The 72,089-nt window shown below is 37.2% G+C and overlaps 3 protein-coding genes and 1 non-coding gene across 4 annotated transcripts; 2 read left to right on the top strand and 2 right to left on the bottom strand.

The window, feature by feature from the left end:
• Nucleotides 1-15,682: 15,682 nt before the first annotated feature.
• On the top strand, nucleotides 15,683-22,793 carry LOC117380203 (retinol-binding protein 2-like). Its single transcript, XM_033976964.2, has 4 exons — nucleotides 15,683-15,835; nucleotides 19,718-19,896; nucleotides 21,601-21,702; nucleotides 22,674-22,793. The coding sequence occupies exons 1-4, from the start codon at nucleotides 15,763-15,765 to the stop codon at nucleotides 22,722-22,724; spliced, it is 405 nt and encodes a 134-aa protein (XP_033832855.1). The 5' UTR covers nucleotides 15,683-15,762; the 3' UTR covers nucleotides 22,725-22,793.
• Nucleotides 22,794-24,943: 2,150 nt separating this feature from the next.
• Nucleotides 24,944-51,790, top strand: LOC117379868 (coatomer subunit beta'-like). Its single transcript, XM_033976572.2, has 26 exons — nucleotides 24,944-25,067; nucleotides 26,383-26,520; nucleotides 29,354-29,440; nucleotides 29,516-29,642; nucleotides 30,294-30,442; nucleotides 31,917-32,063; nucleotides 33,000-33,099; nucleotides 34,681-34,823; nucleotides 36,696-36,895; nucleotides 37,447-37,557; nucleotides 37,636-37,724; nucleotides 37,807-37,913; nucleotides 38,742-38,885; nucleotides 39,248-39,378; nucleotides 40,155-40,362; nucleotides 43,534-43,644; nucleotides 44,247-44,461; nucleotides 45,151-45,243; nucleotides 45,996-46,176; nucleotides 46,499-46,561; nucleotides 47,400-47,477; nucleotides 47,833-47,928; nucleotides 48,031-48,132; nucleotides 48,486-48,590; nucleotides 49,465-50,289; nucleotides 51,252-51,790. Exons 1-26 carry the CDS (start codon nucleotides 25,065-25,067, stop codon nucleotides 51,342-51,344), a joined length of 3,846 nt encoding a protein of 1,281 aa, XP_033832463.1. The 5' UTR covers nucleotides 24,944-25,064; the 3' UTR covers nucleotides 51,345-51,790.
• Nucleotides 51,781-59,053, bottom strand: mrps22 (mitochondrial ribosomal protein S22). The gene is made up of 8 exons (XM_033976910.2): nucleotides 58,898-59,053; nucleotides 57,044-57,201; nucleotides 56,348-56,512; nucleotides 55,675-55,818; nucleotides 55,468-55,551; nucleotides 55,131-55,276; nucleotides 54,594-54,702; nucleotides 51,781-52,417 (listed from the first exon to the last, which is right to left on the bottom strand). Exons 1-8 carry the CDS (start codon nucleotides 59,022-59,024, stop codon nucleotides 52,325-52,327), a joined length of 1,026 nt encoding a protein of 341 aa, XP_033832801.1. The 5' UTR covers nucleotides 59,025-59,053; the 3' UTR covers nucleotides 51,781-52,324.
• LOC117380872 (small nucleolar RNA SNORA17) lies at nucleotides 57,706-57,835 on the bottom strand. The gene has a single exon (XR_004542207.1). It is a non-coding gene; the product is annotated as a small nucleolar RNA SNORA17 (small nucleolar RNA).
• Nucleotides 59,054-72,089: the final 13,036 nt, after the last annotated feature.

The raw sequence follows: 72,089 nt of genomic DNA, 5'->3' as shown, positions 1-72,089 counted from the left end.
ATACATGTGTGTTCCTTCTGCCTTCTCATCTTATTCCCTTTGTATTTTTGCACTTATCAAGCATGGACACTAGATCTGATTTGCTGGAACACTCAATATATTCACATAGTTTGGATCTTGCATATTGTCTCCAGCATTTTGTTATAAAAGTATTTAATCCTACTTTCATTTAAAGGTTCCATACGTATTACGCCTTTTTTTTTTTTTTTTTTAATCTCTGTTATAATGCTGTTTCCTCATCACAAACGTACCTGGAGATGTCTTTTGTTTCATTCACACATGTTTAACACAAACCCTGCAGATTTAGGCTGTTCTCTCAGCTCAGCTTTGGAGACGTAGATAGACTAATAAGGGCTACTCAAACGTGTGTGAATGAAAAAAAACACAACTCCAGGTATGTTTTTGAGGTGGTAACAGCATTAAAACATGGCATAAATCTCACAAGAGTGAATTCTGTGTAATATAGGACCTTAAAAGAACAAGATAAATGTTAAAATAATGGGTTGTACTTATTTTGCAATGGCAGTTACATAATACTACCATTACTAATATTAATACTCCTAGGTGACTTCTGGCATTTTTCATAAAGGTTGACTTTTGACACATTGGTATAACTTTTCTCTTGGGATTTTTTTATACTGGGCCCTTAGCTTTTATGTTGCACAACAAGATGAAATATTTGAGTCCAAAAATCCACCTGCACAAGCTTAGTTTAGTCCTGATATAGATTTGTTCGCTCATGTTCTCGCCCTGGTTTATTCCTAGTCCTTTCAAAGTTGTTTTTGAAGTGATTCTTGCATATCTGAGCAATCTTTAATCGCTTATTTTCAAGACGCCATATTGCCGATCAATCCCAGCTTTCACTGCCACTGACATGCGCAAACTGCTCTGTACATACTTCGTTCTTCAAGTTTATTTTCTTAATCGATGATATGCGTTGGATTTGGCAGCGTTGTGTAGTCATTTTGGTGCAAATGAAAAATCTGCTACTCGCTAGTGTGATCTGCAGCTATCCATAGGGGGGCTGATAGCTACACTCTTTACTGTGATGATGTTTACGCCAACGTCTGCTCCCATTGGGCACCGCAGTTTTCTAACACAGACGTTTTCTAAAGTTTTAGCTGAATATTGCGATTTAAAATGCTCAAATGATTACATAATGATCCATGGGTGTCATAGAATATAACTATATAGCACAGTCTTCTTCTTCTTCTTTAATGTCATATGCTGGCAGGGCTCCAGGCTGGCATAGATGAGATTGCATTTGACATTTAAAAAAAGAGGTATAGCTGTTATTAGTAACTCAGCACAAATCTGACAAACACAATAGACATCACACTCTTTCCAGCTTTCAAAATTACAACATTCATAAGAAACACTACACTTACAAGGACACTTATAAACTGTATGAAAATCAGCTTTGCCCTTTTCCTGGTCTTCACTAAAGCCAAAATAAATAGCAGTGATTTCAGTGAATGACTTTCCTTGGAGGCCCACCCCCGCAGTGCAGTGCAGTCCAGACACCTCCTCCTGCCTCCCTCTGGGCCTCAGCCCTCTCAGCAACTCCACGGAGGAAGCCCTATGCATTATGTATCAGAGCTCGGGCCTATTTCGGAGCGAAGGCAAAAAATAGAGCGAAATACCAAGCTCCTACCATCAGTCCATCCTTGTTTCTGTGAAAACGAGGTCTTGTTCCAACTGTACGGAATTACCAAGAGGAACACATGAAATATTTAGCATTGTCATCCCGTCCTCACGCTTTCGGCTCAAACTTCCTGCAGGGAAAATTCAAAAAAGTGAAGGTTATCGGGAGCTCTCGGTGTAGGAACATTTACATAGAATATGGGATTAGAATAAGGGTTAGGAGGGCATGTCCATACAGGGCAGTCTGGTTGAGGTAGCCAGGTTTGTGATTCTATTTATTAGCTGGTTAAACAACGTCTGCATATCAAAGTGACTATTACATCATCATACACCTATATTGGCCAAAGATTCAGAGCATTTTAAACAACAGGATTTTCACTTTGTCTTTTAGGTTATATGACAGCAGATTATGAATACCCAAACACAAATGAATGAATATTAAGCTTTACATTATATTGTGTGAATGATGAAATGCACCACTAATACTACAAATCCCGAGAACACCACTCATTAGCAACCAAGCTACTCACCTCGACCAAATTAATTGCTAAAGAGAGAGACATAATTAATTTAATTTATTTAAATAAGAAATTAATACTACTGATGTGTCTATTTCAAATTTAATTTCTCGTATGTTTGTGATATCAGGCTTGAGTTGTTCCAGATTTTGTGTTTAAGCAGAACTAAAGTTTGTTTCCATATGAAAAGGTTAAAAAATATACATCAGGCACAGTCAATTTTTCAATAAATATTGAGTTTGGCCTGTGAATTTGTCTTAGTTTTTAATTTTGGCCCACTGTGAATTTGACTTTGGAACCCCTGATCTAGATAGTAAAGGAGTCCAGGGTTCTTTGCATTTACATTAATACAGTTTGTGTGAAGTAAACAGTGGTGGAAGAAGTACTCAATTTTGTTATTTAAGTAAAAATACAGATACTGGAGCAAAAAAAAAAAAAAATTTTTAAATAAAATAAAATAAGTAAAAGTAACATGAAAAAATGCATTTAAGTAAAATTATTGAAGTACCTGTTTAAAAATGTACTTAAAGAGTAAAAAGTAAAAGTATTTCACATAGATTTTGAGATCGAATACGGCTTCAGATGTAGTGATTTTGATAAGATCTGTGCTGAATTTTGTTCAACAGAAACAATTCAGTGGGTTGTTTTTCCTAGTTGCTTTTATTTTTTTGTATATTTTTGTTCACTTGAATCATGAACGTGTTAAAAATAAACCCTCAGTCTTTTCAGCAGGTCTCAATCAATAATAAAAAAATTTAAAAAATACTTTTCAGTCCAATTAAAAAATGTACCCAAGTAAAGTACAGATATCTCAAATTTAGTACAGTACTTTACTACGTTTACTACTTTTTTACCACTGCTATTAAAAGGCTGTTTTTCAAAATCAAGATTGAAGTTTTTATATTGTGTTAGCAGAACAGCAGAGGCTCACTAAGAGAATCATGGAGTGAAAAATAAAGTTGTTACTGTTCTGTATCTAAGCAAACCATGTTCTACACACATACTTTTTCTTAGTTTGATTGGCAAGTTATAAATGTATCACAAGGACCAGGGACATAGTTTTAAATGACCACAAGTTAAATCCTCTTTGCTTAAACTCTTAAAAACTGTACTGTACCTGGGAATTTTTACTACAGAATTGTGAAGTAGAATCTATGCCAGTTGGAATACGAGGAAATTAAGATCTTTAGGAAATGTGGTAAGGAATCAAACCGGGCACCTCCTGGCTCTAAGCGCATTGTGTCACCTCATTAGACGAGTGGGGTACAGAGAGGGAGAGGAGAGAGAGGGGGAAAGGGGGAGTGAAAGAGAGAAAGAGGGGAAGAGAGAGGGAATAGAGAAGAGGGTGACACCCAGAGGAAGAACATGGGACTTGATTTATGCTCAGAGGAAAGTGCTGGCTGCAGTCTGGCACGTTCTTATGGGCAGAGATGAGTTTTGTTAAAGGTGCATTGTGTAACTTTCCTGGCTTGTCTCCATGGAGGCGTTATTGCTTTGCCTATAATTTTCCACAGTATAGTTTAAATCGGCTGGAAGCAGGTAACATCACTAGGCCAAGCTACAAGTCAGCTCTATAGAGAGGTGACCCCACTCAGACTAAAAATACATGCTTTTTTTTAGGTATTTTCAGCAATAAAAACACCTGAAATGAAATAACTGTATTGACAGATATGTGTAGATGACAATGTACCGTTATTTTTAAAAAGTTGGTCAAATAAATGCAACATTATAAACTCCCAGGAATCCGAGTAATATGATTATGATGCAAATATCCATCTTATGAATACTCACATTATGTATAAGTAGCAGCACAATATTCAAGTACTCTTCTAGGTCTTGCGTGGGAACATGATGGTTACCAAGGGCGAGGTTAGCACTTAATGACGTTAGCGTGCACAAATGGAGTGCGCTGTGAGGCCAGCACATATGAACACATGCATACATTTATGACAGACGCCTGACACACCTACACAGCGCTGTCCTTGGATGTGACTACGGCCCCTCCACAGGTTTGCAATGTGTCATCTGAATATCACGCTTTAGCTACTACATGGAGGCAGACCGCTGGGTTTGTGCAGTAAACAAGGGCAGTTTTGTAGAAAAATTATAAAGATGACATGACATGAATATGATGTGAGTATGTGTGATAGTATACTGCCGAAACAGAAAGTATCTAATGAACTATACAATGCATCGAGAAAGCTAATTATGTGGAGATGCTGTAAAAAAATAAATACATTTGTTCAATAGTTAAATTAAAAAATGTATTAGAAACTTGGCTAAATAGAAGTTATTGCTACAGTTCTTGATCTCATTTAAAAACACAAGTTCTTATTATAGCTTTTGATGTCAAGGAGTTAACATTAAAAAGGGGGTATTACATGGGGCATTAATGGTCAACAGCGTGCCATTTGTTACCTCTTATTAATTTGAAAATGCTATATTAGCCAAAACAATGCAGTCAGTTGTTTAATAAGTTCCCATTGTCTTTATGACGCTCCGAGTCTGCCCAGGTTTGTGAAGTTGTAGTGTATCGTTTGAGTCATGCTTTTGTATATTTATGAAAAATGGTCATGCGGGAGAATATGTTATACGTAAGATTGAGGGCAGAGCACTGCACAAAAAGTGTGGGCTCATACTACTAACTGTAAGTAGGGAGAGACTGTAAGATTACTGTATTTTCCTGACTACAAGTTGCACTTTTTTTCTTTTGATAGTTTGGGTGGGGGTGCGACATGTACATAATTATATACATATAATATATAATTTCACCTCTTCATTACGATCACACTGACAACCTGACAAATGCGTTTTTTTCTTCATTATTATGCATTTTTTGACTTAACCTCCGGAGCAACTTATAGTCCGGAAAATACGGTACTCAAACATGCAAAGATGAAACCACCTCAGGCATGTTATTGATGAGGTAATGTTATAACATGGTAAAAAGCTCCAGTTTTGCCTAATACCCTCTCTTTAATTATTTTATTATTTAATTTGCTTAGTAAGCATGATTGTATGTGTATGGAAAACAAGCTAATAGCCACTAAATGTTTTGAATCTTGTGAATACCTAAAATAAAGACACATTTCATATCATAATGCTAAATATAATATAGTCTTTTTGAAACTGTTCCTCTATGTCAGATCTCAGAAGTTAAGTAGGGGTTAGCCTGGTTGGTACTTGGATGGGAGACCACTGTCGTAGTCTCTTTCGGCAAAGGCACTTGACCCACATGGTAAAGTATGAATGTGGTGTGTGCGTGACAGTTGGTGATGATGGAGGGGCCAATGGCACAGATTGGCAGCCTCGCTTCCATCACTCTGCCCCACTACAATAGCAGCTTATGACCACCGAGTGCGGCGTGAATGAGTAATGCAATGTTAAGTGCTTTAGTGGCGCTATATATAAATCCAAAGTATTATTATTATTATTATGTCTGTATAGCTCACGCCTACCAGTGTTATATAAATATATGTTCTGATACTACATATATATATATATATATACACCACCATTCATGTGAGTGATGAAAGTGAAATCCCAGCCAACATTATGGCTCTTTATATTCTCCCAGGGACACCAAAGCTCACCTGAGGAAACAACATTAAGAAGAATCTATAGATATATAATGTACACAAACTACAAACATACATCTCCTCTGAACTATAAGAGAGTATAGACTCTCATAAGAAAAAGCACTCTCAGTCTTGATTCGTGTCCTGTGAGAATGCAGATTAATCTAAACTTTGAAGCGAGAAACAACATGGAGGAGGATGAGAGAGCTCTAAAGATGGAGCCATGAGGGGCGCAGAATAAGAATGTAAATGTGTAGCTTTGACGGCTTCGCTAATGAATGAAATCGAATCAAATCACTCGGGAGGCAGAGAGGCTCATGAAGTGATGCTGTGTGTGAGCAAAATACACAACTGACAGTTAAGGGTAAAATAAACAGGGACGACATGTCTGAGAATGAAGTAGTTGTGGTAGTAATGGTTTGGTTTGTCTGTTAAATAAATAAATCAAAGTATCACGACTGAAAAATAATGCATATATGTATATAGGACAAAAAGAAGAAATACAATCAAACTGATACCCAGATATACTACCAGTCAAAATTTGATGTAAACTTCTTTGAGTGCCTTGAAAGAGAAAAAGTGCTACATAAAAACATGACCATTTTCCATCATAATGAAACTGAATTCACATTTTATTTATTGCATCAGCAAACAGATGTATTTATGGCCTATATACAATTTTAAAATGTGTTAGTTGTATTAGTAGCAATAGTAGTAGTAACACAAGTAATGCATAATGGAGTTGTCTTAGTAACATATGGGTTGTTAGTAGTAATAGTGTAGTAGCAGCAGTTGTAGTAGTTGCAACAGTAGGAGTAGTAGAAGCAGTAGTAGTAGCAGTAGCAACAGTAGTAGAAAAAGCAGTAGCAGTAGTAGCAGCAGCAGTAGAAGTAATAGTAGTAGTAGTAGTAGTAGAAGCAGTAGCAGTAGCAACAGCAGTAGAAGTAGTAGTAGTAGTAGTAGTAGTAGTAACAGTAGTAGTAGTAACAGTAGCAACAGTAGTAGTAGAAGCAGTAGCAGTAGCAACAGCAGTAGAAGTAGTAGTAGTAGTAGTAGTAACAGTAGCAACAGTAGTAGTAGAAGCAGTAGCAGTAGCAGTAGTAGCAGCAGCAGCAGTAGTAGTAGTAGTAGTAGTAACAGTAGCAACAGTAGTAGTAGAAGCAGTAGCAGTAGCAACAGCAGTAGAAGTAGTAGTAGTAGTAGTAACAGTAGCAACAGTAGTAGTAGAAGCAGTAGCAGTAGCAACAGCAGTAGAAGTAGTAGTAGTAGTAGTAACAGTAGCAACAGTAGTAGTAGAAGCAGTAGTAGTGATAGTAGTAGCAGCAGCAGCAGTAGGAGCAGTAGTAGCAGTAGTAGGAGCAATAGTAGTAATAGTGCTAATAGTAGTAGTAGTAGTAGCAACAGTAGCAGTAGCAGTACTTTCCATTTCCGATACCATGATTGTATTGTTTTGTAATGAAATGTATTTAAAAGTATAATTCATTAAAACGTACAGTCAAAAACAGAGCAGAGGTTATAGATTGCGGGATATACCATTAGGAGGGGGCAGAATTAGAATGAAGTTTGGCTGTATGCATTATTAACGCTGTGCTAATTGCATCTGCATTCGTTTATGAGCTGCACACCAGAGGGGCTGTAGGTGGCATCGCTCTCATCTCAGTCGGCTCTGCTATAGAAGTCAGGCTTAATCCACAACTGAACCACAACACTTTCATCTGGGTTTGATGTCTAAACGCCTGGATTCACAGTCTACCGCCAACATGTCCTTTTCACTGGCAATGTCACAATATCACGGCCAGTTCTATTTTATCCATATAGCACATTTAAAAACAAGTACAGCTGACCAAAGAGCTTCACATAAAAGTCAACAGAACACATATAGATAACACAAAAGAAAGGCAGCTCATTGGTACGGTTCAGCCTGTCCCAGTAATTTCAAGACATCGTTCTATATATGATAGAAAGAACCATGTTTTTTCAAGCGTCGTAATGATCGTGTGTGCCTTTTCTTTGCAGTAACAGGGAATTTAAACTTTTTTTCTCTTCTTTTTTGTAATGTAAAGATAATGTGACAGATCAGACAGATCCTAGATGTTCATTACATTTATGTTGACTTATTTGCATAGATTAAATTTTAAAAAGCTACGTTAGTCCTGGTGTAGTCCTGGTTTAGTCCTGGTTTAGTCCTGGTTTGGTCCTAGTTTAGTTTCAGAGCTCAGGTATCGACCTCCTGCTGGTGCCCAGAGTCAGGACTAAACATGGGGAATCAGCATTTCAGTTTTATGCAGCTAAAACCTGGAACATTCTTCCTGAAGATGTGAGACAGGCCTCTACTTTGACAGTGTTTAAATCCAGGCTCAAAACGGTTCAGTTTAGCTGTGCATATAACTGAAAGGCTTTTATTCTGCACGCTTCCCTTTTAATGTAAATTGTATGATGATTATTCATGTTTTGATTTGTTTGTATTGTGATTTTAATGTCTTTATTATTCTGTAAAGCACTTTGAATTACTTACCCCACTGTGCTATACAAATAAACTTGCCTTGCCTTAAATTCTTATTATCATTTTTTAGTTCTTGGAATTGTTGGGTTAATTTCAAAGCATGATTATTCTAGTCAAAATGTAAATCTGACACCGTTTTTGTTGCATCTTTGATCCCATACAGACGGTACAAATGCATGAACTACTTCCAAGTGCGGTGCCATCGCCCCCCTGTGGTGACATCTGAAATTAAAATGCCATTTTTACTTCAAACTGTTGGAAGCAGTTTACAATCAAGCAAATAACTTACAAATATTGTTGAGTACTGCGCTTTTACAACAGTTTATTCATTTGATATACATTTTTAATAAATACTTAACCAAAATGTAGGAATGAGAACAAATGTGTAGTACAAGTAAAATGGTAGTAGTAGTAACTTGGTAATTGTGGGTGGGTAAATACTTCAATAATATATTATAGTATATATTAGAGTTTTCCTGCACTTGGTTAGGTCAACATTAAACATAAGCCAGAATCCTGGTTAAAAACTCTAAAGGGGAACTAAAGGATAGGTCAAATGTAACAGATCTTCTATGGGGACAATGACGTGTACATTATGTTAATAAGTCACAGTTTAAATTTGAGAGTCGTAAAACTGTCTTGTCCTAAATATCAGTCACAATTGATTGGGTTTAAATTTAAATCAAATCAGAACAGGGCTTGGTAAACGGTCACATTTATATATATCACTTTTCCATCTTCAAGGCACTCACCGATTCACACACACATTCATACACCATTGACGCAGACAGACGCAGACACTGGGGGCTAGGAGGGTTAAGTGTCTTGCCCAAGGACACGATGATGGTATTCTCTCACAATGATGTTTATGCTGAGAGCAGTATTCAAACCCCCAACCTACCAACTCAGCTACTGTCTCTTGTATGTACACATCATTGCATGTCCCACAGTTTTTTAGTGAAGTTGAAAAATAATTTGAGTTGGCTGTTTAATTGTCAGACTGCAGTTCTGTTGAGTTGGTTTATGGTGAATATCGTTGTAATTACTAGGCCTATCAAACTAAAACTGGCATGAGATTCAAGGGGTTTGTCAGTATAAGCCTAAGTAACTTTTTTTTTTCACAATATGGTCACAAATAGTAAATTATCAAATTTTTTATATAGTGCTTTTCACCTATTCACACACACATTCATACACTAGTGCACGCAGACACGCAGAGGTTGGGTTAAGCGTCTTACCAAGGACACAATGACAGCATTCATATATGGGAGCTGGAATCGCACCACCAACCTGTGGGTCAGCGGATCTGACCGTTCAACCAATGAAGATTATGTCAAGAGCGGGATTCGAACCACCAAACTTCAGACAAATGCTACCAACTGAGCTACTGTCACCCCCTTCAGTGTGATTGTTATCAGTTGAAAGGACTTTAAGCCATAAGATTATTTTTGCAGGTTTGAGGAGACAATCTCACACAAATAAAGTTCAACATTTGTGATTTTTTTTTTGGATATTGTTTAGAAAAATATATACCTTACTGCTGATCAGACCATTAACTTTTTCTCCCACTGCTGCACATTGTAATTCATCAATAGAACATCCTTAAAGAGTGGGAGGTGTTTCCAGGTCAAAGGTTAAAGTTCAATGAGGATGGGTTGCCAAATCTTATCAGCTCTGATAAAACCTGATACTGCCACACACTCAACTTTGAACATTCACTTCACTAACACCGCTCAGTCGAAGTAGAACAGTTTTAGAAAAATAAGAGTACGAAATGTTTGCAATTTTTATAACTAAACTGGTGGATTTATTTCATCATAGTGGGTTGGAGGAGGAGGAGGAGGAGGTTAAGACGTTATTAGTAAGGCTGCAAGATATAATGCAACTGAAGCGAAAGCATAATTAAAAGGGTTGTAAATAGCAAATTGCGAATACTATTTATTTTATTATTACTTTATTTTGAAACATTCCCTCTGCAAACTACATTAACACCAAGTCTTCTTAAGTATACAACCTGCTAACAGTGTTTTCAAACCTTTTGTCTCAAATGGACCTGGGACGATACTGAAATTTGCTCTCAGGTTTATCAAGGCCAAAATAATTATGATTAACGACGATATCATGATAATTATTAAAGTTGCTGACGGTTTAGAAATGTTACAGGTATGAATAATTACCACTTTAATGTTAAGAATAAGCTCCATATTTAAACAACAACAAGGATCTAGAAGAGAACAGAGAAAAAAGTAGCCTTTTTCTGGCCATATTATTACTGTCAACCCAAAATAAATGATATTATTATTGCCCCATCCAGTATCCCCTAAGTCTTGTCTCACAATCCAAGTACTCCCTAACTCGAGTACCAGGCAAATGCATACGTTTACCAGTAGTATATTGTCACAATGTCTAGAATCCTCATAAATTATTCTTAAATGTGTAAAAGTGAATACAAAGAACATGTTTGCTCAAATACGATTGCAATCCAAGTACCCCATTGCAGATCCCTGGTTGGGACACACTATGCTAACATATCCCTGTAGTTTAGACAGTGGCACAGAAAGTACAGATACCTGCTCTCAAATGTTGTGAAGTAAAAGTAAAAACTACCCTCTGTAAAAATGGATGCAAGTAAAATTTTTAGGTATCTGTACTTTATTTAAATACTTTATTACTTTTTAACACCGCTGAGTTTAAGCCTACAGTTCAGTTTTCTCTCAAATGTTAATTATACTGGATGTGTGTGACCTTTGAACTGGATCCTACTAAAACCAACATTGCAAATCTAATGGCAACTGTAATGTTGGTTAAGAAACAAAAACGTATTCACTTTTCCATTAGGTTTGCCAGCTCATTCTGAAGGCGTGTTCTGGCCTATAACTTTATCTGAACCTGTGTGGCTATGGTTTATAAATGAGTGATTGATGATGGCGGCTGGAGAGACCTTTGGCACAGAATGGCAACCACCTCTGTCACTCAACTCCAGGGCAGCTGTGGCTCAATAATGTGAAATTACATGGCATGAATGACAAATTATGTGTAGCACTTTTGAGTAACAGCACAGCTTGTGAAACCAGCGCATATCAAACCTGTCTGTATTACAGGTTGTTCATAAAGTCTCTTCGCAATTTAAAAATTTTATTACAAAGGCAGTTGATAAGATAAACTAATTAGATTTGTTCTATTGTACTCAGTGGTTATAAAAGTTTTTAATCACATTGCATTTTTGTAGCTCAGGCGTCTTGTTGATTAAAGAGGCATCCCTTTGAATGAACACCTAAGAAATGACTACTCCTCAAGACAAGGCACAGTGTGTATGATGCTTAATGAGAGAAAATCACATCAGCAGACTCGACGAAACTACAGAACAAAGTCCGGAGGATGCACCATCATGTCCATCAAGTCCTACATGGCACAAGAAATGTATGGAGACCGGGAAAGTGTTAGAGAGAAAGAGAAGTGGGCCACCAAAAACATCGATTGTGTAAGAGAGGTGTGATAAATGAGGTAAAAAAAAACAAAAACAAAAAAACACTTTGGAAACCACTGAGTGCAATAGAACAAGTCTGATTAAGATGTCTTATCAACTGCCTTTGAACTTTTTTTTTTTTTTGGAAAGAGACTTTATGGACACTCTATTTATGATGGTAGTAGATTATTAAAGCAGATCTATTCAGCAAAATGGACTTTTCAGAGCTGTTAACCATGTTATAGATCTTCCCTTCTCATTTACCCTCTGAAGTTGTATTTGGAGTGATTCGTGCATGTTTGAGCAATCTTTAATCACTTATTTTCAAGATGCAACTCCCGTTTTCACCGCCACCTCTGCTCTGTAATTGCTTCATTCTTCAATTTTATATGTCGATACGCGCAGGATTCAGCAGCGTTGAATAGTCATTTTGGCACAAATGAAAAAAAATCCGCTACCTGAACATTGCAATTTGAAAATGTAACAGTAACAATAGAAATATAACGTAAAGATAAACGGGTGTCATAGATAATAACTATACAGCAGACACAACATGTCTTCTTTAATGCAGTGGCTTTAGTAGCAGTATTGGCAGAGGCAGGAGCGGTTCTGTTTTACCTCAAGTACCAGTCTAAGTGTTAGTTCCACCTTTCCTAAATCAATTACAGATAGAACAATGTGACATTTTACTCTCCAAACCTAAATCAATAACTTAACAGTGACATCTTTAAACACACTTGAGTCCTCCGTCAGATCAAGTGTAGTATTGATTCTGTCTGACACCTGGAGATGTTCCGGTAGATAAATCTTTCTCAGACAAAGCGAACTGTAGCCAACAATCTATGGATAAAAAGACAACAAGACCCAAACCAAGCCCTATGTCTGCAGATCATTATGTTCAAACGAAATACACAGGAGGGGAACTAAAAATTGTAAATGGTCACATCTATATATAGTGCTATCTGACAATAAATCAGTTTAATTAGGTGCAGACAGAACACAGCTAACATATTTTGGGATTTGGACCGCCAACCTTCGGATCAGAGGACAAACACTCTACTAACTGAGCTACTGTCACTTGCGTAAAGGGTAAAGTTGCTTTAAAATAATTGTACTCAAGTGGAAGTATAAAGTAGTGGTCCAGGAGTTTATTCAATCAAGTAAGAGCAAAAAAGTGTTGAGGGAAACTACAACTTTAACAGTGATATTGTAGCTGTTTGGAACTTCTGATTTATAACATGAAGCAAATGTAAGGACAAAATAGCAAATTAGATAATGAACAAATTCTGGTATTTTCAGATCAGCCACAAAAAAAAAAAAAAAAAAAACACAACAAAAAAGAAAAAACAAATTCTAAATCTATAACTGAAGGAGGGATGCACGAAACACAAATGTTCAAACCATTTCATATTGTCAACATAAAGCTTTTGTCATTGTAGACTTACTCACAGTGGGAAGAGGAACCACAATTTAAGTACCGGTACTGTTACACTGTCAAATATATTACTCAAGTAGGAGTAAAAGCAGTGCCTGAAAACTACCTGGAGAAGTACCAATTAGTAAACTGGTAACTGAGTACTACCCACTTCTAAAAACACATAGTGAGCTTATTTATTTTAGTATTTCTACGTGTGTTGTGTTTTTTATTTTATTTTTTGTAATAAATGCACATATTTTCTATTAATAGTCAGAGTATTGAAGTGACTGAAGTGTACCTGTCAGCATTTGTTTGAGAAATCTTTAATTGCTTCATTTCAAGATGCCATTTTGCCCTGTGGTGGATACCTCTGCCACCACTCCATAGGGTCAGTATTTTTCATTGATTTCTTTAATATTTAACTTTACCGTAGGCATTAAATTAAAACACACAGTTTGACTTAGTTTCTTTATTTAGACATGCATTTTCTAATCTAGGTGCACACATTTTAGCTAATATCTGTCTAAATTTACTCACACTTGTATCTTTTGTGTTGCTAGAGAAAAGACCCAACCAGGAGGAGGGAGGCCCTTAAAAAGAACTTGGCAGAGCCCACCAGGACCAAGACTAAGAAGAGGAGATGGGGAACTATTAAGTTTATTTTTGCTAGTTTAGTTTGCTTAGGTTTTTTTTTGTTTTTTGTTTTTTTGTTGTTGTTTTTTTTTATTAAATCACTGTTATAATATTTGGTCTAGTTATAATGATTTGCCTTATTGTTACTTTGCCTGAGTTAGTGGTTTTAGTTTATCTTTTAAAGTAGAAGCTCCCTGTTGTGTTCATTTTTGGGTTAGTCCTTTTGCATTTAAACACACCTGTTCTTGTCTCTGGTTGGGTTAGTTTTGGTTTTTGTCTTTTCTGGTTAAATTGACACCAGTTGGACCTAGCTTATGTTTTTCTTTATATTAATTTGAGGCTTTTCTAAGTTACCTGTTTTGAATTTATTAAATTTAAACTTATTTTCACACCTTTGTCCCTGCCTTTCTGTTTGACCCACTGCCCTTTAGTTCATTCCCCAATTTTATTTTCTTAATCGGTGATACATTTCGGATAAAGTAGTAAAACCTGCTACTCACTCATGTGATCTGCCGCTATCCATAGGAGGGGCACATAGTGGGCATTTTTATTTCTGGATTTTTACATCTGTTGTAATGAATGCACATATTTTCGTATTAATATTCAGTGTGTTTTTGCTGACTCTGCCACACTGAGTGATTGAAGTGTACCTGTCATCCTAAAACGCTGCTTCTCTCAGTGAGGAAACTTGATCTACAAAAGTCTCCCATTTCTGTCCAGGAAAAGTGCTGAGTGCCGTAATCCTCCCAGAGATTTTTCCTTTGAAAATGAGCGACGGACTCGTGCAGGTAGTTAGTATAAGCAGCTTTTATCCTTAATCTTTGCTTCAGGACACAAAACAGAGACGAGGATGTAGAAAGGAGGAAGTAGTCAATTATATTTAAAATCACTTTCATTAAAGGGCCTGGAGCTGATATACTGCATCAAATTATATCACAGTCGCATCAAATTTTCACAATCCGATAATCAGGAAGTGTCTGGTTAGCATGCTAGTTGTTAGTATTACCGTGATGGCAACACTTTTCTCAACGCCAGCATTCATCTGTGCAAAATTGGCAATCATCCAAAGTTATTCCTCACTGACCTTATGAGCGCTTATGAGTGCTTTTCACGACTTTCAGAGACCAGTGCGGAGTTTTGCTGTCATGGCTAACAACAACTAGCATGCAAACACGCACTTCCAGATTCTCAGACAATAAAACACTTTAATTAGATGCAGATATTGAATTATAGTCATATTTAGTTACTGAATACCCTGCTGGAAAATGTATTTTGCAGTGTATTCTGTTACATGGTCCAATCAGAGTACTGCAATCGGAATACTTCAAGATGCATTTAAATTGTAGTGGAAAAAACGCAACATGTTTGTTTCACTGTCTGTTATGCATTCCCTATCACTAATTGGAAAGGGGGGAAAAAGTCACTTATGCACTCATCACAAGAGCTGTGTTTTATATTTTTCTCATAGTTACCTGCAGATTGAAGCCTAAATTGCGTGATCAAGTACTATAATGTATTCTTTAGGTTTCAGGAAAGTAACTGTAGTATGAATACCTCCAAATGAAAGAGTAACTGCATCAGAATAGTTACTCGATACATGTATTTAGGTACTTCCCAACACTGTTTATACAATATATCTGTACTGGGGCAAAATACAAAACAATTGGGTAGAGGGCGTTTAAAAATACAACTAAATCTCACATTAATCTCACTGTATTTCTCAAAGTCGTCCTGGCATTTTCTTCGCCTCAGCTAAACTTTTGCACAGAGAAGTGAATGCGTTGACATCAGGGGTTGTGCAAACATTGAACTGAACTTTAAAACATGGTCGTACGCTGTCCTTTGCTCTGCGCACACACACGCACGCACACCCACACACGCACACGCAGATTGGAATAGTGTATAAAAAGGGATGGGCCCAGGATCTACTTCTCTCTTTCAGCCAAACAGACCTCAAGTCAAACCAGTCCAGGGTCTAACTTAAACTTCCAACTACAGTGAAAATGCCGGCTGATTATAATGGACGCTGGGAGATGGTGAAAAATGAGAACTTTGAAGAGGTTATGAAGGCCCTGGGTAAGTTGCTGTTGTTATAACTTGTATATGTACATTATTATAGCACCATTATAGTATATGCTTTTATTGGACGCTCATTATATCAAGAAAAACTGCACCACTCATAATTACTACTACACATTTCATACATGTAGCACAAGTGAGGTTCTTTTGGGGCTGAACTCAAAACGTTGATATGGCAAAATATTGTAGTGTTTTGGTATAAGGAAATACTCCAAATTACTTCTGGTTGTTTATTTTCTGAACACAAAGGCCACTATAGGCCAGAACAGGAGCAAAAGTACAGTAGCCTCACTAGAGCCAGTCTCCAAAACAGACCAGTAACTGACAATAGAAATTTCACATCAACTTGTCGGCATAGCAACCAAGTGTCACGTACAAAAAGGCCTATAGCTAATGTAGAAATAATTGTTTGTGTCAGTGTTTTTAATTGTAATAATAGTGATCATTTTGCATTCATTTTGGTGTAGAAGTGGGTCAGGAGGACACTAAAATTGTTAAGTATTCTTTAGGCCTACTTTTTTTCCAAGGCACATCTGGGGACGCCTCAAGGAACGCCAGAATTTTTAAGCACAAATTCATTAAACGATAAAACAAGAAGCAGGAAAAAAAGGAGCTGACAGGGAGAGTAAACAATTAAAGGTTAATTTTAAACAGTTTGCAGTGGTGCAGAGTTATTCCTCACTTCTTCCCACATCCCTTTTGAGAATTTTCAATGTTTTTGTGGATGATTTTTTATTTTATTTTATGGACTGTAATGGACATGTACTACATGATTTATGAACATACTCAAAATAAAATTAATTTCATTTCATTTCATAAGAATTTTTGAACATCCTAATTATTCACCATGATGAGTTTATAACAGTGATGGATGAAGTACTCAGTGTTGTTAATTAAGTAAAATTACAGATATAAAGGTAAAACGTTACTCAAATAAAATAAAAAGAATAACATGGCTTAAGTAAAAGTATTTAAGTACTTGTTTAAAAATTTACTTTAAGAATAAAAACTTAAGTGTTTCACCCAAAGGTGTTCAAAACTTTAGTCAGGATGTTACCTCCTCAAATCATATGAAAAGTACTTTTAACTTTTCAGTCCAGTTCAAAAATGTAGTGGAGTAGAAAGTACAGAAACCTGCTCTCAAATGTAGTGAAGTAAAAGAAAAAAATATCCACTTTAAAATGTACTTAAGTAACATACAGATTGATAAAAAATATATATACTTAGCCTAATTGTACTTTGTTACCTTCCACCGCTGGTTTAAACGTGCTTTTTACAACTCCCAGAGACTAGAGTGGAGTTTTATCATGGTAATCTTGACAACACTAGCATGCTAACGTACACCTCTTAATAATCAGACAATAAAATGCTATCTAAATAGATGAAGACAGCACACAGCGGCCTTATTTTGAGGTCAAGAGCTGCTCATACGATATATCTGTAAAGCAACAAGACAAATAGTACTTAAGAAATCTGGTACAGGACCTTTAACTTCACAAAAAAAAGCATCATTACGTATGTAGAAAAGGGAGTATATGAAAAAATGTAAACTTCATTCAATTTTTTTTTCTTTTAAAATTTTTCTTACTTCTGTTTCATTCGTTACCTACCATAGACTGTATAAAGAAGTGGACTAAGGAAGCATTTGCCTACAGACAAATGAAACACATCAAGGCTAGCAGTTATAGGAGTGAGATCAATATTAGGAATTCTGAATGCAAGTATCATAGCAACCAAAGAGCCAATCTGGAGTGAAGCTGTTGAAGATAATCCCCCTTCCCGCCCACACTGCTGGTTTGGCAGAGAGCGGGCACTTAGCAACACTGTCAATCAAACCTGTTGCTAACACTAGCGGGGGCGACCTCGGGGAAAGAAGGCATCTGATTTGTCTCTTATTAATGTTCACATCTTGCATTACGGACACAATAGAGAAATAAAAATCAGGATCACGTAGAGCGGGTTAATACAAACATTTTAAGATCAAAATAATGAGGCTCACTGCAGCAGTTACAGAGAGAGGGGCGACAGTTTTGTAATGTAAACTTAATTAGAGCGAAAGTCGATGGAGCCAAAAGCGTGCCCATGATCACTTCCTATTTGAAACGCGTAGGCTAGCAGGTTAGCTATGTCCATTTATATATACAGTCTATGTCACCTACCCATACGCGCACACACACTTCAATACAAGAAGAACAGATACCATTCTTATCATCTCGTTACCCCTTTCAAACCTTAATGTATGCACTCCATACTCATAAGTCAAAAAGTCCAATGTCTTTTATTGCTTGTAATGTCTTTAATATTACAATAAAAAAAAGAAAAGAAAAGAAAAAGCTACTATCTGCCGCCCATTTGACATTTCTTTGATCCCAAACCGTTTCATAATTCACAGCTATCTGCAATTCACAATACAACCTTGATACGATTATGTGGGTAACTGTGCATGCGTAATATCGTCTGCAGCCTCTTATTCCCAGCAGGTGTACGTGGAAAAGACATCCGTATGGAAATGGCTCAAGCAATCATTTAGATGGGAAAATATAGGCACCTCATCTGGAATGCGATGGGCGGAAATTGAATTCTCACTTAAGGGCAAAGGGGGATGTGAATATCAAAATGGTGGGGTGATTGGGTCATATGCTGAAGCGAGGGGCAGGGAGAGCTCATTTAAGCCGGTCTGGACTCATAGCAAGGTCATTTTTAAAGGAAAAAATCACGCTGTCAAAACATCGGGAGTCAGGGACGGATTAGACGAGAGATCAAACATGGGAGAAGTAATTGAAATAAGGTAGGTTCAACTGAAAGTACAGTTACAGCACATGAACAACATATCAAATTGGTCTAACAATTGACTCTAGGTTCAAAACATTGCTGAAGGTTAAAGGTCCCCTCCTCAAAAACATACCTGGAGTGTGTGGCGGATGTGTTTGAGTAACCTTTTATTATTAGCCTGTCTACATCTCCAAAGCTCAAAATGCTCAAGATGAAAAAAGTGAAAAAAATGAAACACTTCCTCAATTTGTATTTGTGCATTACATTTCACAATCCAACCTCCAGCGCTCTTTACTGTCAAAATTTCATACATTTACTCGTGATTTGGAGTTTAAAATGGTAAAAAGGGAGGGAAAAAAAGAAAAAAAGTGGAGCGAGTCGGCAATGGGCAGGAGCAGACATGTGCAAGCTTGTTGGTCAATTAATGACACATTTTGCTTATTGATTATTTGATCTATTTTAGAGAGTGTATGTGCTATTTAAAGAAAAATCAAAATTTAATGTTTAGCAGATTTGGCTTAATTAGATGGACAGGCTACACTATCATCACAGTATAATTAGAGGACAGAATGAGGATATATATATTAAAAGAAAATGGCTCTACCCCAACTCTACCATCAACTAATAGGCTTCTCTTAACATTTTGTCTGTTCAAGTTCTCACTCATCAAGGTAACCTCCATGTTTAAAAAGAATGGGAAAAGGCTATATATGGAACTTTTTCTTTGTCTTACAGTGTCATTAGCCCTGGCATAATATACACAAGTCTTTTCTGTGGCAGCGTCCAGACTATGGAACAGCGCCCTCTGCCTGTCTGTTCCTCTCAGTCTTTAACGTAGTTTAAGAATACACTGAAAACCCACCTCTTCTCCCTGGCATTTAATACTAGCTAGACAGGACATCTTGGTTTCTGTTGTTCTTTTCTTATGCATCATGTTTTCTGTATATTTGTTTTTTGTTGACTTTTATGTGAAGCACTTGGGTCGGAAGTTATTTTAAAAGTACAATAAAAATAAACTCGAACTGAACACACACGAACCACATAATCAATAAATGCCATTACTTTCAACTAGTCTAATTAACTTTATCTCTCTATTGTGTTCTGTAGACATTGACTTTGCCACCAGAAAGATCGCCGCCCACCTTCACCAGACCAAAGTGATTGTCCAAAATGGAGACAAGTTTGAGACAAAGACGCTGAGCACCTTCAGGAATTATGAAGTGAATTTCACGATCGGAGTGGAGTTTGAGGAGCACACCAAGGCCCTGGACAACAGGAAAGTCATGGTGAGATTTGGTTTCAATCAAATTTTCGAGGTTTGATTATGATAATGTAATTGTGTGTATATATATATATAGAGGCCTGTCACAATTAGGGATGGGGCAATGAACAATTACACACAATACATTTATCGTGACATTTTATATATCCATGATAATCGCCAGCAAAGATGGTTATTCCATTATATCACCAGAATGTGCAAAAAAAAAGCCATTTCTCCATAATGTTCTCTTCTAGACCATTGTTGTTCACTGATAAAAAAGCACAACACTCTAACAGTGGACAAAACGTAGGAGTGAACACGTTTTGATGGTCATCCAAGCCACTTCTTCAGCTCTGGTCAGTTGACCGATTTGAATATTTCTTTTACTATGGATCATACCTGGACCATTGAGGGATTACACAGATATGGAGCTTATTCTTAATATTAAAATTCGAATTATTCATATCCAGACCATTTTTAAACTGTCTACGACTTTAAGAATTATTGTGACATAACCATTAATCTTAATAAATTTGACCATGATAATCACCAAATTTCAGTATCGTCCCATACCTAGTCACGATAACTGATACTGAGACATACTGTGATTAATAATAATATGGAAACTACTTTAAGTCACTGATACGAAAACAATCATGCAAGAAAATCCCAGTAACCAATTTTAAAATAGACACTATCATTAAAAGGCATGTGCTGCAACATATTAAGTACTGTTTTTGGTCAGTAATTAGCCATAAACGTCACTTATTCAACCTTTTACAGCTTAAATGTGATCGTATTAGAACAAAAATCTCCCAAATCTCCCCAGTTTTACCGAACGATTGAACGATAAGTTGATTATCATGACAGGCCTAAATATATACCACGACTGAAAAAAAGATCTCAAGGAACCTCAGAGTTGAAGACAAAAGTTAGCTTTTTGCAAAAAGTGTGGGTCAGTGATTAGCAATCGAAAGAATATTGGTTTATTATACTCCGCAGTGTTTCCCATTAACACCTACCTCATAGTCTAAAAACAAGATAATATGACAACATTTGGATATATACCCTTTTCCTTAGTTGTACATCTCCACCATTGCGCACTCTGAGGACTTGTGTACGAATTGTCTTATACAAATTAACTTGCCTTGCCAAGAAACGATGGCTTGAAGATTAAATAGAAAGATGATTTGGATTAAAGCGCTTAAAAAGTCCTGCCATGATAATTACTATATTGACTCATTGTTCAGTATATTATAAAGGGAACAGTAATTTTTGTGGGTGAGTGTTTATTGTGGGGACTTTTTCTTTGCACTACTGGGACAATTTTAGCTATTTTTAGCTATATGTAGAAGATTGAACTATGAACTAAAATTACACAAACAGATTACTTAACTGATGCATTTTGCTATTCACTTGTACAGCTGAACATGTAACAATATTGTATGTTTAGAGCTTTTTTTTTTGCAAATAATTCTGTGTTATGGTTTGGTTTCAATATTATTGTTTATCATCAATATTTACTACAGCAATATATCGCACTTCAAAATGTGTTATCGTGATAATCCTGCTCTTAAATGGGTAAACTGTGCCACTCTAGTCCCAAATCAAAAATAGGATTTGGAACTTAACTCCGATTTGAGCCCAGCATCTTAAAAGTTTCCAAACAACTTGATTACAGCTCTCTCAAAAGCCTCCTATTAAATACTGTGTGATGCTTGTTCAGACTCTGGTTACCTGGGACGGGGACAAGCTGATCTGTGTCCAAAAGGGAGAGAAGGAGAACCGCGGCTGGAAGCACTGGATCGAAGATGACATGCTGCATCTGGTGAGGGAGAATGACATGTTATTAGATAAAGTCATGTTTTAAAGGTGCACTATGTAATTTTTCTGATGGGTTGTCCACCACGCTGGTCTCCAAAGAGATATTATTGCTTTGAATGGAATGTTCAACAGTATGGTTTTAAACTTGTATATCTATTTCATTGGTTTCTTTAGCTTTTGATGCTCAAAAATTGAAAACATGATTTGATTGTGGGGTTGCCTACCTACAGATTTGACCTGACACACTATATCGTTTTGTGGAATTCATTTATATTTTTTGTGATATGCAAGAAACTATCCATTGAAGGAGTCATTAATCCAGTATCCAAAACTAGACTGACAGTAGACCATAGACTGTATATATAAATGGACATAGCTAACCTGCTAGCCGGCCTGTTACAGGTTCGATTGACACCATTGCTAAGTGCCCGCCCCCTGCTAAACCAACAGCCTCACTCCGGATTGGCTCTTTGGTTGCAATGATACTTGCAGTTAGAATTCCTGATGTACAACTTGGCTCCAAATTCACCTCTATAACTGCCAGCCTCAATGAACTTCATTTGACTGGAGCCGAACGCTATGGCTGACGTAACACTCACTCAGTCCACTTCTTTATACAGTCTATGCATTAGATATAAGATCACAAGACAATGAAACTAATGCTAGATCCTCATTCATACTGTGATAGGAGAAGAACGATAAATCCACAACTCCAACTCTCTCAACCTCACTGGCACATCTGTAGTATCTTGAATGCTTCCCTCTGAAACATGGTCCACTGTTCAAGTTTCGCATAAAAACGCAATCTGGACACACAATCTGAAGTGTTACAGATAAGAATAGGCTCTATAATCATTCACAATAATAATAAAGGGATTCATGCACTAATACCCAGACTGATTAGGAATTATACAACCCCTCGAACACTGTTGCATCATGGGTAATCTGGTCTAAAGGTCTTTTTTGTCTCTTTAGGAAATCTTTGCAGAGGGCAAGGTCTGCCATCAAGTCTTCAAGAAAGCATGATAAATCAACAACTCTGCACGCGTGACCATTTCTATTTATACTGCACTTTAATAAAGAATTGTAAACACATTTGGTGAGACTGGTTTCATGCAATGTTTTTATTTGTGTGGTTTAAAGGACCCATGTTACGCTATTTTCTAATCTCTGTTATAATGTTGCAGAAAACACTCCATTCCACCTTGTGATGGCATATGGTAATATAGGAAGTGCTCCACTGTGTTTTTAAACTCCACACACCTTCACTAGAATTATTTGGATCATTTCAGCCCTGGAATTGGCAATCTCTATTAAACAAAAAGGTAACTGTTAACTTGAAAACTACCACTACATGATATCACATTGTGGAACAGAGCATTTTGAGCTTTGGAGATGTAGACAGACTAGTAATAAAGGGTTACTCAAATGTGTGTGAATGATACAAAACACAACTCCAGGTATGTTTTGGAGGGGGTAACAACATTCTAAGATGTTTAAAAGTTCTATATTACGCAAAATTGACTCTTGTGAGCTTTTAGCCAAGTGTTACAGAAATATAACTAGCGACATGATTTTTACATTCACTCTGCAGGTGACGGCCAAATCACAATCAGAAATTTAGATTTTTGTGAACAACACAAATCAGATCAAGATGCAGGTGGTTTTCATATTTGGACCAAAATCATGATCTGATAGACAGTAGTGAAACTATTCAAACTTATAAAAAAAAAAATTGGGCATGTTGAGACCTTCTACTAGTTGTAGAAAGCACACGTGTTAAACATGCCTGAATGATGCCTTGTTACAGAGTTAGATTTTCAAAATTTAAAAAATGGGACACACTGGGTTGGGATGGTTGATAGTAATAAACTTGCGATAAGAACATCCAATTAATTATTAGGCACTCACTCCATTCTTAACTCACTTGTGAATTAGTTTATAACATGAGAGACTTCTGTCATTGCAACAGAGTGCATTTTGGCCTTCTGGTGATTTCAAGCACAGTTTTCTATATTTAAGCCAGTGGTGGAACATGACAAAGTAAAAGTAGTGAAGTACTGTACTTAAGTACAAAATTTAGGAATCTGTACTTTTTTACTTTTACTTCACTACAATTGAGAGAAGGTATCTGTATTTTGTGCTCAACAGTTTTGAACTGGACAAAACAGTAAAAGGTTTTTTGTTTTTTTAAGACCTGCTGAAAAGTCTAAGAGCAAACAAAAACAAGAAAGAAAAACATTTAGGAAAGTGATCAATTTAATCGTTGAATCTGTTGAACAAAACTCAGGGAGAGAGAGTGAAATACTTTCAATTTTTACTCTTTAACTAAGGGTGGGGCACTTTTCAATGGTTTTACTTTTTTATGTGATACTTTTACTTTAATTTTGGTACGTTTCTTGTTTAAAATTGGGACGAATCACTGGATTTGGATAAAACCACCGGGACATGGGACAAATGGATCCAAACTGTGACTGTCCCGGGGAGGTGGAATACTGCGTTTTGTTGTACTTATTTATTCTTAAAACGGTGACATTTTCATAAGAATACCGAAGACAAACTATGAAGTACTAGCTCCTGCTTTGGTGCTTCACGCCTCTCCAGGTACAGCGTGTTCTGCCGGATCTGGGGATCAAACCACCGGAAGCGCAGGAGAATCCACGTAGCCAAAATAAAGGTGCGACAAGTTAGACAAAGACGCACGCTTCAAACCCAAAATAACCAGTTTCCGTTTTAAAATAAAATGCTTTTAATACTTGATACAACGTGGACCTTGAATCTTACTAATAAGGTGCAAATATAGCCAACTAATTTAAATAGGCCTACTTTAAAATACCTAACGTGTTTCAGCCTTCCTTTTATAAGCTATGCAGCATTTTAAGTTATTTCCCTCATTCTAAAGATATAATATATGATTAAACTGTTAATCACTATGGCAACTGTCCTGAATTTGTATCATTCTGAAACCCATGGATAGGCAAGAAAATGACAGTAAACTACGCTTTGGGTAAAATCAAAGTAGGATAGATATGAACACAATATACCAACTGGACGGGCAACGAAAAATATCTTAAGATATTAAGAACATAAATCGACGTAAACTCTAAAAGTTTGCGTTATAGTACATGGTATGCAAATAGGTAATATTTTATAATGCTAGGTATGTACTCAAGTGCGCCATTAACAAACTCCGCGTGCGTCCAAGGGTTTTATTTTGAAAGGGTAGCTAGCGGAAGTGTTTGTATGCCGTATTCCTGACTTACAGCAAAGTTTTGGACACAAACCTTGATTCATTGAAGTTGGTTTTGGGTACGGGGTTTGAGATCTTAAGCGGACAACGGCGCAAAGACACACTGACGCGGAATCATGGTGAGTTTAATGCTTTATTTTAGTTATTAGTTGGTATGGATCAACTTTGCCTGTCTTGTGCAACGTGTACTTTCCATTATGTAAACTGTGAAACATATGCAACACCAGTATAGAAAGTAAAATATAGGCACTGGACAATCACAGGTGCGCAAAATACATATAAAAGTGGTCAATTTTTGTGTTAAAGTAATAGATATAGCTTGTTAAAGTCGTGTAAAGGCATGCATATGTGATGTGGAAAGAGGGACACACCTCCTCCAGTCATCCAACCTGAAAACACTGACTACAAAAAAAGAGTAGAAGAAGAAAAGATAGACAGGCTGCTTTGACAATTAATATTAATATATATTTTAGTTGTTTTAATAGTTCTATAGTAGGTTTTATTACATTTTTGTTATGATCAAAACACAAGTGAGTTTGTACATTTTGTGCTGGTCCCTTAAAGTCATGAATAGAAAATGAATTAGAGAAAAAGGTGAAAAGTAAAGTAGGCCTAAAGATAAGATGCTAATTTATGTTTAGTCAGATTGGAAATTATTGCAACATTATAAAAATTAGATTTATATAAACTAAGTTTGAAATCCAGAAACATTTACTCTCACAGCAGTGGTTCTTAAACTATTCTCACCACACAAGAAAACATTTAGCGTCCAGAGTACCACCAGATCAGAACCAGGTTTAAAATAGGACTAACCCATTGCTACGAAAGTTTTAAACGAGGTCTAACCCAAAAGAGAAAAATGTGGATGTAATTAACTCTTAATGACAGCCCCATCGTGTAATTTATATATTACTGCACTGAAAAGCATGCATCCTTACATGGGCTTACTTCTTCACAGACCTGACTTGTATTTTGCCTGCTTGTCTTGATGGGAATGTTGTTCCTTTGGCTCTAGTACTTCACAGTATGGCATAAACTTAACTTGCTTAACTTAACTTTCTGTTTTGCCAATCTCTAATGAACTACAAGGTAAAAGGTTGCTGTTAACTTGAAAATTATTGCTTCATGACATCACAAGGTGGAACAGAAGATTTTGAGCTTTGGAGATGAAACAGACTAATAATAAAGGGTTACTCAAACATGTGTGAATGAAACATAACATAACTCCAGATATGTTTTTGATGAGGTAACATTAGCATTATAGCATGGCTTAAACCTCAGAAGAGTCAATTTCACGTAATATAAGACCTTTTTAATAGAGCTAAAATTGAAGGGAAGCCTGCATACCACAGTTTGAGAACCGCTGCTCTATAAGAATCACAGTTGACTTTATACATGCAGTGACCACATTAACTATTTGTTATTTTTCCACAGCCTCTGCGTCTGGACATAAAGCGTAAGCTGACGGCTCGCTCAGACCGAGTGAAAAGTGTGGACCTGCACCCCACAGAGCCCTGGATGGTCATCAGCCTGTACAGCGGAACTGTGGTCGTCTGGAACCACCAGTCTCAGGTCTCACAATCTCATCACATCTCATTCATTTATAAAGTCCTATTTGTAAAAGAGATACAATTAGCCCTGTCACAATAACAAGTTTTAAAGTACAATATATTGATTGATATTGAAAATATCATAATAAACTATAATAGTGAAATTAATTTATACCACTTTCACAATAACCTTAAAGCTGACCTGTTCTGCAAAATCAAGTTTTATAGCCTTTAACCATGTTATAGTTGTGGAGTGATTTGTGCATATTTGAGCAATCTTTAATTCCTTATTTTGAAGAAACCATGTTGCCGATCAATCCCAGTTTTCACCGCCACTGGTATACATCTGCTGTTCTGTACTGACTTTGTCTTCAATTTGTTCCAACATGGAAATCAGTGAACTCGTTTCTTTTATTAAATCATTTTAGATTAATATTTAAATTTTTTTAAATGTGCAAATGATAACATAATGATCCACGGGGGTCATAGATTATAACTATAGAGCAGACACAAGCACATGAAGGATCATCACTGTAAACTATATGAATCCTATAATACATAATATGTTATTTGTATAGCACAATTTGTATGCAAAGTAATTCAAAGTGCTTTACAGAATAAGAAAGACATTAAAATCACCATACAAAAATAAATAAATCAATAAAATTAACATTAAAAGAGTAGAGTGCAGAATAAAAACCTTTCAGTCGTATGCACAGCTAAACAGAACCATTTTAAGACTGGATTTAAACATTGTCAAAGTAGAAGCCTGTTTCGCATCTTCAGAAAGACTGTTCCAATTTTTAGTTGCATAAAACTGAAACGCTGATTCCCCATGTTTAGTCCTGACTCTGGGCACTAGCAGGAGGCTGGGAATAAGCCAGAACTAAACCAAAGACTAAACCAGGAGTAGGACAACTCAAATATCCTCATATAGGTCTAATGCTACTTAAAATTAAGAAAAATGTCCTCACTAGTGCGAATAAAAGGTACTCAGGACATATACTGAGCCTGAAGAAAATATTGTTAATCTAGCATATACTGAACTATAAGTCAATATAGTAATTAACGTGAATGGCCTAGATACCATCAATACTTCTTAATAGAGACAAATTAAAACTACCTGAAAAATATTTATGGGTCAAATCAGGGCATTTTAAATTTAACATGAAATATAAAGTATGAATGAATGAATATATTTTAAACATACAAACAATAAAACAGAGGTCTTGGCACAAATAGTGGTGAAAGAAGTACTCAATTATGTTATTTAAGTAAAAGTACAGATACTGAAGCAAAAAATACCAAAGTATAAGTTAAAGTATCACATGAAAAAATGTACTTAAATAAAAGTATTAAAGTATCTGTTTAAAAGTGTACTTAAAGAGTAAAAAGTAAAAATATTTCGCAAAGATTTTCAAATCTAACAAAGCTTCAAATGTAGTGATTTTGAAAAAGATTTGTACTGAATTTTGTTCAACAGAAACAATTAAATTGATATTTTTTCCTAGATGTTTTTGTCTAGTTTTGTCTGCTCAAATATAAACGTATTAAAAATAAACCCTCGGAGTTTTCAGCAGGTCTCAAACAATAGTAAAAATATTTTTTACTTTTACTCCACTACATTTGAGACCAGGTATCTGTACTTTCTACTCCACTACATTTTTAACTGGATTGAAAAGTAAAAGTATCCACTTTAAAATGTACTTAAGTAAAGTACAGATACCTATATTTTTGTTTGCTTAACTACAGTATTTACAGAGCTGTACATTTACAAGTCCAAAAAGAAGTGGGAAGAAGCATGGTTTATCTAATCCCATCCCTTTTCCTAATTAGAACAGAACAGAAACAGAACTTAAATTAGTTTCCTATTACATGTTAATAATTCACATATTTGATAAACTAACAGAAGAGGGGAAAAAAAAACCATTAAAAATGAGCACTTTACACTGTTTTCATAATCCATCAATGTCATTTCTTTATATTTCTTCTTAAATGTTCATGCTTCAACATTGTTTCAAATCCAAGCCCAAGTCACTACATAGTTTAACAGAGACAGATATCCAAAAGCTTTTCATTGTTGTTCATAATATCTTTGTTGACATCGTCCCTGAAGTTATAGACACTGTGTTGCATAAATATGTTATTTTTGTGCTAATATTTCTTGATACAGTTATATGGATTCCTACAAACCAGGAACTCAGTACAGATTACATGTTACAGAATTTCAAATCATTTCCACCATTGTTCCCTTTTTACTGTGTTTTTCTTGTTTGTGCATCATCTTTGAGTGTCCACAAAAGCACTCTATAAGTTTGATGTTGTATTATTTCTTATTAAAAACAATACTAGTTATTAATTCATTTGTTTATTACAGCGTATAATGATAATAGTACTATAAAAAAATAAAACTCAACACCCACCCTTCTCAACAGTCTAGAGGTCCTGACCATCTTATTAAAAAATTATAATACTTCACATCAGTCACATTTAAACATAGACTATATATATATAAATGGACATAGCTAACCTGCTAGCTGCCGTGTCCCAATTCACTTTCTATTGAAAAACTGTTTCCCCTCTCTCCTTAAACTGGCTCATCATTTTGGTCTTAAAATGTCCATATTAACCCACTCTAAATGATCCTGGTATTTTTTATATCGCTATTATGTCTGTAAATCAAGGTATGAACATTAATAACAGACAAATCAGCGTACGGGCAGGAAGGGCTTCTTGTTTGCTATGATATGCACGGTCAGAACTCCAAATATGGAACTTCATCTGACTGGAGCAAAGATTGTATTTTATTTTAAATGCCAAATGTAAAATTAACAATATCTATTTTGAATTTGCAGAGCATTGTGAAAACCTTCGAGCTGTGTGACCTGCCTGTTCGAGTGGCAAAGTTTGTTGCTAGGAAACACTGGGTCATCACAGGCTCAGTAAGTAATCTTGTGTAAATGTAGTAACAGTTGAATTACTTTGTACATTTGTAAAACACATGTTCTTCTCGCCAGGATGACATGCAGATCCGAGTGTTTAATTACAACACTTTGGAGAGAGTTCACATGTTCGAGGCTCACGCTGATTATATCCGCTGCATCGCCGTTTACCCATCACAGCCCTACATCCTCACCAGCAGCGGTGGGCAAAATTATAATGTTCACAGAATGTATTTAAAATGTACAAAGCTGCAAAATAACAGGAGGAATGTTGCAATCTACAAGATTTATATATATAAGAAATGCAAGAAATGGCCCAAGGAAGGAGCAGTTCTTATCCTTCAAGCAGCAACAAATGAAGACTGCGACCGAAGGTGCAGATACAATTGGGCCAGTTACAGTTTTATGTTTATATATTACTGGTAATCTTATCACAACGTGTAACAAGTTTTAAAGGTTCTATATTACACAAAATGGATTGTTAGTTGTTACCTCCCTAAAAAATACCATAAAAAAACATAAAATAATCATTGGTGGCGACAGTTGCTTCTTTGGTAGAGTGTTTGCTCACTGATCTGAAGGTTGGCGGTTCAAATCCTGCTCTCAACATCATTGAGAGAGCAAACAGATCCACTGACCCACAGGTTGGCAGTGCAATTCCAGCTCCCACAGATGAATGCTGTTGTTGTGTCCTCAGTGTCTGTGTACACTGGTGTATGAGTGTGTGGGAATGGTTGAGTGGTTCCTTGATGTAAAGTGCTTTGAGTGCCTTGAAGGTGGAAAAGCTCTATATAAAAATGTGACCATTTACCCCAGCATTCAGTTAAGTCATCTTTTTCTGTTGTTGTTGTAGATGACATGTTGATCAAGCTGTGGGATTGGGAAAAGAAGTGGCTGTGCTGTCAGGTGTTTGAGGGACACACACATTATGTCATGCAGATCGTCATTAACCCAAAAGACAACAACCAGTTCGCCAGCGCCTCTCTGGATAGGACCATCAAGGTGTGCACAAAATATACACTGAACAGGAGTGAGAGCACTTTCTACTGATAAAAATAGTAAAACATAATACATATGGTAGGTTAAATAAGTAGGCGTAATGAAATTGTATCAAACATCATATACTAATTGATACTAAACAAGTGATGTTAATACTAAAAAAGTCACGTCAACTGGACAGAAATTAACCTCTCCTGAATAGCTTTAGAATGATCTTGAACTGTATCAGAACAAGTAAAAGACCACATGGACTAGTATACGCCCATGGTCCACTATTGAACCTACCTGGATGACTGAGGGATTACACAGGCCACATGGGAATATAAAAGAAAATTATTATGATTTAATGTTTAAAATGACATCCTACTGTTCAAATAAGTGTAAGAGTGTTTTTTTTATTATCATCATGGTATCTGAATTAGTATTGAGTAATGAGTATGTTCCTTAATTTTGAAATCATGTTTGAAATTTTAGTATATTTTGGTATTGTGACGTGTTCATATATAATGTAAAAAGTTAAACTTATTTATGATGATATGCCAAACTTCTAATAGTTTTGTCACGGTGCTCAATTTCAAAACTCAATTTCCATACTGAGGAACTACTGCATACTGATTTTGATACCTCGATGATCATAAAAACTGTATGTTTTAATAGAATTTACTGTTCAATTTTCAACACAAATTAATAGCTGTTTTAATATTACCATGCGATCTATGTGATGTTAGTTCTAATGTACAGAGATCAAGATCTTTCTAAAATATTCTGGAAAACTCAAATTTGAAGTTAATTGTAATTAATCTAATTTGGACACTAGTTTATTGATGTTTTATGCATTCTGTTTATATCTCAGTTTCAGGTTTCATTTATTTTCATCTCCTCATTAACATACATACATGACAACAAAAGACAAAAAGAACAATGGACAATACAATCACTTCACACATTTGCACAGTCAGTCCATATTGTTAATCAGTTGTATGGACTGGGACACAAACACATTTTTATACCTGTTATTTTTACATAAAGGAACCCTGTATCTCCTCCTAGACTGCAGGAGCTTAAACTGTGTGTTGAGCACATGAGAGGGATCTCTGATGATCTTCAGAGCCTTTCTCACAGCTGACTGTTCAAAAATGGTCTGTGGTCCAGTCAGATTAAACACACCCATGATGTTACCATGTTTTACCAGTCTAAGGATCTGTGATTTATACTTAGCAGTCAGGTTTCCAAACTAGCTGACTACTCCATACCTCTTTTGTTTATATCTTTTAAAAATATAATTAGGGTTACAATTTATAATGTAGCGGCATTTACTCAAGTATGTTACCAATGCCAACATAATTCAAATTATGCCTCAGGACTACTTGTATGCGAATATAAGTGTTACGAAAATCCTTAAGAGCAGTAAATTAAATGAAAGCCATATTCATTATTAAATATTTAGTTAGTACTATTGTTTCTGTCTGATTTGAAGGTGTGGCAGCTGGGATCCAAAACTCCAAACTTCACTCTGGAGGGCCATGAGAAGGGGGTGAACTGTATCGACTATTACTGTGGAGGAGACAAGCCTTATCTCATATCAGGGGCTGACGACCACCTGGTCAAAATATGGGACTATCAGGTTAGTAAACACTGTATATCTTTACTGATTCAGTCAGGAGTGTTTACTGACACCTATGTATTATTCAAATATGTATATATATGGAGTGGTTTGAGAGGGGAGTTAAAGAGGCAGTTTTTGTTAGGAAAGACAATCCATCTTTGGACAGGAATGGGGGCCTTAGACATAATTTATCTCGTATTTATAACTCCATCCTCATACCGAAATCAAAACAAGGAAAACAATAGGGCTAGCCAGTATGCTAATAGGTGTGAGAGTACCCATTAGGGGCCTGAATGATTACGCTAAATATGACTCAGGCACAGGTCACACTTAATGCAGCTCAGTAGACCTAGTCAACAAACAGAAACTGTAAACAATAGGAGTGTTAGTTTCAGTGTAGTTAGCTCCTCCTTCAAATAGATTTAAGGTGGTGTCCACCAGCACTCTGACCAGAACTGAAGAAATGGTTTGGATGAGGTTTGAAATGTCTTCACTCCTACAACTTTTTGTCGAGTTGACAGATTTGAATTGAATTATTTTAGTATGGATCATACCTTGACAACTGAGGGATTATACGGGCAACTATAGGGAAGTAAACAAAAAGAAAACAGTGAAAATATAATTGGCAGTAAAGTAGCTCAAGGCAGTGTATTTATTTGTTTGCTTGTTTTGAAAGACAGCCAGGCATACAAATCGATACAGATAAGCTAGGAAGATAAGTTTTACCAGTGTTTGGGTTGTCACTTACTGTACATATCACTAATAAAATAAATGAAATACTCAAATACAAAAGAAAAAACAAAAACTTCCAAAGCAAAATTATTGTTGTTCCTGTTATACTGCTGTTGCAAAAAAAGAAAAAAGAAAAAAACAGCTATATGCAGTTGCTCGTTTGGCTGTGATTTTAGACAAATGTTACAACATCTTAATATAGATTTTCTTGTGTTTTCTCAGAACAAAACCTGCGTTCAGACTCTGGAGGGTCATGCCCAGAACGTTACCTGTGTTTCATTTCACCCTGAACTACCAATCATCCTCACTGGCTCTGAAGATGGTAGTATCTTTTGTGTAACGTAGGCCTGCATAATTTGGGATTAATTGTATTCATTTTAATTTTTATTGACAAGTATTTGTAACTAGCTTTGTGAGATATGTTTAAAAAGTACAAATTCTGCACACTGTAAACAACTCCAGGAGTGTTAACATTTCACAGAACACTGAAATATGAACTGATAAATTAATACAAGAATCCCATGCATTTCAGAATGTGTTTGGTCTATACTACAGTTACAAAAGATTTTCTATAAAAAGACAGGATATTCAGTTCTTTGCAGAGAACATGCTATTCTTAATACTTACAGCCAATGGATTATGATTATTCAGCCAGCTCAAATTGCGATGGTGATGGTGCGGCACTAGATTAACCCTACATTTATTTAACTTATGTTATCTTTGTTTTCATTGTACCACATACTGTGAATGGGCTCCACCCATAAACTGTATATATAAATGGACATAGCTGACCTGCTCGCCACCGTGCTCCAAATAGGAAGTGATCATGGGCTGCGCTTCTGGCTCCATCGACTCCAGTTCACTTTACATTAGAAAACTGCCACCCCTCTCTGTGTAACTAATGCTGTCAGGCTCGTCATTTTGGTTTTAAAATGTCTGTACTAACCTGCTCTGCATGATGCTGTTATTGTTATTTCGCTATTGTGTCCATAAATCAAGATATGAACATTAATAAGAGACAAATCGGCTTCCTACTTTCCCCAAGGTAGCTCCTGCTAGCGTTAACAACAAGTTTGATTGACAACGTTGCTAAGTGCCTGCCCCCAGCCCAGCCAGTAGTGTGAGGCATTACTTTGAGCAGCTTCACTCCAGATTGGCTCTTTGGTTGCTATGATACTCGCAGTCAGAATTCCTAATATGGAACTTGGCTCCAAATTTGCCCCTATAACTGCTAGCCTTAAAGAGCGTCATTTGACTGGAGCTGAACGCTATGGGTGACGTCACACTCCCTAAGTCCACTTCTATATACAGTCTATGGCTCCACCATTGTATTACTATATTGTGTGGTTGTTGCGTTAAACAGTTTGTACTGAAAAAAACGCTAATGCCTTTACAGAGATTCAAATGCAAAGAACATTAACTTCACAAATGAAAAAGAAATGCATAGCACACAAAGATGTCCGATGTCCAAAGTTTTTTGTTTTTGTTTTTTTTTAGATTATGTTTTGGCAAAAAAGCCTTCACCAAAGTAAATAAATGATAAACGATAATATTGAAACTAATTTAATGCCACTAATGACAAAAACCCAAGAGCAGATTTAAACCACAAAAAAAAACTACAATATGGTTAAAAATCATCAGTCATTCAAAAATTAAACAGCAAAATGAAACACTTTAGTACTTTGTTTGCTTCTGTAATGAGTCTTAGAAATTATTAATTCAACCTTTTACATCTTAAATCTTAATATACAGCCAAAAATATCCAAAAATGTCCCAGTAGTACAAAGAAAAAGTACACATGCATTCATATATGGAACAATAACAAGTCTAATGCTCAAAAACTCAAATTAAATTCCTTGGGGGGATAAATAAAGTTGTCTGAGTCTGAATGTCTCCTTCTTAGGCACAGTCCGTGTTTGGCACTCCAACACATATAGACTGGAGAACACTTTGAACTATGGCATGGAGCGAGTCTGGTGCATCTGCAGTCAGTCCGGTTCTAACAGTGTGGCTCTGGGCTACGATGAAGGCAGCATCATCATCAAGGTAAAGCTCTCTCATCTCATATAACTGATGAGGCGTAATGTAACGAGCGCTGACAAGGTGAACTGTAGAATTATCTCTGTATTAAGGCTGCTGTCTGGGAAATATTAGCCAGCAAGAGGACATTTTGTCCTGAGATTATAGGCCCTATATTACACTAAACTGTGAGCTGCAAGCCATGTTATAATGCTGTTAACTCCTCAAAAACATAGCTGGAGTTATGTTTTGTTTCCATTCACACACTGAGTAACTCTTTATTATTAGGCTGTCTACTTCAAAGCTCAAAACACTCTGTTCCATCTTGTGATGTCATGAAGCAAAGTTAACGTCTACCTTTTACCCTTAGTTCAGTAGAGAATGGCAATTCCATATGATCCTTGTGAACGTGTATGGACTTTAAAAATATGGTGGAGCACTTCCTGTATTACCAGAAGGTGGAGTGTTTTCTGTTTGAGAGAAGAACTCACCCTAAATACGCAGAGTTCGTGTTAAACATGTGTGAATGAAACAAAACCGTGGGTATGTATTTGATGAGGAAACGATAATATACCATACATCAGAACACAGAATAATATGGGCCCTTTAACTGAAATTGAAAATTTCTATTACACTTTGAATATGCATTTGTCCAATGTAACTGTGATGTCCATATTAGATAAATAAATGCATAAATTGTTGAGAGATTGATAGGAATTTTTGAAACTTTGGCAAGGTCTAAATTATTATTCATTGTTCTCTGTCAACAGTGGACAGTATCAAAAGTTGACCATAGGAAAAAAGGTGTTAAGGTTTGTTTTGTTAAAATGTTGACAAAATGGCCAACTATGGTGATTATATAAATAAAGGATGACAGTAGCTCAATTAGTAGAGTATTATATCCACTGATCCGAAGGTTGAATGTTCGAATCCTGATCTCGGCATAAACATTACTGGTAAATTGGCCAAATATGGGTTGGCGATGCGATGGTATCTCACACAAATGACTGCTATTCTGTGCCCTTGGGCAAGACACTTAACCAACCACACGCCCCAGTGTCTACGTACACTGGTGTGTGAATGGCTGAGTGGTTCCTTGATTTTAGAGCGCTTTGAGTGCTTTGAAGGTGGGATTTTGTATTCGCTTATGAGTTCAGATTTTAGTTTTCTCTCAAATGTTAATGGTCCTGTAGTGTCTATGTGCACCTTGAACAGAATCCTTCTTTTTAAACATCACAATAAAAAAAAAAAAAACACTACAGCCCTATTCCTTTTCATAATCCATAGTCACTACAAGGCACATTCTAAAATCTGAAAACAAACAAGTGGCCATTATTATTGCTAGGTGTTGAGCATAGACTGTATAAAGAAGTGGACTACGTCACTCATAGCGTTCGGCTCCAGCCAAATGAAGCTCATCGAGGCGAGCAGTTATAGGGAGCCGGATTCCATATTTGGAATACCAAGTCCGGAGCGAAGGATCACCCCGTCCTGTCCACACTGCTGGTTTAGCAGGGAGCGGGCGCTTAGTAACGATGTCCATCAAATCTGTTGCTAATGCTAGTGGAAGTGACCTTGGCAAAAGAAGGTGCCTGATGGGTCTGTTATTAAAGTTCATATTTTGATTCACGGACAAAATAGAAAAAATAACAACACTAGGATTGTGTAGAGCCAAAATGACGAGGCTCACTTAACCAGTTACAGAGAGAGCGGCAACTGTAAAGTGAATTGGAACCAGAGTCTATGGAGCCGTAAGCGCGCCCATGCTCACTTCCTATTTCGTTTAGCGCTTTACCCATGTCCATTTTTATATATACAGTCTATGGTGTCGAGTCAACTATCAGTAAGTGCCAAAACATTACTCTGTGTGATGACAATGATTCGAATCTAACCATGCAGTTGGGCCGTGAGGAGCCGGCAATGTCGATGGACTCCAGTGGGAAGGTGATGTGGGCGCGACACTCTGAGGTGCAGCAGGCCAACCTGAAGGCTCTGGGGGACACGGAGGTCAAGGACGGAGAGAGGCTCCCCCTAGGGGTAAAGGACATGGGTAGCTGTGAAATCTACCCCCAGACCATCCAGCACAGTCCCAACGGGAGGTGAGTGGACGGAATCGCATTTTTAGATACATTTAAAAAGAAAAGATAGACCATTGAATCATGTCACATGTATTCAGATTTTGAAATATATTTTTCACTTATTTGGGTTCATCAGGAGAACCTCAGGTAGATTTAAAATGACCTAAATGTCCAACTTTTGGAGCCATGTACCATGTTATAACATGGTTACCTCATCAGAAACATGCCTGATGAAGTTATATTTGTCGTCCATGCATGTTTGAGTAATTTAGTGATCTCTCCTAGGCCCTATTCAAACCCTCATTACGTTAGCAATTAATACCCCATTGAAGTATAATACCTCCTCTTTAAATGTTCTGTATACTGGTAGTTGTTTGTTGTCTCAAAGTGAACATCCTCCACCAGTTTAATGTAGTGGTTCACTGTCCTGCACAAGGCTTGTTCTGATTTATTCAGACCTTACAAATTACTTTCAGAATTGATACAATTGAAGAGCTGAAACTATAACTTGACCTAATTTGTTTAGTTTATTGACAAACAACAATAATAATTGTAATCCTTTTTTTTCTTAGATTTGTTGTGGTGTGTGGAGATGGAGAGTACATCATCTACACAGCCATGGCCCTGAGGAACAAAAGCTTCGGCACAGCTCAGGAGTTTGTCTGGGCTCACGACTCCTCACAGTTCGTCAAACATCCACAAGATTTTTAACTTTTATTTTGAAATGGTTAGATATAGGTGTTTTGTTTTTTTTCTTACAGATACGCCATACGAGAAGGCGGTAACAAAGTCAAAATCTTCAAGAATTTTAAAGAGAAAAAGGCTTTTAAACCTGACTTGGGATGTGAAGGTAAACTAGTTCACAGCTTCACACAATTTCAATGCTATAAGTCTTGTTGAACCTGTATTTTCTATTTTTCCTTCTGACACAGGTATCTTTGGTGGCTTTCTTCTTGGTGTTAGGTCCAACAGTGGTCTGGCCTTTTACGACTGGGACAGTGCTGACCTTATCCGCCGCATTGAAATCCAACCTAAGCATGTGCGTTCTCACAAAAAGTTCACTTTATATAATTAAGACAACTTCAGTGTTAATTTTGGTTGCTCATATAAAACTATGTGGAAGTATTAATCAGACTAAATGTTTACATGTTGATTAACTAATTTAATAAAAAAAAAATCAAATTAAGTCATGAAATATGGAAGATGGCAAAGAACATGACAACTTCTGTCAGAACAAAAAGTCCTGTAGATGTACGTATGTAGGTATAGATTGACTACATTTGCATGACATTTTGACTGACTAAGTACAAATAATTACGAATAATTACACAGTCTTATAACAAAGTGTTTTAGTCAAAATAGACAAACAATAATGAAATATAATTACAAATGGTTGTCATTAGGCCTCACTATGAAGTATAGAAATATATCGCTGAAGTAAATATAGACGATAAACGATAATATTGAAACAAATTTATGTCACACAGAATAACCCAAGAGCAGGTTTAAACCACAAAAATATTCTAAATCTACAATATTGTTTAAAGTCATGAGCAATAAATAAATGTCAGAATGAAACACTGTAGTACTCAGTTTGAATCTATAATGAGTCATAGAAGTTATTAATTCAACCTTTTACTGCTTAGATATTATCATCTAGCCAAAAAATAACAAAAAATGTCACAGAAAATAGAAAAAAATAAACACAATAAACAACCTGACCTAAAAAAAAAACATTGTTCCAGCTTTTATATATGGAATGATAAGTTGGTATAGTAATTATCGCGACAGGCCTAGTTGTCATCGCTATGCTGCTTTTTGCTAGAATATTTTAAAGGATTACTAATTTTGAGCACCCTGTGTTTAGGTGTTCTGGTCTGACTCTGGAGAGCTGGTGTGCATTGCCACAGAGGAGTCCTTTTTTGTGCTGCGGTACATGACGGAGAAAGTAACAGCTGCTCTGGAGAAGAAAGAAGATATAACAGAGGACGGGATCGAGGATGCTTTTGACGTCAGAAATTATACTTACTTTCTTATTTATAGAACACATATTACACATTATTGTGGCTTTAATTCCCTTATAAGCATTCTTTTGGTTACCCTGGGATAAGTATTTCACATTTTCCAACTTAAAATTATGTCTTGTAAGTATTTAGGCATTGGACCACCCCCCGCTGTCAGCAAGATGAATGAACAATGAGAAATAAAAAAAAAATTAAGCCCTTAAGAAACATGAATATGGTAATAAAGTCATGAGTTGACCACAGAACAAGTCCAGTGGTGGTTTATGGACATAAAAACTGTGCAGAAGTCTGGATTTTACCTGTGACGTAACAAGCTGGGCATTATTTGATATATTTTGTTGGTCTCTAGGTCCTGGGAGAGGTGCAGGAGGTGGTGAAAACGGGAGTGTGGGTTGGAGACTGCTTCATCTACACCAGCTCTGTGAACAGACTCAACTACTATGTCGGAGGAGAGATCATCACGGTCGCTCACCTGGACAGGTATAAAACTGATGGAATTTATACAGCAGGAAATAAATGGCTTCTTAATTTCAAGGTCAGCACAAAAGACTTTCAACTGAGTGGTAACTTTTATTTGATATAAACATAGTTTTACACTGAATGCCTCCTTTCCTGACACCTCTTTTACTTGGTATTGTTACTTTTATTAGTGTAATTAAATGGTAAATGGTCAAAGTCATGGCATTTTCTATCTCTTCTGAGTACTCAAAATACAAGCAATACACATCACAAGGAAGCAGTCACATTCATACACCATTGTGCGCAATCATTAGAGTCAAAGCTGGTTAAGTGTCTTCCCCAAAAGTACAACAATAATGGACTGGTAAACGGACAGGGACTGAGCCAGCAACCATCAGGTCAGTGGTTGAAAGCTTTACCAACTGAACAATAGCTGCCCCAAAATTAAGATTTCTCTGCTTTTTTAAATCCTACGTGAACATTTTGCAGGTTTACGTCTAAAGTTTCACAGTATGGCATTCAACTTATATTTTTTGCATTTATTCAATTACAGGCGATCTCCACAAATCTGACCTTGTAACTTGGCCTGGTGCTTGTCTCCATGGAGATGTACAAGTTTAATGCCCTACTGATAAACACTCCAGACAAGCAACATCGCCATGGAGACAAGTAACAAAAGAAAAGTAACATAATGGAAGTTCACTCTTGTTTTATCACCACCACAGTAGTCATTTTTATTGGGTGAAACAAATGTGTTCATAAAATATTGCTAATTACCTTTGTGTGTTTCTGGATAGGACAATGTATCTTCTGGGTTACATTCCCAAAGACGATCGGCTGTACCTGGGGGATAAGGAGCTGAACATTGTGAGTTTTTGGCTGCTGCTCTCTGTGTTGGAGTATCAGACGGCTGTGATGAGGAGAGACTTCACCACTGCAGACCGAGTCCTGCCCACCATCCCCAAAGAGCAAAGGCCCAGGGTTGCACACTTCCTCGAAAAACAGGTCAGCCATTTTGAATACTCTTTTATCCCAAACAACATGACCATTTCTGTTTCATTTTCACTACTACTTTAGTTTTCTCTTGATTTGTCAGCGATCATGGACAATTTAATTAATTAATATACAGGGTGTCCACAAAGTCTCTTTCCAATTTTTTACAAAGGCAATTGATAAGATACAGTAACTAGATTTGTTTTATTGTACTCAGTGGTTATAAAAGTTTTTTAATTACATGTACAGTCGAATTGTTGGTCAATTTTTCTTCCATGAGAGATAAATTACTGCAGATATCAACCTTGACCTTTTGAGTGAAGACGTGGCGCACAAATGCAGGACCTTCAACCAACCATCATGTTTCAGCAAGATGGTATCCCACCATACCGGGGTCTGCATGTGCGTGAGTTCCTTAATCAAACATTTCCAGACCGTTGGATTGGGAAGGATGGACCACATTCACCAGATATCCCACCTCTGGATTTCTTTCTATGGGGCTGTGTATTGAACAAAGATACGGGACGTCATTGAACTAAAGCAAAAGATACAGATGTGACTGCAACCATTGATGAGGCTAAGCTACAGCAAACATGGCAAGAAATCCAGTCCCGTCTTGATGTGCTTTGTGCCACTAATGGTGTTCATATAGAGGTGTATTTAAATGAAGTAAAACACTTTGAAAACCACTGAGTACAATAGAACAAGTCTGATTAACATATCTTATCAATTGCCTTTGTAATATATTTTGTTTTTAATTGTAAAGAGATTTTATGGACACTGTACTACTTTTACTGACAAAGGACTGGCTGTAGACCTCTGGATTTAAACAAAACCCAAGCAAATCATTAACATTTATTAATTCACAATCAATCACAATCATTTGCTCAGCCCTAATTTAAAAAAGACCAAAGGTTAAAGAGAGAGGGTTGGGCCTTGGATGGGAGACCGCTGGGAATACCAGTTTGCTTACCAGTACATCTAATCACCAAATGCTGTCAGTAAAAATGGCTTTCAATAGTAATTTCCTGGACGTAAACAAGACAGAGTTTGAATAATTGCCTTTTAAAACAAAGCAAAAAAAAAAAGTCAAATTTCCTATTCCAAACTACAAACTCTGCTCCAAGCCACATGCTTTCACTGTAATAGGACTGGCTGTTGACAATCTTGATTCAAATTAATTGCACTGTCTTAATATTAACTACCCCTCCTTTGTACATGTCTAAACCATCTCCGTCTGGAAATATCTCACTTTGTATCCCTCTATCTTTGACTTTTTTGAAAACAGGTCAGGTTTGTTTTGACCCCATAGAAGTGCATTTCTGTGCTTTCTTCACTACTCCAACAGACTCTAAAATGCAGGATTTGAAGGCATGCATAATTTAGGGGAACATGGGGCGGCCAGATGGAGAGCAGCCTCTGGGTAGTACTTGGGTTTTTTCTCTCAGATATATTAATCTGAAGGAGTTTTTACTTTTCTTTTGCCCCAAACCCTGTAGCAACAAATACATTGACCCAAACTTGGTACTATATTGAAACTGTATTATTGTAGTACTAATGGATCAGGGATAACATTATACAGTATATGGTGGTTGTAATGTAGGTTTGTGCAGTTAATCAAATTTGAATTGAGATTCAGGCATCTTTAAAATGGGATAAAACACATAAACTCCCACAACCACATTTCAAATAGAGCGCCTGGAGGACTAAAGAAGAGAATGAGAGGAGGGGCAGTGTCTGGAGGTATAAGGAACAGTGTGATTGGTCTAACACAGGGGTGGGCAAACTTTCTGACACATGGGAGATTTGCCCTGTAATATATAGCAAAGCATGAAATTGTTTTCCAAATGCATTAATTAAATTTGTAATTTGGCTGCCAACCTCTGAGCTGTAGCCGGTCATTCCTGCATTGACTGCTTGCTAGCATAGTTGGCATGCTTCGTAGCAAAGTGACGGCTGATATTGTACTATTGAAAACCGCAACAGTTTCTTGGCATATTAGGCATACAGCCTTAGATCGGAGTTTAAAAATATTTTGTTGTCCACTACTCAGCGCTCACTATCCACATTTCTTTTCTTTGATAAGCTCATTTTTGCAGAAGGGCTGATATGAGAATAAGAGTAATGCACACGAACCAGATTGATGTATCTGAAGTACGCCATCTTTTGGGGGAAGCCTTGGCATTATAGGGTAAAGGTAAATTGAACAAGGTTTACCCTTACCTATTTTAATATTATAAAGGACTGTGTGTAGCCCCCAGGCCATAGTTTGCCCATGTCTGGTCTAACAGGTATCCACACTTTAAACTCCCTGGAGCCAGGTGTTTGTAATCGGAAACACCTGGGGCAGTCTCTTGTGATGTCATATAGTACTTGAAATTGCAGTAGCCACTGGAGGCAACACAAGGTTAAGACGTCTTTGACCAGAAATCATCACATTTTAAACAGAGGGAGGACCCAAAATGTAGAACTGCCCTTGAAACATTCTTTAATGAAAACCTTAACAAAGACCAGAACTAAAACCAAACACAAATATCCAAAATGGCACTGACAATGAACCAACCAACAGCAGAGGAGAACACAGGGCTTATACACAGGTGATCACATATACACAGGCAATCAATATGACAGGAACGAAAACTCAAAAACATGCAGAGCTACAGAAATTACAAAATAAAAATGGGTACTGAATGATAAAATAGCACAAGGAAAATCATGACCAGGACAGAAAGCTGCAATTTTACCTAGTAATTGAGTCTACAGCTAATCTTCTGTCATTAAAAGCATCTGGTTTGGAGCTTCAGACTTTAGTGAAACAAATCTCTCTTTTTTTTGGTGTTAGATGGCACTGAAATGAATTTGGTATTGTTTATGTTGCCATTATCTTGAAAACTACTGCTTGATGACGTCACAAGGTGGAACAGAGCATTTTGAGCTTTGGAGAAGTAGACAGACTAATAATGCAGAATTACTCAAACATGTGTGAATGAAACAAAACACAACTCCAGGTATGTTTTTGATGAGGTTACAGTATTATAACTTGGTTTAATTTCTGAACATGTTGACCACAGATGGGGAAGTGAATACTGTCCTATACTACTCAAATGTGAGCTTGTGAATGTTAAGCCATCAGACTGTATGATCCATTATTTCTTTTAAAACTGTAGTCATCTTTTTGTATAGGGCTTCAAGCAGCAGGCTCTGGCAGTAACCACAGATCCAGAGCACAAGTTTGAACTGGCTCTGCAGCTTGGGGAACTCAAGATTGCCTACCAGCTGGCCCTGGAGGCAGAGGTAAGAGCATGGACATACTTACAGTAATCGGCTACTGACAATAATGGACACTGAACACAAGGAAATAAATACTAATACTTAATCTTTATAACAAATACATTTACATTGCACTGGAAAGGTGCAATATGTAACTTTTCATCACATCACCTACCGATACTTATCTCTCTGGAGATGATATGGCTTTGTCTAGAATGTTTCACAATATGGCATTATTATTACTAATTAGTCTTGCATTTATTCAATTACTTATGTTTTTATTGTGCCAAAAAAGCTGCAGAAACATGCATGACTACTGTGTCAGTGGGGGGTTACCTCTCCACAAATGTGTACGTACAAACTAACATTTTAAAACAAAATATCCAATCATTTGAATGGTGAAGAGTCCTTAAAATGCTTCAACAGAAACCACAGCATAGGAGATTTTGCAGAGTCGTTTAGAAATAACAACCCAAACCTAAAAGCTGGGTCATCCACCACCCCCACACCATGACCTTGACCTGGTTTCTGTATTCAGTGAGCATCCTAACACTATTATAAAGTCATGGTTGAAGCTCATGTGGTAATCCTCTGGTCTCTCCTCTGTGCTTTGGCTCTGGGTCCAGTCTGAACACAAGTGGAAGCAGCTGGCAGAACTGGCCACTACAAAATGCCACTTCAGCCTGGCTCAGGAGTGTCTGCACCATGCTCAGGATTATGGGGGATTACTGCTGCTGGCCACTGCCTCCGGAAACGCTCACATGGTGGGCAAACTGGGCGAGGGAGCGGACGCAGATGGAAAGACCAACGTGGCCTTCCTTGCCTATTTCATGCAGGGCAGGTGAGTCAGAGTTGATGGGAGGTTTGAGGATTTTATGACATCAAGCATACACAAACCTGCGTGAACAAAACTTTTTATCTTTTTGAAGAGAGTCGCTTCTTACAGGGTTTAAAGCGGTTTAGTCGTTAAAGGTCCTATAATATGCAAATTTGACTCTTGGGAACGCCATGTTAGAATGTTACTTCATCAAAAACATACGTGGAGTTTTGTTTTGTTTCATTCACACATGAGTAATCCTTTTATTATTGTAAAATGCTCTGTTCTTTCAATATGTGACATTTTTCATCATGCAGTCATGGTTTTTGTCAGTAACAATTACAGGTGGCACGAGACATGAGATAGAGTCCAGGAGAACAATACCTGAGGAGATTTGTAAATATTTTGCAAAAATAGGTAACACTGTGGTTTAAAATTAACACAAATGCACTTACATTAGAAAGGTGCAGTATGTATAATTCTAAGGGGACATCATGTATTTAATTACCTGCTCATTTCATCCCAACCCGGGTACACGGCCAGTTTATAATTTCAAAAATCCAACCTAATTTTTTCATATTATAAATTGTGATGTGCCTATGTCTTCCTCCATCAGGCTAAGAAAGGATGAGGGAATGAGGCAAGAAACAGCTTCTATATGTAATTTTAACACTGCTCCGTATAATTTATTGCTTTTGGCTCTTTGCTCATAGACTGGACAAATGCCTCGACCTTCTGATCAAAACGGATCGGTTGCCAGAGGCGGCGTTTCTGGCAAGAACATACCTGCCCAGCCAAGTGTCAAGGTAGAGCTGTGAGCAAGGCTGAAGATACTTATTATATAAGAATGTTTTATATTTTAAATGCTTACAGCTAGGCCTGTCACTATAATTACTATATTGACTTATTGTTCAGTATATGATTGGGATATTTTGCCTTTTTTTTTTTTTTATAGATGCGAACTAATACTAGTTGAGTCTGCTGTTTATCTTTTGCACCTCATGTTTTTTTTAACAGTATTGTACATTTAGAATAGTTATTTCGGGGATAATCAGTTAGTTTTAATATTATCATTTATCGTCTATATTTTCTTCAGCAATATATTGTACTTCAAAATTTACTATCGTGACAGGCCTACTTACAACCAGTAAAGGAATTTTGGACATAAAATGATTCCAATATAATGTGGTACAAATAACAAATAACTCAACCTGCAACTGGGGTAAGTTGAGCCAAAATATATATATTTTTTGTTATTTTGAATCTCAATTTCTCTAAAGTTATGTGTCAGTGAGTGCTTTTAATAAGGTAAACAGTTAAAAACAACCTAAACTGTATGTAGATTGCTTTATTTCATTGATTGATTTGGTATTGTTTCAACAAAAAGGAAAAGCATAAAGTAGCTCAACTTACCAGTCCCCCCTATTCACAAAAATAACCAAACAGGAACAGTAAACAAATCTATTAAAATACCACATACACACAGTTTAGTAGCAGAGAAAGGTGATTTTGTGTTTAGTCTAAGTATTGCATACCTCACAGCTCTATCTCTCCTCAGGGTGGTGAAACTGTGGAAGGAGAGTCTGTCTAAGGTGAACCAGAAGGCAGCCGATGCTCTGGCTGACCCGTCCAGCTACAGTAATCTGTTCCCGGGGCTACAGCGCGCCCTGGTGGCAGAGCGCTACCTGGAGGAGACTCATGTCGGGGTCAGGCCTGCTGCAGAATACACTCTCATCATGGTCAGTGGAGAGTGTGTTTTCAGTATATTTACATACTTTGTTTTTTTAATGGTTTGTCTTTACTGAAAATCTATAATGAAAAGAATATAATTGTAAAACATGTAAATAAATAAATAAATAAATAGAAATAGTTACTTATTTTTCCTGTGGCCTAGATGGAAGGGGAGGAGTGGGTAGTTAGGGTTAATCTCTTGTCCTAATGAGCTACTGATGAATTTATTATCAAGTTCAAACACTGAAAATACATATATAATAAGAATAGAATTGTAAAAAATTTTACAAATAAAATAGAACAATAATTTTTTTATTAAATGTTTTTCAGCCAAATGAGGACCGTAATGTTGTGGAAGAATCAGAAGGTTTTATCCCTAAAGAAGAGTCAAAGGTGAGTTTACATTCAATTCAAGTTATTGTTGTGTAGTCAGCGGCAGTTGCTTTACAGGGCTTCACCAAAAATGTTGATTTAACCAATTAGAAACAGTTATGAAATCTATTGGTGGAATTTAACAAAGTAAAAGTAGTAAAGTATGGCACTTAAGCAAAGCAGATACCTAAAATCTGTACTTATGTAGATTTTAAAGTGGATATGTTTTACTTTTACTTCACTACATTTAAGAGAAGGTATCTGTACTTTCACTTTTCAATCCTGTTCAAAACTGCAGTGAAGTAGAAAGTATTTTTGTTACTGTTTAAGACCTGCTGAAAATGGCATTTATTTTTAACACGTTCATAATTTGAGGAAACAGAAATATACAAATTAAAACAGCTAGAAAACGATCAACTCCCTTGTTTCTGTTGAACAAAATTCACCTCAAATCTTTATCAAAATCACTACATCCAAAACTTTATTAGATCTCAAAATATGCGTGAAATACTTTTTACTCTTTAAGTGCAGTTTTACTTTTAATTTTACTTGAGTATTTTGTTTGCCCTGGTATTTGTACTTTTACTTAAGTAACAAAATGTAATACTTCTTCCACTACTGACTATGGCAAATCAAGCAACCAAACTTGGACTTAGACAAACTTCATTTCTCTACAAGCGAAAGAGCAAAAAAAACATGGTAATAGTAATGTCACAAACTGTACTTTAAATGTACGAAAAAGCAGATTGGCTGTTTACTATAATATGTATTTACGTCATTATATGGTATGTTTGTTCTAATTTTATGTTTAATTACCAGTAATTCAATTTTTGTGTCTATCTCTTGGTTGTTCCCCCAGGTTTCCCCCAATGAGGAAACTGATGTTATGGAAGATTCTACTGGCATTAGCACTAAAGAGGAGCCAGTTGAGCCTACGGTGAGTTAGTACTGATCTATGTTTGATATGAAGATGTGTAATTTCGTTGTGTATTTCTTAATAGCAATTGCAACACTTTTATTTTTATCTTTGCTTATCTTTGCTACTTTATTTGGCTAGTCCATTCCAGAGTTATTGATTCTAGCTATATACAGGCCTGTCAACAGAAATTTTGGGACAAGGAACCTCACATGGGTCCGCCTGTAATAAAAATTAATAGGAAGATAGTTCAATTCTGGGACCCTAGGACTACCTGGAACAGCAGACCCCTTTGTCCCCCCCGTGGACTCCCCTGGTTATATAATACAGCACTCTAATGAATAATAACCAGTATCTTTATGGACTTGTTTTTTAGGAAATATTTGATCACATAGCTAAATCTGAAGTTGCTGCTGTTGTGGAAAACTCTATATCTGTAAAAGAAGAAATTATTGAAACAGAAACACCAAAAGTAGGTCACAAATTTGCAAAACATAAACAACTTTAATACTTTTTTACCATGCATGCCAGATAGAACATTTTATAATTTTTTTCCCCATTTCTTTTACTCTAGGAAGTTGTTGAGCAGGTTGTTGAAAGTGTACCAGTGCCTGTTGTGTCAAACTCTATACCAGAAGAAGTTGAGGATGAGGTGAAACCAATTGCAACTCTCATTGTAAGTCATGAATATTAAATGTAATTTTTGGAGCTTTCTACCATGTTATAACGTTGTTCCCTCCTCATATGTCTGAAGAGGTTTTATATGTCATCCATGCATGTTTGAGTAATCTAGCGGTCTCTCCTATTCAAACCAGTCCATATTCAAACCCTCTTTCCAGTTAGCAGCACAACAGTTTTCCATAGATATACAAAAGTATAATGCAAATCGTATGAGGTTTGTGAAGGTGCAGTGTATTGTTTTGTAATAGTTTCTTTTGCTTAATACACACCAATTGTGTTATCCCTTGGAATTAATGCCCCATAGAAGTGTAATACCTTCTCTGTAAGTATTTGATTTGTTCTTTACAGGAACCAGTGGTTCCCATACAGGAAACCACAACTCTGGCTGCAGAAACTAAATCTACAACTGAGGAAATCCGTGTCGAAGAGGTTACTCTAATAGAAACACCAACTGTAAGCCAAATATAGTTATCTAAATTACAATGAAATACATTCTAACCAATATGAATAAGTACAGTTTCAGTGAGGATGACAGCAGTTCAGTTGGTTTGTCCACTGATCTGAAGGTTGGCGGTTCGAATCCCGCTCTTGAAATAACATCATTGGTTGAGTTGTTAAATCCACTGACCCACAGGTTGGCGGTATGATTCCATCTCTCACAGATGAATACTATTATTGTGTCCTTGGGCAAGACACTTCACCTACCTCGCCCCCAGTGTTTGTGCACACTGGTGTATGAATGTGTGTGTGAGTGTGTGAGTGGTTCCTTGATGTAAAGCGATTTGAGGGCCTTGAAGGTGGAAAAGTGCTTATAAAAATGTGACCATTTACCATGAGCATTTACCAATGATGATAAAGAAGTTATTGAAGTTGCAGTGTGGAACTTTTCTGGTGTAGGGTCTGCCACCTAGTTGTCTCCATGGAGATGTTGTTGCTTTCCTAAAATGTTCTACAATACGCCATTAAACTGATCTATGTCCATTGAGACAAGCAGGTGCATCATTAGGCCAGGTTCATTTCTGCAGAGAGTGAAAAGTGTGAGTGATATTTTCAAGGTATTTTTGATCAATAAAAACACCTGTAATTGGATAAATGGAAGATAGGTAAATAGGCACATTTAATGCCATATTGTGGAACATTACAGCAAAGCAATAATACCTAATATTTAGACTAAAACGATTACTATTTAAACTATTTAGCAGACGCAAGCACAATAGCTCTTCTTTAAAATACATAATACACAGTTTCTTATAAAGCACTTTACATATGCACAGACCTGGAGTACAGACTCTTAAAATGTATTATTTCATTATTTTCTTATCAACAGGAGGAGGCCATGGTCAATGTTGAAAGCACAACTACAGTGACAACATTTGAAGAAACAACAGTAGAGACTAAATCAGTATCCACGTCCATTGAGTCAGTCCCAACAGAAGAAGAAGAATTTACAGAAGCACCTCAGTCAGAAATAAAGGAGGAGGCTGGAAACACGTTTACATCTGAAGAAAATGATTTGGCACATCCAGTTACAGAAATTACCAATTCAGACCCAGATATTGCATTAGACAGTTCTGAAATCGAGGAAAATGTTGCATCACTTGAGGAAGATTTACAAGAAAATTCTCAAGTATCTGTTTTAACCGAGGAGGATATGATTAAAAACCCAATGACAACAGACGAGCTCCTAGATGTTACTATGGAAACTACAAATCTAATACCATCAATGGCAACCAGTGACGAGGTTGTTTATGAAGAAGTGAGGGTGAAAGAGTCAGCCATTTTGGAAGACCCAGTTTTGGTTGAAGATGTTACAGCGCCAGTCGAAAGTGTTAAGGAAATGGCACCGCAAGATGTAATGGAGGAACAGCTAATTTCGTTTGACTCCATGGCAACGGAGGAGGCGCCTAACCAAACTGCAGCGCAAACTTTAGCTGGGTTGTCGCTCAGTCCAATGCTTGAACCAACGGTAGAAACATCACCAGTTCTGTTGGATAAAGTAGAGGATGAGTTGGACATGGGAAAGCTGGATTTTGTTCCAGAGGTGTTGAGTGCTGGTCCGGAGGCTCTGAGTGCAGGACCAGTCGTAACAGAACAGAAAGTGGAACTAAAGGCTGAAGACAAGCCACCAAAACAGCCCCAAGAGGAGGATGAGGTCAGCCTTTTATATCTCCAAGTTTTGGCTATATTTGCTCTTTTTTAGCATATCGGCCTTAAATCTCCAGCACAGGATGATATTTTGTTTTGTCCAACCTGCTGCCTAAAGAATAAGCATAAAACTGTATTTGAACATTTAAGTGCAAAGAGGTCACTGAACAGAATGTGACTACACAGCTCCCTTAAAGGTTTGCGGTAAAACGGGCTGTAGGAGAGTTTTCAGCAAATTTAAATTGCATAATTTGGGGTAAATATTCCAAATCGGTGCTATATATATCGGCCCAGAAATATTGGCAGAGCTTGGTTGTTCTGGATTCTAAATAATTGGCATTGGTCATGAAAAAAAACATATCAGTCTATCTCTAGTTTTGGGGTCTTGTTTAGTCCTGGTTAAGTCCTGGTTTAGTCCTGGTTTAGTTCCTGCTTAGTCCTCCTTTAGTCGAGGCCTGTCACAGTAATTTCTAAATCAACTTATCGTTCAATACGTGATAGGTGAAACAATAATTTTTGGGGGCAATATTTATCACAGGTACTTTTATTAATTATAGTAGTTTTACTAGTTTATACATATGTTTTTTAGAGTCTGTATAGTATATGGAAGAGTTTTTTGGGGGAGTCCTGCTTTAGGCTGATCATGTCACTGGCAAAATGGCATTCAATATTGTCATTTATAGTCTATAATCTATTGAGCACTATATCGCACTTCAAAATGTGTTATCTTATTATTTATTTAGGGTGCACTGACACAAAATATCTTATCAAAACTTGAACTAAACCTTGAACTAAACCTTGGATTGGATCAGGAATAAACAAAGTCCACATCAAGATTATAGGTCTCAAATCTGTGTGAATGAACCCTTACATGTGTTTCTTTAATTAAAATACTTCTGTACTGAATATGAAGTACTTTAAACTGAATTGTGTTTATATCTGTATTCATTCAGATGTGTTCTTTTACAGGGACTTGATGATCTGGATTTCGACAATTTCGACTTGGGAGATTTTGACCCTGCTGACGTCAACTTGGACGATGATTTCTTGGATGAAAACTAATGAGCTCTTATCTTAATGGCCAAAGAAGAAAGACTTGGACCAGAATGCCAGGAACTAGACTTTAAATTGAGTCTTTAAATGTATTTTTTATTTGTCATGGAAGTAAACAATATTTTTAACTACTAAATGTTTTTAAGCTATTCAAATGCAAGAACAATCATGGAGTGTCAGTTGTTTACAGAATCTGCATTTTTTTCCTGAGTTCTTTTCTGTTGGTAGTACTGGCTTTAGTACCTTTTCTTAATACCTCAACATTTACCTCCTGCTAGCTTATCAAGGTTCTACATTGTAAATAGTCTGCCTTCTTACATATGACCTTTTAAACAGTAAACGTGAGACTTACATTTATTTTAAAGTGCCTGTTTTTCTATAAACACTAATTCACATACAGAGATTTATGTATAATTGAACTGTGTTTTTTCATTAAAGTAACAATCTGAACTCAAAGTTTTTTGTAAAAAAGTTTTTTATTTTCATATGTACAAGAATGAATCAGTCTTTGGATATCGAAGGTCTTATATTATTATGCAAAATTGACTCTTGAGAGCTTTAAGCCATGTTAAAATGTTTCCTCATAACTGAAGTTGTATTTTACACCTTTAGGTCAGTAGAGATTGGATAATTTCAGACCTGGAATTGCCAAATGATTGTAGTGAAGGTGTATGGTTTTTATGGAGCACTTCTTGAATTACCACATGACATCACAATGTGGAACAGAATGTTTTCAGTTTGAGAGAACTCAGCCTAAATGTGCATTATGTGTGTGTTTAACATGTGTGAATGAAACAAAACACAACTCTGTTTTTGATGAAGAAATAACATAATAACACTATAACATCGATCAGAAAACAGCATAATATGTGCCTTTTAAGCAAACATATGCTGTTATAGTTAATGTCATATTTCATACAACAATGTCTCCAGCACAGTATATGAACATTTGCAAAAGGCAGACATAACTTGAATCTTATTTTTCTATTTCAGGTAGCAGTGCTTTTCTCCGCTGCAGGCTCAAATGCCTGAAGAGCTAGCTCGATGTAGCCCGCCCTCTGGGACTCTTTCTGAGCATAGATCTGCAGGAACAAAGGTCAAAGGTTAATGAGATCCAAACAACAGAGAGAAAGGGTGACACCAATTATGTCAAGGTTAGGTCTAGTCCTGGTTTAGTTCTGGCTGAGCGAGCAAGTCCTGATTTGATCTCGGTGAAACCCTGGTCTAGTGATGATCTGGTCGAGGGTAGAGATAGACAAAAATGAATGTCAAAATACTGTTTAGCCTTGTCTCTCTTGAGATGCTGCTTTAACAGAAATGTGCTAAAATGTGCCTATAAACATATTGGGTGAGGTTTAAATATCTAACCACAAAAGTGCAGACGAAATCACTTCATATTGTTGACTGGAAGATTACAATACACATTTCTACATATTTTATTTTAAATTAGCTCCTTAGCTCCTGTTATTTTTAACAGTTTTAATTGCAGGGGATGTGCTCAATATAATACGTTTGCATATATCCAGAACATCAATTATGATATTTATGTTTGGATACATCACCTCTGGTCTAAGGCAACAGCTAGGGTTGGGGAAAAAAAAAAAACAAACCCAAATGATTAAATAGATTAATCAAATTTGAAATCGATTTGTTAGGAAAAAAACAGATTTATGTTCTCCACTTTCTTCCATTGGAAATTACATTGAAAATGCACGAAAGGCCTTACTGCAGTCACAGGGGCCAAAGTTTAGCACAGGGCCATGCAGCGCTGACTGCTTTGAAATTAGTGATGTCAAATTAAATGTTGGGGCTGCATTTTTAACACAATAGTTTATTTTCTCATTTATAAAAGATTTCTCTAAAGGCCAATGGGATAAATACAATCACTGAATACAATCTCTTCAGTTTTGACCTTTTTTGTAGTTTGCAGAGCACTTTAATGGAATTGAAAATCATTTTTTTGAGAAAAAAAACCTTAGCTTAACTTAGCAAAATAAAAAAAATAAATAAGAAAACAGGGAAAAAAAGCTAAATGAATTACTAAAAGCACTGCTGATCATTTTAATAACCTGCTATAATCCAATTTGTTTTACCCTCAACAAGTATTTATTTCTCAGTCTCTTCTAGATTTGGGTTAGTTCAGTCCTTGGTCTACTCCTTGTTACAGTCTGATACAGTCCAGGCATAGTTCAACAACAAAGAAAACAGTCACACCAATTAAACTAAGGTAAGTGCACAACACACCAGAACTGATTAGAGTCCAGAAGGCTTAAACCATCTTGTTAAAAGTGTTAATGTGATACTTGTGAAATGCATCTTCAGATTAAACCATGACCAAAGGGGTGGTCTAGCGTGACGATCGCCATCATTCTGAATTTGATTTCACTGAGTCTCTTGCTTCTAACAGTTCAAATTAAATGGCTGTCATTCTCAATCCTTCTCCAGACAGTTCAAGGCTGAGCAGCTCTAATAGAAGCTGATGTGGCCTGGACCTGCTCCCTCAGTTCCCACACTGAAGGAGAAACTTAAGACCATGAACCTGCTTTGACCTGTGGAGGTGACCCTGACTCCTGATTTAATACACGAGGGAATGAACTGATGACCCGGGACTATTTCTGAGTAAATTTTCAGAACTAAACCCCAAAATATAAGAGCAATTGGAGATTTTGCCTTGTCTTACACAGATGAGATGAAATAGTGAATACAATAAAAGAAGCCTGTGTAATCCCTCCGTTCCTCAGTCGTTCAGGTAAATTGCTGGTTCACCAATGACTGCAGGTCCTAAGCATTCCAGACCTCTTTGGAAGGTAGTACCCTCAGCAGTCCGCTTTGGAACCCTAAAAGGGGACGCACGCATTGCTTTATGCAGGGGCACTCAGGTTCCACATCTAACCACTGCTTTTTCAGTTCTGGTCAGATTATTCCTACAACTTTTTGTCCAGTGGTCAGATATGATTTTTTTTTTAAACTATGGATCATACCTAGACGACTGAGGGATTACACAGACAGTATATACACATTAGGTACACCGTCAAAAGATGTCAATATTTAGCCTATTTATGATTACTTTTGAAGAACTAAAGATGGTATGCAAAAAAATATTCACTCTAAAAACTTTTATCCAGTTGACAAAATTAAAACCAAAAGAGGGTATACATTTTAGGTCAGTTGTTTCAAGCCAAACCATTTGATCCCAAACTACAAGCACATTATTATTCTATGTATTAATTTCAAGTGATGAACCTTAACAGGTCTCACCTTGAGTAGATCTGTGCCTGTTGCCTGTTGTAGAGCTGCCTCTTGAGCTGATTCACTGTGAGGATGGACCATGTGGAAGAGCGACACTAAACTCACTGAATCCTGGAGCCTGAGGACAAACAGTGAAGTTATGTGTTAATCATTATACAATGGTAAATGGTCACATTTTTATATAGTGCTTTTCCGCTGTATAACACTTTTACATCAAGGAACCACTCAGCCATTCACACATACATTCATACACCAGTGTACAAAAGACTCTAGCTGACCTTCTCTACCTCTACTGTTGCCCTGTAAATTAAAGGTGCTCCTTGTAACTTTTCTGATGAAAGATCTGCCACCTGCCTTTCTCCATGGAGTTGCTTTTTTTGACAGGAATGCCTATCAATGCCTGCCAATAAACAGATCAATCATTTTTTATCACATTTATTAAATTACAAGTGTGTTAATTACTAAAATACCAGGAAACAGGTGGCAGACTCTACACCACTAAAAAGTTACATAGTGCAAGTTCACACAAAGCATGAAAGAGCTCACAGTTCTCTCTTGAGCATGTCCACAATGAGTCCATCCACCCGTCTGGCATTCACCAGGTACCAGGCCATGCCTCCGAAGTGCCGCGTGCTACGCAAGAGGTCGTACTTCCCATGTTTTTCCAGATCCTCATAAGTGGCTGCATGGACCTAAAAGTATACATAAAAAAGTTACAACTTAAACATCATAATAGATTGAAAAGTTTCCTCCATTTCGTTTCTATTCTAAAAACTGTAAACTAACACCAAAAATCTACAGCGGGTTCTGATCCCTGGCTGTCTCATGTAATGAAACTATCTGCCCATTATATTTCTGCATTTAACAACATTAGATTCTTTACCCTGATATAGTCTGAAGAGTCAGGTTCAAATTGGACTAGACACAAGTCCAAAACATCTTCATGGCGATCCTGGGAGAAAACCATCTGGGGAAAAAATAAATACATACACTTTTTAGCTTTAGATCATAGTTTTTAGCCAACACAAAGAACAAAGTGCATATTTCAGTACACATTTTGCCCCTTCTATTGCCCCATCTTTTGTCTCACCTTGAGGTTCTCGTCCTTGAAGATGTGGTGTGGTGTCAGTTTGCGTCCCTCTTTGGGGAAGTAGACTTGGATTAGCCGATCCCGCTCCTCCCATGTGGCCTTCCTCAGAGTGCCATTGGGCTCCCTAACTACGATGAACCGCTCCTATTGAAGAGGAAATCAGAAAGAATATGTAAGGAATAAACAGACACTTGTCTGTCCAAAATAATTTCACTTTTTTTTTTTTTTTATCTATAAAATGTGTGTTCAATGGATGGTTAATAAACAGCTAGAAACATGAAGCTAAATGGGTTTTGTTGCAGTAGCAGTATAAAAACAAACAAAACAATACACATTTCGTGACTGGTTTCTTCATTTGGGTGAAAGAGCAAGTGAGGCATTGGACAGGGAGCAGCAGGTGGATGTCACTGACAACATGTTAAACACAACACAAATAAAAAGCTCTGTTGAAGTATTCAGTGTTTAATGCAAATAAGGCATAAAGGCAATAAATATTAGTAAAAATAAATACCGTTAGCTTTGAGACAGTGAGCTAGCTAGCATGCTGCTGTGCACAAAGCATTAGATGGCAATGACAACAGTACAGATCATGATCGTGCCTTGCTATTGTGCAGGCATAGAACAGTAAATAAAAACATGATTAAATGTAAGGAGTAATGCAGAGTACCCCTACCCTGTGTGGTATATTATAAGTAATATCTGTAAAGACGTATTTTGCAGTGTCCATGCCATCCAGAATGGGGTCCTCAGATAACACATCGTCTATAGGCTTCCTCTCCGGCAGCACTGGGGGCATCGTCAGTAGCTTTTTTGCCTGTTCCGTGGCCTGTTTCATTGCCTACAAAAGAATACAAAATGTCTCAAAACAAGTAAATTACAATGGGTTTACAATTACTCCTTGATATCTAATGAACTGAGAACAGGAAAGTGTTATTTTTAAGAAATCTTGCAAATAAAACCTTCAGACATTTTTCACTTCCAATAACAATATCCCAGAATCAATATCTGTTCTAGCTATTCGGAAACGAGTGGTTTTCTGACTTTGTATTTTACATTTCAAAATGAAAAAGAAATGGCCAGCAGATACACGGAGCTAGCAACAATACTCAATAAGAGTACTAATGCATCCCTATTTTTTTACACCAACAATTTGGAATTTTATGTAAGGACTCATGTAATGGACCTCTGAAAGCTCTATTGTTTGAATACTAGGAGCCAAAAATTTTATTAATATAGAAAACTATACTTCAAAGATAGATAAAAAAGTTTCTCACAGTACATACAGTTCATACTAAGACTAAAATAAGGACCTTCAAGACGGACCAAACATTAGATCCTTGTTACAGCCTCCGTGAACATGAGCACTGACCTGGTTGAGCTGTTCATCTGTCATGAGTTTGTATTCCGGCAGCTTCAGCTCCTGTTTGATTGGTCGAAACACTTTCTCCAGGTCCAGGCCTGTGATTCTGCTCAGGATGTCCTGCACAGCTGGGTCTGCGAACTGGGGCTTTGAATTGTGGGAATGAGCTGAGGAGAGAATTTATCATTTGAAAATAAAGAGATAAGGAAATGTCCACAATAGTTGTCTTGGGTTACTTTTACAATATCAAAATCAAGATTTCAGGGTCTAGATAGAATGTTTAGCTCACTACTAGGGCTGTTATGATAATAACTATTTCAAAACATTGTTAAATATATGAAATCTCAACTATATTTTTTGGAAATATTATGTGTACATTTTCTTTTCACTACTTGGGAATTTTTCATTATTTTCTTGTAGTACCATAGGATTTAAGTTGTACAGGTTTGAATAAGTAACTTCTCTAACTACTATCTACTAGTGTTTCATTATGCCATTTATTTATAGCAAGTTATACATTTAGAAATTATCGTACTTCGTGATATAGAGTAGTGTTAATATTGTCATTTATTGCAATACATTCCTGTAGTAGTATATCACACTTGAAAAAATGTATTAATGTGGCAGGCCCACTCACTCCTTTACTCTAGACTAGAGTAAAGGAGTGAATGGTTGTTGGTGATGTTTTCACTCTGAGATCTCTATAACAGACAAAGTCCCAGTGCAGACATCCACCGTCTCTCTCTGCTCCTAATGACACAGCACCTCCACATGTTGGGCTGCAACGCCTCAAGGAGCATTTCTATATTCAGTTTTACTCGTATTAAACCCGCTTCAGCCTCTAAGTATCAAGTCTGAGATGTCCCAAATCAAACAGTCCTGGGATAACACCATTTTATATTAGTTTGGGTGTGAGGACATGTTATCTTATTCTAAAAGTTGATAGTTTCATCCCTGCTGGTGCTACCCCTACCCGAAAAACACATACATCAGCCATGTCATCGGGCAAGAAGCTTCCTTGCCTGTGGTAAGTGTGGCGCATGACTAGTACTTGTAATACATTGAAATGGTTTGAAGGATGAGTTAAAGAAGCAAATTTTGTTAGGAAATACAATCTTTCCTTGAACAGGAATGGGAGCCTTAGACATCACCTGTCCCTCATATATAACTCAACTCCAAACCCAAAGGAAACAAAGGAAACAAAGAGAACATTAAGGCTGAAACTGTAAACAATAGCTGTTTACAGGTTCAGTGTAGTTAGCCCCTTCCTTCAGATAGATATAAGACAGTGTATTGCACAAATTTTATTCTTGACACTTTATTCTTATTGCACAAATTTTATTCTTATTTAAATGACTTTTTATTCTTATTCTTAAATTCTATCCCGTGGTTGTGGCATCTTGTAACTAAGAGAATTTCCCTTCGGGGATCAATAAAAGTGATTCTGATTCTGATTCTGATTCACCAGCTATCGGACCAGAACTGAAGAAGCGGCTTGGATGAGCAGCGAAACGTCTCCTCTCCTACAACTTGACAGATTTAACTTTGGCTTTTACTGATGGATTAGACCTGGACGACTGAGGGACTACACAGACAGTAATACATTGACTTTATGTGCCCTTTAAGGGGAATGGGACTGAAATGAAATGAAATGTATTTTAGATTTTCCAATAGATGCCAGTACGCTTTCAAAGCAGTTTGAAAATATACAAAAAATACGCAATTAGTGTTAACTTGGTGCAGAGACAAACCTCAAATACATAAGTGTGTCATACTGCAGGAAATTCACAGCTAACTACAAGGTCAGAGTAAAAGCAACATCTCGTTTCTACTAAAGCGGCCATATTAAAGCAGATTACTTACCGCTATCCTCTGACTCACTGCAAAACGTCCTGACGCTACATCTCAGCAAAATGCGTTTATTTTGCTGTACATTTTTCGCTTGAGAAAAGCTGCGGAACAAGCACCGTGCTGCTCTGACCGCCGCCATGTTTGTTATTACCTCACTGACGTAAGGCGACGTACTTGTCCTTTGAACTTTTTTAAGTGCTCATGGGAAATGAAGTTTATCGTGCTAATTATATGACACTGGTTTAGGCACTGGTTCAATAATCAACTTGTATATTTATTCATTTTATTAAAGAAATAAAACATCTATTTACCGAAGCAAAACCAAGCACACGTTATTGTATTTGTTTAGTTATTGTATTTGTTTAAATCATTGTAGTTATTTTAAAACTATTAAAATAAATAAAACCAAATTAGGAAACTGACACTTCGTAGAATGTTTTCTTACGCAATTTTGCTGTTAAAATATGTGATTGTTTTGGTAACGAAAGAGAAGGAGAAAAATAAATCGACAAGTGAGAATGTGTCAATTTTGCTGCAGTGGGCGATCCTAGATTGGACACTAGGTGGCACAATTGCACCACAGAAAGTCCAAACCTCTTTATTTGCGTGAAGCACGTTACATTTTCAAATAAACAATGGCTGATTTATTTTTCCTCCTGAGTGTGTGTTATTCTTGGGATTTGCAGAGGATTTCAGACTAAATGCGATTAACCCTTCACTGTAGCCTACACACATTCCGGGCTTGTCATGACACAGTGTTCTTGAATCTCCTGATAACTGCAAAATGTGTCTGAGAGATAACAACTGTGTGAAAGACTACCATTCTCAGCTCATGTACTAAATCTGTTTACACTTTTATACTGACTTCATTCACAAGCAGTCACCAGTACCATGCTCGATTTATAGGAGGATCAAAAAGGAGCATCTCTCAAAATGTTAACAGGACCTTTATTATAGCCATTTATTTGTTGGTTTGATTTGGAAAATATAGGTCAATTTAGAATAATTTATTAACAGGCCTTAAAGGACTGTTGTTTCCACATAAAAACCATCATACCTGGAGTTGTGTTTCATTCTCACATGTTTAACTTTGCATATTTACACTGAGTTCTTTCTCAACCAGAAAAACACTCTGTTCCACCTTGTGATGTCATGTGGAAATACAGGAAGTCCTCCACTGTGTTTTTAAACTCCATACACCTTCGTTAGAATCATTTGGATGACATTTGGAACTACCACTTCATGACGTCACAAGGAGGAACAAAGCATTTTTAGCTCTGCAGATATAGACAGACTAATAATGAAGGGTTACTCAAATATGTGTGACTGAAACAAAACACAACTTTAGGTATGTTTTTTAGGTATGTTTTTTGAGGAACACAGCATTATAATATGGCTGTTGTGGTGTCCTTGGGCAAGACATTTAACCCACCTCGCCCACAGTGTCTGCCTACACTGGTGTATGAATGTGTGTGTGAATGGGTGAGTGGTTCCTTGATCTGCCTTGAAGGTGAAAAAGCGCTATATAAACATGTGATCACTTACCAATTTATGAGTAAAATGTATTATTTGAATAGATATAGATATGGTTTGAATTTTTGTAAAGATACAGACTGATACAGAAATTGTTTTCCAGAATTGTCTTCCAAATTGTCTTAAATCATTTTAGATCCTTAGGTCTATTTTTCATTTGTGTGGCCAGTCTTGTGCTTAGGTTCATTGGAAAGTTATTACCACAGTTCACTCTATAAAATAATAATTAAAAAAAAAACATTGGTTGGATTCTAAAACAGCACACAGTCTCTAAAATGGCTGCACAAAGTAAGAAGCAACAGTGACTAATTGAGACACATGTTTTGAAATTGAATCTTGCCAAAGTAAGTCATTTTTCTGTCATCAGCCACACTGCTGAAGGTTATAATTGCATTTAGGAAATCCTACTTTATGGCCAATGCTTCTGTCTGAAAAAAAGAAAAACAGTTTATTATTAAAGGGCCCATATTAGGCTTTTTTCAGATTTTTGTTAAAATGTTGTTTCCTCATCACAAACATACCTGGAGTTATGTTTTGTTTCATTGACACATGTTCAACTTTGCATATTTAGATGAGAGAAAACACTGTGTTCTACCTTGTGATGTCATTGTCATTTGGTAATACAGGAAGTACACCACTGTGTTTTTAAACTCACCTTCATTCACCTTCACTAGAATCATGTGGATCATTTTAGCCCTGGAATCTCTACTGAACTAAAGGTAAAACATAGCTGTTAACTTGAAAACTACACTACATGACATCACAAGGTGGAACAGAGCATTTTGAGCTTTGGAGATGTGGACAGACTAATAATAAAGGGTGACACAAACATGTGTAAATGAAACAAAACATAACTCTAGGTATGTTTTTGAAGAGGTAACAACATTCTAACATTGTTTGACGCTCATAAGAGTCAACTTTGGGTAATATAGGACCTTTAAAAGCATTATAATTTTCAGCATTTTATAACATAGAGCCATGTGCAAAAACATGTGAAGAAACTGAAGTCTCAGCACAAAACCATATTAAGCTTTTGAGGAAGACCTAAATCTAATCTTTGCATGATCGAAACAAAACATGGATGTTTTTAATGAGGAAATATATGGGTTAAATATAAACAACAACAAAAGGAAGTGAATTTTGCATATAAAGGGAAGCTGCTCTGCATGTGAATTTATGAGAAAACATCAGAGATCAGATGCCCTCTCACCCTCCTATATCATTGTATTGTAAAGTAAGTGTGTATACTATGCATGCTCTGCTACAGTTAGTCAGTATTTTTGTTTCTGTCACATAGGCGGTATATATAGATAGCCATAGATAGACATAGCTAACCTGCTAGCTGCTGCGTTCCAAATAGAAAGTGAGCATGGGCGCGCTTCCAACTATATCAACACTGGCTCCAATTCACTTTCTATTGAAAAACTGTCGCCCTGCTTCTGTCAGAATGTGACTTTTTGGTCTTAAAATGTTTGTATTGATCCCCCTGGTGTTTTTATTTTGCTATTGTGTCTGTAAATCCAGATATCAACATTAATAACAGACAAATCATGCGCCTTCTTTGCCCGAGGTTGCTCCCGCTAGCGTTAGCAACAGGTTTGACTGACAGCGTTGCTATGTGCCTGCCCCGTGCTAAACCAGTGGTGCGGGAAGGAAGGGGCTTTATCTTCCAACAGCCTCGCCTCGGATTGGCTCTTTGGTTGCTATGATACTTGTGGTCAGAATTACAAATATCGCTCCAAACTGGCCCCCATAACTGCTAGCCTTGATGAGCTTCATTTGATTGGAGCTATGGGTGACGCCACACTCACTTAGTCCACTTCTGTATACAGTCTATTCCATTCTTATAAATAATAAATAAATAAATTAAAACAAATTCAAATATCTAAAACATCTCCTGTGCACAGTAGTCACAAGCTTTTTTCAACATGCTTCCTTATAACATCTTTACCCTCATTAATAAAGCGCTGACTTCCTAGAGCCTATGGTATCTCCTTTCTCTCATGCGATCCGGTCCCTTAGGTCTGACCCATAATCTGATCTGGGATTTGGGCTCCGGGCCGTACACAGGGCCGGACACAGGGTTGGACATGGGGAGGTGTGGCTGGGGTGGTAATGAGGTGAGCAGTGTCAGACAGAGAACCAACAATGTGCAGATGGAGATGTAAAAGGCCCCTCACTCAAGCAGATGTCCACAGCTGTGCACGCGCTGACAGAAGATAATCCTCCAGGAGGGTAGGGAGAGAGGGAGGGAAGAAGGGAGGGAAAGAGAAGAGAAAGAGAGGGAGAAGATAATCCTGCAGGGTGGTAGGGAGATAAGGTAGGGAGGAAAAGAGGAGAGAAAAAGAGAAGATACTCCTGCAGGAGGGTAGGGGAGAGAGAGAGAGAGAGAGAGAGAGAGAGAGAGAGAGAGAGAGGATAATGCACAGGAGGGTAGGGAGAGGGATATATATATATATATATATATATATATATATATATATATATATATATATATATATATATACATATACTGCCTGGCCAAAAAAAAAAAAAAAGTCACAACCAAAAAAAAGGTCATAGTTGCTGTAGCATTTTTTTTTTAATTTCACTTCTGCCATGTCACAACATTTATTTCCATCCAGTGTTGCATTCATTTTTCACCAAGATCTTGCATTGATGATGGTAGAGTCTGACCGCTGCACAAAGCCTTCTGCAGCACATCCTAAAGATGTCTCATGCTCTTTCACAATTTGAGCCCAATGAATCCTGGCATTGTCATCTTAGAATATGCCCGTGCCATCAGGGAAGAAAAAATCCATTGATAGAATAACATGGTCATTCAGTATGGCCGATCTCCATGGAAACGCTGGAAACACAGGGCACATGTGCCTGGCACATTCGTCAGGTGCATGAAATGGGACAGGCCTTGTCACGCTGAAAGTTACATAATGCCCTTCAATTTACACTTCTAACGATGCCTTTAAGGGCATTTTGGCGAATTGAGACGGCCATACAGTATTGATGCCTTGTTTTCCCAGTGCATGTGCAATTTTATCAGAGAATACAAATCGGTTCAATATAACCTCTGATGAGTGATTTTGTCAGTCCTGGGTTTGATCCAATATGACCGACTTCCTGTAGGATTTAGGGCCAGGCCATAATATCATTTTTAACATGTCCTGACACGACCTATTTTTGATGCTAAGTTTCATTTGTCTACAATGACATTTTTCCAGGCCGGAATCCCATTGGTGCAAAGTAAACTGATTTTTGAGGTGGCGCTACTGAGTCGTCTTATTAGTCGTCATATTTTTTCTCTGGGTCTCTACTCAAAATTAGAGCTCACTGAACTCTAATTTTTGATAACACTTACTTGACTACACATTATGCTTTACTGCTTGATTTTTGTCTTTTACCCACAAATTGTATAATTACAATAGAGCTCTGGCACTAGTGTCTGAGCCCTAATAATAATAATCATCTTTTTTTTTTTCTTCAATTTTTTCGCCTAAACAAAGAGTTAGAATGATGGGACTTTATCACATTGTCCCCCATTATGAAGAGCCTCTATAAATTCTTTCAGTCCATGACAAATATATAGGCTTTAATGTTTTTTAATGAAATTTGAAGGGGGCGCTATAGAGCCATCTTAAAAAATAGAGCCCGAATTTGCATGTCATTACGTCCAGCTCAGAAATGTGCAGGCATGCTTCATTGGGTCTATTCAATCTAAAAATCCCTCCAAAATAATTACATGTGTTTTATTTCTAGTAGCTAAATATGTGTCTACATTTGTTTTTGAGTCAGGCATTGGTGTGGACAGCTACATGTTTACACCTGTGTGAAGGACCCCATTCCGTCGAGGTGCACTCTGGGTGCACTGAGGTAGCAGTGGTCTGTTCTCTGAAGTTATCAAATTTGGGGGATTATTTAATATTCTGTTCCTGCAATTACACTTCAAACTTCAAATTATCTCATGTTTATAAATCTGATGTTATATTCAGGCTGTTTCTCTTAAGCTTCTCTAACTTGGATCACTACTATGTACATCTTGAGTATAAAAAATTATTTTGTTGTAGCCTATGTGTATCCTTGCTTAAGTAGGCCACATCTTTTGACGACTCTATCCAATTCAGCATTTTATTGATGAATGTAACTGAAAACACATCAAAATTAATTAGATATCAGGAAAAAAATCTAGAACCAGATTCCCCTTCCTTACATGTTTTCATACTGTCATACTCGTGGCCATTGCTGTTGTGAGCCTCTTTTTTTTTTTTCTCAAATGGTTGAAATGATGACAGCGTTGTCTTCTTTTTGTCATATATGAATATAAGGCACTGAAGCGAGCCCAATAGCAAATTTAACTTAGGGCCACCTGTGGACTAGGGCACTGCTTCAAGGGCAGATAGAGCAGACAAGTGATAGAGGAGAGAAGAGGGGGAGGAGGAGGAGGAGGAGGAGGAGAGAAGAAGAGAGCAGGGCATGAGAACTCTGTGTCTCTCTGTAGAACCACATATTGACCCAGATAAAACAAATACTATGAAATGATATTTTGGGGTTTCTAATACTACATTGGTAGTATTGCCAACTCTGTAGTAGTTCAAAGACAGCAGTGGCACAGGTGGTAAAGCATATACCCACCCACCAGAGAGTTCAAAGCTTGAACCTTATTGTAAATTTGGCCAAGAATCAAATTAACCCACTTTGCCACTCAAGAAATATTGAAATGCACATCACAAATCGGATTTATGGAGTTGCCTTCCTCATCTTTTGTTTGATCCTTAATTGTGTAGGTGTTAATGAGGGAAATATAATGTAAACAAATGTAGCAAAGACTTAAGGAGGTAAAACACAGCACACAGTATGCATCACTCTGACTATTAACCCATTTCCACTTTGGCTTGATTTGATCCATTTCCATGATTTAGCAGATTATAGTTGTTCAATGATTGAATTGAAAGGCATCTGTTCCAGATGCCCCCTGGACGCCTCCCTGTGGAGGTGTTTCGGGCATGTCCCACCGGGTGAAGGCCTCAGGGGAAGACCTAGGACACGCTGGAAGGACTATACACAAACATACTGTCTCTGTCTCTCGGCTGGCCTGGGAACGCCTTGAGGTCCCACCAGAGGAGCTGGAGTACGTCTGGGGTGGAGGAAGTCTGGGAGTCCCTGCTTAGACTGCTGCCCCACAACCCGGCCCCAGATAAGCGGAAGAAAATGGATGAAAGGATGGATGGGGTTTACCTGTGCATGCACTTATCTTGTAAATATTAGGGATTCACTGATACTATACTGGTATCGACGCAGATATTAAAAATGTTTATGGATCAGATATCGGTTCAGTCGACGTCGGATCAGTCAATATTATATTATTTTGATTGATAAATTTGTGTATTTTAGTTTAGTTTAATTAGTTTAGGCAATTTATTGGCCAAAAAAACATTGTATTATTCAACTTGTATTTTTGTTGTTCTGTAGTTACTTAAAACTACAAAACAAATCTGGGTAATATTTAACCATATCTCTTGCCTGGGATCCAGAATACACACTTGATGTGTGACGATGTGAGTCGGGTCATATGGTGTGATTGACCAATGGATTAGCCAATCAGGGACATGCATGGTCCATCCATATCGGAAATAATATAAGAAAAAAATATCACAGGAGGCTGAAAAACATCATAGATTTCTGCAGAATCAATGGGAGATGCTCTACACTCTGTTAATCTGAGGTGAGCTAAATTAAATTGTATTTGTAAATCATAGGTGACGAATGAGCTCCTTCATTTCACATGTGTCAATGCAAAAAAAAAGAAAAAGATCTGATGATCACGTTTGACAAGGCTTGACATGGGGAACAGACCGATATCAATCTGTATCAAAAATACAGAGAAATATCAATCTGGATTTCCCATTCATTATGTCATCTGTGGTTAAAGAATATAATATTTTCAGTCTCTGCCCTAGTATCGGTTGATATCGACATCAGTGTTGCAATAGAAAAAGCTGGATCAGCCCATCCCTGGTAAATCTGCATCATTACAACATCACAATAAAACATCCAATACAATACAAGTGGCGTTGATTGGCAGCAGAGGTGGCTGGTCACATGACTCAGGACGCGCTTGTTTATTTTGCCAGCGCGTTGTGAATGGCGCGTGGGTTCAGAGGAGGGTGACAGCAGAGAGGATGTCCACGTTGAGACAATAGAGTCGTAGCACACTCAAAACCATAGACAGGAACAAGAGTAAGTCTGTTTATATGCAGGGCATTGTTGGAGGTGTGCGAGCAAAGTGCAAACAGGATAATCTACTCCACTCAAATATTAGCATCAAGCTCATAATAAATCCACTGGAGATGATGGATTAACAAAGCGTGTTGTTGGAACGAATACCGTGCAGTTTGTAAGGAAGCAGGTTTGTAGGAAAAGAAACTGACAAAGTGGGCTTTTGTCCCATGAAACCCACATTCATTTTATTTAATTTCACATATTTGTTCATTTTATTTCCCATAAATTTTTCATAACCTACTAAACTGCAAGACACCACTTCCCCGGGTTTGTTTAGCTATAGTTCTTTTGAATTAAATACCACACATACACCAGTTACTTTAAAGTTCTTTAATTTGATTAAGGCAAATGAGGAGGCGTACCCAATGTCGGCCATTTTTAAAGCCTTGGGGGGGAGGTTGTGGGCCGGACCATGTTGAGGAGAGAATTGGTTTCTTTTTGTTTCACTGTCTTTGTGTATTTTGGTTTCAGTAGTTTTCAGTGTTTATACGGATGTAAACATCAATGGATCCACTGACCTACAGATGAATGCTGTTGTTGTGTCTTTGAGCAAGACAGTCATCTCACTTTTAGTGTCTACGTACACTGGTGTATGAATATGTGTGTGAATGGGTAAGTAGTTGCTTGACGTAAAGTGCTTTGAGTGCTTTGGAGGTGGAAAAGCGCTATTTAAAAATGTGACCATTTACGATGACTATAAAACGTCAATAAGTGGTCGCTATATAAGTGATCCAACTCTATGTCTTTGTTTCATTTGAGGGATTACACAGATGTTTTTTCATTTGGGATATTTTCGTGTCAGAAATCACTGGGTAGACCTGAAAGTCTGACATTATCTCAGTGTAAAATATAAAACTACAAATATCAAATACTGTAATACTGCACCTGTTTGATATGTTTTGGGTACGGGGCCGTCAAGGTCCTTCTTCAAAGGCAGATAGAGCAGACGAGTGATAGATGGGGAGGAGCAGGAGAAGGAAGAGGGCAGGGCATGAGAACTCTCTCTGTAGAACCACATTTTGTAGATTGACACAGATAAAACTAAAAACTATTAACGTCATCACAATAAAGTGTCAGTACCTCAGAATAACAACTTTTTTCATTTGTCTTTCTTTCTTTCTTTCTATCTTTACTCTTTATTTGTCAGGGCTCATGTACAAATTCATTAATCTTATCTAAGAAAAAAATATTTGTACCAGATTTAGCTACTGCTACTTTGCATCTGCAGTCCCTGGGCAGGTGAACACACATTAAAAATACACATTGCATTACAATTACATTATTAGCCTGTCAGTTCCTCATTAACATTGGCCGTAAAATGCAATAAAATGCCCCCATGTCCACTACATGATGTTTCCTGTAACAAAATGACTACTCGATGCTGCCAAATCCTGCGAATGTCACCCATTAAGAAAATAAAATTGAAAAATGAGGAGAATAAGCAATTAATTGCTCAGATTTGCATGAATCACTCCAAATATAAATTCAGAGGATAAATGAGAAGGAAACAACTAAAATATGTTTAAAAGCTCTGAAAAGTTTATTTTGGAGGATAGATCTGCTGTAGTGGACTAAATGCAAGATACATAAGTTTAATGTCACAGTGTCAAAAATATCAGGCAAAGTACACAACATCCCCATGGAGACAAGCAGATGACAGACCCTTCATAAGAAATGTTACATAGTGCACCTTTATAGATGACTATGTACTATAGTTTTTGTAAGGGTCCACATAAGGGGTGCTCACTTTCCCCTCCTCCACATTATGTTTGTTATTATGATTAACACTGGAGCTGTAGGTAGGAGCAGAGATGACAGGGGGAGCGTGGCACTGATAAGCAGCTAAGACCTTTGGGGAGGTCAGAGGTCACACCCACAGGAGGTCGGTGTTTGGTTTTGGTGCAGGGATTTGGGAGCGTACTTTTCTAGCTGCGTACTTTTACTCTGGCTTGAGTAAAAGTTTTGTTACTACGGTGAGTAAGTTAGTTTCTTGCACTGCTCCTTCAGTAAAGATTAATTTTTATTTTTCAAATTTTTGAGGTCTACCGTTTTAAAATACTAGATTCTTTGCATTGTTTATAACCATAAATTGAGTAATTTAATATAGAACAGTCTCAATGTTTGCTGCCTGCTGGAGTCCAAAATGTTAAACCTGATGCCCTTCCTGATCTAACCCTCACTGTATCCCTTAAAAAGTCCATTGGTGTGTGGCTCTGCAGCTGTATTATAAATCAGTGTATTTATCTATCACTATCACTAAACCAATTGCTGTTTTACCACAAAAACCTGTATTTTAACAATATTCTTTTTAGGTGTCACCCATCTGTGTTGAAATTTTGCAGCTGTTGTCATCAATATTCCATGGATGTGTGAAGCTAACAGCTACTCTCTGAAGCTTTGTTAATTAAGACTTACATCTGAGCTTTGTTTGAACACAATTTGACCATGAAGAACTGACTTAGCTGGAACTACAACAGGTGATTTTGTGCTGTTGAACAGGTTCCTCTCAAATTAGATTAGAATCACAAGTTATAATTAGCCAACTGTTTCAGGAAGTCACTCTCACCTCCTTGTTGAAAATCAAACACCTAAACAGAACCAGGAACGCTCTTATGAATCCCTTTAGTACTTTTTCTTGAGTTCACACTGTATTTGTATTGTGTCACCATCATAACTGCTGAACAATCCTCTATAGAAACATATGCATTACACCTCCAGCGTGAGGTCACAGCAAAGTATCAAAGATTCATGTACAAATGTATTGTCAGATATGCAGTGAAAACAGTTTAAACTATGCAATGAAATTCTTACTTGCTGGCTTCCTTTGAAATAAATGAGTATAGTGACCTGTACTAAAAAGACCCTAAAGTGCATAAAAACAATTGCACTAGTTATAATCACTGATTATGTAACAGTCTAATGGTCTGTGGGAAGAAACTCTTGGTGTGCGTCATTTTTCACCTGATGTACCTGCAGCGCCTCCCGCAGGTGAGTAGTGCAAACAGTGAGCTCTGAGGGTGTGTCCGGTCGTTAATCATGTTCTTGGCCCTCCTGAGGACTCGACTGTTGTAAGTGTTCTGCCGAGAGGGATGGGGCCACTCAACAGATGTGCTGTGCAGTTTCCATACCCCACAGTGGTGGAGCTGGAAATGACACTCTCTGCTGTTCTCCTGGAGAAACTGTTCAAGATTTTGGTTTTCATGCCAAATTTCTTGAGCTTTGTCAGAAAGTAGAGTCTTGTGTCTTAATGAGTTGTGTTGTGTTCTGTGACCAGGTAAAATCCTCACTGTTTGGATTCTAAGGGATTTAAATGTTGGTAGCCTCTCTACCTCCACCTCTCCTATGTAGATGGGTGTGTGCAGCACGGTCCTCTTTCTCAGGTCAATACTCATCTCCTTGGTCTTACTGATGTTTAGATAGAGATTATTTTCCTCACACCAGGCCTCGAATGATGTCACCTCTGCCCTGTACTCTGCCTCTTCTCCTCCGGTGATCAGCCCAATGACTGTGGTCTCATCAACAAACTTAATGATACTGGTGTTGTGATGAGACACCACACAGTCATGGGTAAAGAGGGTATAGAGCAGGGGGCTCCAGACACAGTCTTGGCGGCAACCAATGCTCACAGATCTTGTGGCTATGGATGTGATAAAAAAGGGTTGACAATAATCGTTTATGGAACATTTTATATAATCGTGATGATCGCTAACAAAGATAATTGCCATTATATCACCTGAATGTGCAGAAAAAAAAAAAAAATCCACTGGTGTCTGGGGCTCCAGGGTCTTAGGGGCCCAGAATTGGACCCTCTTCCTACTAATTTGGGGAAGGGGGGCACATGAGGCTTATTGCCCTGGGCCTTCAAATTTCCTGCTTATCCATAATATTCTCCATTAAAGTTATAATTATTCAGATCCATAACAACTATAATCATTGTTGTGATATAATCATTAATCACAATTATTTTGGCCATAATAATCGTCACACAAAATTTCAGTATCCCATGCCTGCTTGTGGCTGATGTTATGTTCCCAATATGAACACGCTGGGAGGAAACTCAGCACCCAATAGTCAATAAAGAGCATTCTCACATATGTGTCCCTCCAGTAAGTTTGGCTTAAACTTTGGTTGGGCTCTGCAGATGTTCAATAATTCATTCTGACTGTAGTGCACTGTCGCCTTGGTGAAATGTGTATTTAGAAAATACACTGACAAAACCAGAAACATTATAGTATGTTGATGTCGGGAGAGTGAAGCAAACACAGCAGCCACGTTGGGCTCCATGACAACTTATTTAAATATTAAAGGTCAATAGAATGTTGCAATATCATCTGAAGCCCTGCCGTTCTGTAACATGCATTTATTAATTTACTTGCATTTTAAAATGGGACTTTTACAGATCACTAGTAAGTTCTGAAAGTCCAAGGATTTGTCCAGATGTCCTCCTTTGCCCCTCATTCACTACACAGCCTTGCACTCTTTAGTGGACTCTATAGTGCCTCATTCACAGAGCGATTTAGACATGCAGCTCACTACCTTTGGCTCACGTGACTCTGGCATCTGAATGGAAAAAAAGTCAGCTAAACTCAGATAAAACTTGATTTCTGTCATAAATAATGATCTGATTGGACTGGCACAATATGCATAGACTAATAATAACCATACACGTTTTTTCAAGCTGGATCTCATGTAAAAGGACTGGATTTTTACATTTTTTGTATGAGTCAGTACCATTGACCTCTGATGCCCACTACTTTTCAATTTTGAGTGCATTATTTTCTCACCAGCTGGACATTCGGGCACCTCTAAAAATGGCGTGACCCACAAATAGTGCCCTAAGAAGAGAATAGTGTGGACATTCGTGTGCCTCGTGATTTGGCAAGAAACAAGTAGCAAACACAATGATTTTCCTTTGGTGACAGTTTCAGAAAATCAGTGTCTCGTAGGAACAGGAACTCCAGTGGGATCGGTCTCCTGATCCGGGCACTATTTAGACAACTACACACACAACTACATACATGTGCACAGCAGTCAGGGCCACTAAATCAGCCTGTTGATTGAGCCGGGAGATAATTTTAGCCTCAGAGGTCTGGTAGTCCTTGCATCCTGGGTCCGGTTGGGAATTGGCGGAAAAGAAGGTGATTAATTACTGTCATGTCTGTCACGATAGAGCCATGCCGCACAGACAGGGGGCGACGCTCAGGGGGAAGTGGCCGTTACACGCGAGATGCTAACAGCTGTTGTTGTTATTGTCATACAGGGAGGAGTGCGTTTGTCTCATCGCTGACAAGATGCAAAAAAATAAAATAAAAAGAAAAAAAGAAAAGAAAAGAAAAAATAAATACATAAATAAATAAAAGCACAGTTAAAATTAAATACATTTTCCAATACCAAACAC

The sequence above is a fragment of the Periophthalmus magnuspinnatus genome, chromosome 13 (assembly GCF_009829125.3).
Source record: "Periophthalmus magnuspinnatus isolate fPerMag1 chromosome 13, fPerMag1.2.pri, whole genome shotgun sequence".
Lineage (NCBI taxonomy): Eukaryota > Metazoa > Chordata > Actinopteri > Gobiiformes > Gobiidae > Periophthalmus > Periophthalmus magnuspinnatus.
Note: the sequence above shows the minus strand (reverse complement) of the source record. Positions and strands in the feature narration are given on the sequence as shown.

Bases quoted from the DNA above. Each gene is read 5' to 3' on its own strand.
- LOC117380203 (XM_033976964.2), top strand. From the start codon at position 15,763: ATGCCGGCTGATTATAATGGACGCTGGGAGATGGTGAAAAATGAGAAC. The intron at 15,836-19,717 runs GTAAGTTGCTGT...TGTGTTCTGTAG, and splicing joins AGAGGTTATGAAGGCCCTGG to ACATTGACTTTGCCACCAGA. The intron at 19,897-21,600 runs GTGAGATTTGGT...ATGCTTGTTCAG, and splicing joins TGGACAACAGGAAAGTCATG to ACTCTGGTTACCTGGGACGG.
- mrps22 (XM_033976910.2), bottom strand. From the start codon at position 59,024: ATGGCGGCGGTCAGAGCAGCACGGTGCTTGTTCCGCAGCTTTTCTCAA. The intron at 55,552-55,674 runs GTGAGACAAAAG...TTTTTTCCCCAG, and splicing joins TCAAGGACGAGAACCTCAAG to ATGGTTTTCTCCCAGGATCG. The intron at 52,418-54,593 runs GTGAGACCTGTT...TTGTTCCTGCAG, and splicing joins CAGGCACAGATCTACTCAAG to ATCTATGCTCAGAAAGAGTC.
- LOC117379868 (XM_033976572.2), top strand. The intron at 29,441-29,515 runs GTAAGTAATCTT...TCTTCTCGCCAG, and splicing joins ACTGGGTCATCACAGGCTCA to GATGACATGCAGATCCGAGT. The intron at 38,886-39,247 runs GTCAGAAATTAT...GTTGGTCTCTAG, and splicing joins GGATCGAGGATGCTTTTGAC to GTCCTGGGAGAGGTGCAGGA.